This window comes from Acartia tonsa, chromosome 9, assembly GCF_053477335.1.
Source record: "Acartia tonsa isolate MP-2025a chromosome 9, ASM5347733v1, whole genome shotgun sequence".
Lineage (NCBI taxonomy): Eukaryota > Metazoa > Arthropoda > Copepoda > Calanoida > Acartiidae > Acartia > Acartia tonsa.
The window spans coordinates 34,326,872-34,398,960 of NC_137268.1; the positions used below are offsets into that span (position 1 = coordinate 34,326,872).

At 31.1% G+C, this 72,089-nt stretch overlaps 1 protein-coding gene across 1 annotated transcript; it reads left to right on the plus strand.

Annotated features, from left to right (window-relative positions):
• The first annotated feature begins 15,731 nt into the window (after window positions 1–15,731).
• Window positions 15,732–50,719, plus strand: LOC145328820 (uncharacterized). The gene is made up of 4 exons (XM_080172720.1): window positions 15,732–16,437; window positions 25,950–26,030; window positions 41,437–41,571; window positions 48,922–50,719. The coding sequence occupies exons 1-4, from the start codon at window positions 16,301–16,303 to the stop codon at window positions 49,082–49,084; spliced, it is 516 nt and encodes a 171-aa protein (XP_080028846.1). The 5' UTR covers window positions 15,732–16,300; the 3' UTR covers window positions 49,085–50,719.
• The last annotated feature ends 21,370 nt before the right edge of the window (window positions 50,720–72,089 follow it).

A 72,089-nucleotide genomic window follows, 5' to 3' on the forward strand; every position in this document is an offset into this window, starting at 1 on the left:
CGTAGCCGCTAGTAGGATTAAAAGTAACAGGATGTTTATAAGTCTAGCTGTGTCTCTATTTGTACTGGAGGATCTCTCTAATGGCTTGACCCATATGGTTTCCTTTAAAATTTAGCTTCTCATAAATCCTGAGACGGGTTTTTACTATTTTGGGAAGGTACCACAACCCTCCCAAGAGGAATCGCCCCTAGAAAAAAAACACCCCCCTCAAAAAAATTTCTTTTTTTACTTCTCTTTTTAAACCACCAGATGAATAAAGGGGCATAGGGAGGGAGGGGTCAATAAAGTTTAGACTAGTTCCTGAAGTTTATGGGGGGTAACGTTATTATAGCCTGCTGTGAATTTCACTTTATCAGAGAACATGAAAATCTGGTGTAATACCCATTTTGCTTGTCTGTATTACCAGAGCACATCAATTCGTCACTTACGCTTCCTCGCTAAAAAATAAAAAAAGGCTAGAACAATTAACAAAACTTTCAGCAGCAATATTTTGGTACCTTTTTTTTCTTGCAGACTTCACTATTTTTTTTTATAATCATGAGCTGGATTTTTAAATCATTTAGTGCTTCCCAAAACATGGAGCTTTAAATCAAAATGGCAGTGGTGAGTCGGGAAACATTTTGGAAACACTCATTGGCTCAGTGGAAGTAGTCATTTTGCGATGCCAGTGAGGTTTGCTGCCTGCTTACAATATCAGCTCACTAGAGGCATTAACAGTAGCATTGTTGAGATTCAAAGATCCAGCTCAGAACTGTACTCAGTTACTATATTTACAACCCCAGCTGCTTAAGAGACATTTCTGTTTTTTTGTTCAGTCACCCTAAAATACTTAAAATGTTAAAAATTCATTAAAAAGCCAAAGTATTTTATATGTAAAGTAGTTTTCAGTTTTAAAAGAAGATTTCAACAAAAGCAATTAGTTCTGCACCATATTCAAGTTTTTTTAAACCTAAAAAATGTTAAAATAAATTCTTTTAATTGTATTGTAATTAGCTCTTTTGTTGTCGCTCCCTTTTTAACAGGCAATTGTTTTAAACAGGGTTCGGAAGCCGCGCCTCAGCCGCGCATATGCCTCAGTTTTAAACCTGCTTGTGAGCAGAAAAAGAAATTTTTAAAAGAAGGATTGTCTACTAAAGAGACAGTTTTATACATCCAGCTAAATTTTATAGTGATAAAATGACGATTTCACTGAGGCTTACACGCGGCTTACGCGCGGCTTCCGATCCCTGGTTTTAAAAACCCTGGAAATAGTGCTGTAAAAATTCTACTGAATTTTTACTATTTTTGTGGTAAATCCTAAGCGTTAAAAAATCGTGAAATAATCATTAGTACATGATGAAGATAGACATTTGTTTAAAAGTTATACGTTTTATTTAAAATTTTATTTTTTGTATATAGTGTTATTGCAAAAAAATGAATGTATACGTTTCAGATTTTGTTAAATTGCAGGAATTTTAGCAACATTTCTTATATCCTATTATATAAAGTAGTAAAGTATTTTTTTTCTGTAGCTAAATATTTCGATTTCTACTGAACCGATTGAGTTCTCCATTTTATGGAAGCTTCTTATAAGTCCCTGAATGGTTTTAGGCTATTTAATTTGTATATCTAAGTTTGGTTCAATGATCTAAAGGGATAAGTACATTAAAGTACATCCCAATTGATGATACACAAAAATACCCCTTCTGTAGATAACAATTAGATGTTTCTGTAGATAACAATTAGAGGTTGAAAGTTGAAACCTTTGGACTTTCAACCATCCAATAAAATTGAATAAAGTCCTAAACGTTTAAACGCTAACGAATAAGAAAACATTATTATAAAACTTTGTGGACTAGTGTAATAAACAGCCCAATGTCCCCTCCCTCCCTGTATAAGAGCAGTAAATGATTTACACCGAAATTAAACTTCATGAAATGTTTAAGCTAATTTTGAAGAACATGACTAAATTAAGATATAAAACTTTTTAAAAAATTTAACTATTATAATGTTTTAAAAGATATAAAACAGGAAAATTATATTTGTTATCATATTCAGGGGCGTCCAAGCTTTTTATTTTGGGGGGGGGGGGTAAAATGGCGCGCAAAGCGCGCCGCTAATTTTTTTTACCCCCCCCAAAAAAATTTTACCCCGGGGGTAAAATTTGCTTGGGGGGGGGGGTAATTACCCCCCCTGAAATCTGTTGGCAGGGGTAAAATTTGTTTACCCCCCCCAAAATTTACCCCCGGGGTAAAATTTTTTTGGGGGGTAATTTAAATTTTATCAAAAATTTAGCATTAAAAATGCGGGCGAAGCGCGCAAAAAATTTTTTTGTTAGAGATTTTCTATTTTGGGGGGGGGGTAATTACCCCCCCAAAATTGTTTGGGGGGGGGGTAAATACCCCCTCCTAAATGGTTAGGGGTGCCTACGGCACCCCCAGGGTAGGGGTAAATTTTAAATTGGGGGGGGGGGGGGTAAAATGAAATTTGTTTGGGGGGGGGGGGGGTAATCGCCCCATTACCCTCCCCCTTGGACGCCTATGATCATATTTCTTCAATATTTCTTTAAATCCTTTATCTGTGACAGACACCATGTTACTTATATACGGATTAAAAATAAATCAGTAAATAGGATTCTATATCCTAAATTTTTCTTTGGGATTTTTGAAATCCACCAATAAATGAGGAATATAGCCTATTGTAAATATAATGTAGTAAGTTTTTTTGTTTGAAGAGTAGGATCTCAATAACCACTGAACTTATTGGGTTATATAATTTAGATAAGCTTTATTTAGGTTCTGTGATGGTTTTTTGGCTAATGTATTCTTAGATTTAGGTCTTACAATGGGTTTAAGCTATTTTCTTATATTCTCTATGCCCCTTCGAATATAGAGCTCCTAGTTGATAGGAGCATAGCCGCTAGTATATTTATATCAGAGGTTAACTCACAAACAAATTATGAATATTACATATATATAAACATTACAAATTCTTCTGATGTCCAAGTAAAACAGAAGACTAGCGTAAGCATCCAGTGGCTTTTTTATTTGAAGAGGATAGTTGGGGACAGTTGTATTGGCTTCGGCCCACTCGGGCTAACAAAACTGGTTTTAATCTTATAATTTTATTTTATATCCGCAAAACTCTATACGATGCGATAAATAACTAGGTATATTTTTCTTTTCCCAAAATTTCCTACAATCCTTTTCCGTTAATTTAGGCATGTTAGCATAGACGTCCAAGCTTTTTTTTTGGGGGGGGGGGTAAAAATGTTTTAAGGGGGGGTAATTCGTTTTTTTTTTGGGGGGGGGGGTAAAATGGCACGCAAAATTTTACCCCAGGGGTAAAATTTGCTTGGGGGGGGGGGGGGGGGGGTAATTACCCCCCCTGAAATCTGTTGGCAGGGGTAAATTCAAAATACCCCCCCCAAAATTTACCCCCATGGATAAAATTTTTTGGGGAGTAATTTAAATCTTATTAAATATTTATTATTAAAAATATTTTTTTATTAGAGATTTTTTATTTTGGGTGGGGTATTTACCCCCCCAAATTTGTTTGGGTGGGGTATATAACCCATCCTAAATGGATGGGGGTGCCTACGGCACCCCCAGGGTAGGGGTAAATTTTAAATGGGGGGGGGGGTAAAATGAAAAAATTTTAATCGCCCCATTACCCCCCCCCCTTTGACGTCTATGCATGTTAGAATTGTACTATTGATTCTAAACTTTGCATGGTGATTCTTGTATAGGTTAGGAACGATTTAGAAAGCAAAGCAACTCTTTACTCGTTACCAGAATGTCCATTTTAAAAATGTTGATTTTTAACTTGTTAACAACAAAAAATATGTGTTAAAATTAAATGATTAATATTTTTTGAAATACTGATTACTAGGACAACAAAGTACAATGTTGTACGCAAAATATCTCTATAATCAAGCCCTAAAATGTAAGTATATCCTTAAACATTATATTATTCTGAATTTAAGCATTTGTCAACAAATTTATTTAAAATTTTGTTTCGCCTCTTAATCATTTATATTTTGATTATTCCGTTTTGACAATCTGCAAATGTTAATGTTTGCTTGTCCTACCGTTTCAGAGCTTCGCTTTTATGGAGGGTCATCCTTGTCTAAAATATGTGTTCTGAATTCTATATATACGCTTTTATATACGCAACGCGTTAGCTCAATCAATCAATACCTCCTCCCACAAGGGATAAAGGGATGGGTAAAATTAAAATTTAAAATTCTATTATATAAAGTAGTAAGCTTTTTTTGTATGTAATTAAGGATCTCGCTAACCAATAAACCGATATGGTTCTCCTTTACAGTAAAGCGTCTTATAGTTCCAGGAAAGGTTTTTATCTATTTTTGGATAGGGTGTCTCCTCCCTTCAAATAAAATATGACCCTCTCCTTGGTGTTCCTAGAGGTTCTATAGGGTCGTGGCCCAGGGGCGTCCAAGCTTTTTATTTTGGGGGGGGTAAAATTTTTTTAAGGGGGGGGTAATTCGGTTTTGGGGGGGGTAAAATGGCGTGCGAAGCGCGCCGCAAATTTTTTCCCCCCCCCCCTTAAATTTTTACCCCGGGGGTAAAATTTGCTTGGGGGGGGGGGGGGGTAATTACCCCCCCTGAAATCTGTTGGCAGGGGTAAAATTTGTTTACCCCCCCAAAAATTTACCCCCGAGATAAAATTTTTGGGTGGGTAATTTAAATTTTATCAAAAATTTAGTATTAAAAATGCGCGCAAAGCGCGCAAATATTTTTTTGTTAGAGATTTTCTATTTTGGGGGGAGTATTTACCCCCCCAAAATTGTTTGGGGGGGGTAAATACCCCTTCCTAAATGGTTGGGGGTGCCTACGGCACCCCCAGGGTAGGGGTAAATTTTAAATGGGGGGGGGGTAATCGCCCCATTACCCCCCCCCTTGGACGCCTATGTCGTGGCCGCTAATATTTTTAAAGTTTATATTCTAAAAATATTTGAACTTGATTAACTGTATTTATAGAGTTGTCAGTAAATAGGTTTTTACTCCATTATAGAGAAAAAATATTGTAATTTGACCAAAAGATTATAGTGCCTAATAAAAAATGACGTCATACAATAGAAATGAACTATAATAGGCTAGTATTCATTTTAGCATTGGATAATATAATTGTTTACAAATTATCATTGGTAATTTGTACTGTATGACGTCATTTTTTATTTGGCGCTATAAGCTGCTTCGTAAAAATATGATAATATATTGTTGTATATTTTAATAAAATATCTAAAAATGTAAATATTTTCAATGTTGCATTATTCCAATTTTTTAAGTTACAAAATTTAAAAAAACAACCTACTAATGAATTTTCCTTAACCCTTACAGATCGGGCCCCTATTCCCACCTTAATAGATCGGGGGGGGGGTCATATTGACCCCCCCCTCTATCTCGGCTTCTGTTACAGATAAAGACGTAAAATTTTTTTCTGGTGGTTCATGTGTATTTTTAGAGAAAATTACTTTTTCTAATCATAGCAGTCAGGCCGCTCCTTAGCCGCTTTTTAGCGGCCAGCCGCTAAATTTTAAAACAGCTGTAGAGCGGCCAATTTTGCAGCTAGGATGAACAAATTTTAGGACGAACTTTTTTTTTCCATAACAAAAAAATTACTTTTTCTGATCATCGCCGAAAAACGGCAAATAACGGAAACCGCCATTTTCGGCGGTTACGGCGGTAAAACGGCGGTTGGCGGCGCCAATTAATATTTTTATCTGTTTATTGTTGTTCAAGAATTTACCAAAAAAAATTATAGGTCTCTAGCTGTAATAGAAGCCACGATATTCATGATATATGTCTGTGGTAAAAGCCGGACAAAAATCGGTCATAAAGTCGGTCAGGGTGTGGTCAAACGGTCATAACACCACTTTTCTCATAAGGTCATTGATATCTCAGTATTCACCAAAAAAATTTTATGTTTTTACCTTATACACAAAAGTCATAATGTAGAAATTAAATTTATTTAGAATTTTTTTTAAATTTTGGTGCTACCCAACCGACTTTGACCGGACACCACGACCGACACAGAACAGATATCCTAATAAAATCAACTCTTGCCGACGCATAATTACTAAACTTAAAAAGTCATGAAATAACAGCTCTCCATCTTATCTACGAAAAAAATGACATTGAAAAAACTAGAGGGGGGGGGGGGTCAATATGACCCCCCCCCCGATCTGTAAGGGTTAAACTGTCAACCAAGTATATTCTGCCATTAGTCTGATTTCTGTAATTTTTCTTCATATCTTACCTTGATTTCCAATCATACAAACGGACAATACCATGCCCTATTTGTAGAGAATCTTTGATTCCAAAAATGAATTTTTTTTCAAATTTTTACTTATCCTCTTACCCCTGACGCTTTCCCAAACACATTCATAAATAGAAGAAATTTCTTTTTTTCACTCCCTTTTGTGATAACGTGGTTATACGACAGCAAACTTAAATTTCAGCCATAATATTAAATGACAGCTCTTTAAAATTGTTCCAAAAATTGCATTGATACCTTCTAAAACTTTTCTGTTTTCAATAAATCTGTAATAATTGTTTATTTCCTTCTTTTTTCCATTTGAAACCTACTTTTCTTTGTCTCGAGTCTACATGTTTTATTGGAAAGGAATATATAATACATATATTATACATGTATTTTATATATATGTATGAAAGATTCCGGCATACTAGCGCCATAATTTTAATGGTGCGGTGAAATTTCGAACTTGATCTGAACAAAGAGACAAAGATATGTAAGAGGAGAAGGGGGGGGGGGTATTTGTAAGTGAAAGAAGAGAAATATATTGAAACAAGGATGATAATACACATAGAAGTAAAGCTTAATAAATTGGACAAAATACCTAATATTTAACCTAAATAGTTAGTGCTAGATTGCGTCTAAAAGTTCAAGAAATCACCACGTAATTCAATCAAATATATTAAATATATAAGGAAATTGTGATCATATCATTTATCTTGTAGCAGATTATTATAGGAATCTACACAAAAAAAAGTTTTAACCATTGTGAAATAACTCGAAAATTTATGGATTGAGCTATCCGTCACAGACGAACCAGTACAGATACGCCGTAAATTGAGAAAATCTGCACTTTTATATAGAAATAGGGAGGGATGGCCGGATAGTAAAAGGGAAAGGGAAAAATATAGAAAGATCCGAAGAAAAAAAAAAGATTTTCGAAAATGTGTGAACTTATTTTCATCCAAAATGTATTAATTAAAATCTAAGAAGTTAAAATTCAAGTATAAAATTTAAAATTGATAAAAATTGTTTTATTTCACTTTTTTAGAAGTGGAACCGGTCGCACGCTTTAGAGAGAAAGAGAGAGAGAGAGAGAGAGAGAGAGAGAGAAAGATAGAGAGTCAGAGAGAGAGAGAGAGAGAGAGAGAGAGAGAATGAGAGAGAAAGAGAGAGAGAGAGGGTGAGAGAGAGAGAGAGAGAGAGAGAAAGAGTGAGAGAGAATCAATGAGAACGAGAGAGATATTAGGAGGTGGCCGTAAATAGAAAGAGAAATAAGGTATCCCAAGTTTAAATTTTGTATCCGAATTGCCCCAAGCTAGTAAAGAAAATAGGATATTGATTATCAATTTCTGTCAATGGTAAGTGGGTTATGTAAAGCAATGTTTTTTTTTCATTAAAAACAATATAAATGAGAGGGGAAAGTTCTTATTTCTTTCAGTGTATTGATACGCCCTCCAATTTTTGGTGGCTAATCATTATATTCTACAAAGGGCACAATTTACTTACTATTAAAACTCTGCCTAATATTTATATCCACTTAAGGTTACCTGTATCAATGGTGTAACTCATAGTGCATCAGCTCGTCGTCAGGAAGGTGATCGGTTTGTTTCATAACTAAACCTGTTAAAAATGGTTCCAACTGCTGTTATGTCAGGTGTGCAACATATATATTTAGAGCAGAGGGAATGCCATAGCCCAAAACAAGCACAACTTAGTACCAGGCACATTTTAGACTTCTCAGATTAGGTTCATGCAATTAAAGAGTTGGTTGTCTGAATGGGTGTTACTTGCAGCATAGATGTCCAAGAGTGGTGTAAACAGGTGCCCTTCATTTGAACCTCTTAAAATGTTAAAAGAAACTTTAGATTATCACACACAAATCTTTCAACTCTCTCAAAATAAAAAGCTTGCACGTCACTGGATTACAATAATCAATAATTAGGAGGTATGGTTAGGCAACCTCTTTAAAGGGGTGAATTTTGATACTTTTGTATAAATTACCCTTATGTATCTGGTCAGTGATCTTATAGCTCATGCATAAGGCTCAATTGAAATAGAATATTAACCTATAAAACTAATCACTCACATGCAGTGCTGTAGGGGGATTTATACAAACTTGATTAAGGGCAGTGGACCCGCATAGGTGCACAACACCATTTACACTTTACAGCCCCATTAAAAAGGGTCTACAACCTCCTGATACAACTCCCCATAATAGCCAATGGGAGCACCAAGCTAAAAAAAAAGTCATCAAATCCTGCTTAAATTTCAGGGGAGTGTTAAAATTTTTTAGCATACCTCCATGGTAAAACCATGTGTACACCACTGACTGTGATGCAAAGATAAATCAACATGAAATATTTAATCAAATTTTTTATTCAACAATGTTGACATTACTCAATTTTATATAGTAACACACAAAGCTCTTAAACAGTAGGACATTAACAATTGAAGAGTGTCATAACTAAATGAGCAGAATTTAATGTTTAAGTCTAAACAAAATTTCAAGAAGATTTGTTTAGACTTAAACAAACTGCGAAATAAAAGAATCTGTTTAGACATAACTCCATTTTTATGACTTGTTTAAAGGACGCCTGCAAGAAATACCATGCTTTAACTGCTGAAAGACTGCCACAAGTAGACCCAATACCCCAAATTTAAAGCCTTCAGCTTCAATAACAAAAAAGTTCTAGGCATTTTAAAATGACATTTTATGTACAATGAAATTTTTGAAAGATTTCCAATGCTTATAAAAGAAAAAACAATATTAAATTACGTCGCCTAGACACAAAATTGTAACCTTATCTTTGTCAGAAACTTAGATTGCCTGTAACTGATTACATTTTTACAATAAAAACACCACATTTCATAGTCAAAATCTATGTAAAAAATTCAATTTAAATTGCATTTTTAAACAAAAATCATAGCGGAAACAAAGGGGGAAACTTATACAATCTCAGCTGTGATTGGTTGTTGAGCTGATTCAGCCTTCTGATTAGCTACAGTACACTCGGTACAACATAAGTTAAACTTAATTTTTTTTAATGATTTTGACTATAAAAATGGGTATTTTTATTGTAAAAATATAATTAGTTACTGGAAACCTAAATTTATGACAAAAATAAGCTTGTAATTTTGTTTCTGGGCTACATAGTTTAATTTCAAAGTTTTCAACATGAGCATTGCAATTCTTTCAAAAATTTCATTGTACATAAAATGTCATTTTAAAATGCCTAGAACTTTTTTGTTATAGAAGCTGAAGGCTTCAAATTTGGGGTATTTGGTCTACTTGTGGCAATCTTTCAGCAGTTAAAGCGTGGTATTTCTTGCAGGCTTCCTTTAAAGATGCTATGCTTTTAACATTGTACCTTGTTATGATAGGAATAAGTTTTAAATCAGATAGATTGAATAATTATATCATGCAAAAAAATTGTCTAAAAGGTTAGAATTCTACATATTATTGTATAGAATAGAAAGTTTATTTATTTAACTTTAGCAAAGGATCTTACTAACCAATGAACTTGTATTGTTCTCATTTATTGTTTCTTGTAGGTATGAGATTGTTTTAGGATATTTAATTTTTTATTTTGTATAGATAATTCTGGGTATGGTGTTAGGTTATTTTAATGCCCTTCAATGTCCCTTCGAATACAGAGCCCCAAGGGGCTAGGGATTCAACCGCTAGTGTTTTAATTGGACGTACAAACTTTTTGGTAACATTTGTAGAGTTGCTATGCTTTCTAAATTGTACCTAACTGTTATAGGAATCATCTTGCAAAGTTTGTAGATAATAAGAAAATTCTAACATGATTAAAATAATGAAAAAAGCTAAAAGTTACGGACGTACCGTCAGACCATAAACTTCACTTTAAAAATATAAATATAACTTGGTACACCCTTTGGATACCGGGGTGGGCATGAAATGGAAAATATACATTTAAACGGAATGGGAGGCCCTCTCAAAAGAGAGGGGGTTAGTGCAAGAAGGGTCCTATACATTTAAAACTCATCAGAAAGAAGAATTTACATTAAAATCTTAAATTTTTCGTACATAGTTAAGTATATTATCCATAAAAATTTGAAATGTACGTGTAAAGAAGAAAGCTATGTAAAAAATAATAAAGATTTCCCCTATTAAGATCTTTGTTGGGGAGGTGTTAAAAGGGTAAGGTTTAAAAACAGTGCTGTCAACAATTTTTTTTCTTTGAAACATTAAGAAACTTCAAACCTTTTAAACTTAATCACTGTAATAAGATTATTATATTCCAATTTAAACGCCTATACACTAAAACTCGAAAAATATGAATTAAGATCTAAAATGAAAATGTTGTATTGTATTTTCACAGAAATTGAATATTTTTGAAAGATTTAAGTTGATATCCATGTTTTTGCTGGCAGGGAGAGAGAGAGAGTTCTGAGAGCGATAAAAAGAGAGTGAAAGAAAAGATAGATAGATAAAATAAAAAGAGAGAAAGAGATAGTTAGGAAGAAAGAGAAAGAGAGAGAGTGAGAGAGAAAGAGCCACTCAGAGAGAGTGGTACGAGGTTCCGCCGAGCAAAGTCAATATTGTGAAGGGAGGGAAAAGGAAGAGGGAGGGGGGACAGAGAATATTGAACTTGGGAAAGGATGGATCACACCCCACCCAAATAAATTTTAGAGAAACAGTACACATACAATGTTTATATTCAACAAAATAAAAAAACAATTGCTATAGTCGGTCTGATAACATGTCAATTCTATGTGTATTAAAAATATGATGTAAGAGTGGTTTTATTTCGTTTCTATTTTTAATAAAATCATAATTTGGTGCTTTGTTAGAAAAATTAACAAGAAAAAAAGGATTAATTTCTCACATGTAGTGTTAAATATATACGCAACAGACTTGGAACAAATTGTTTTATCTTCAAACTTCGTAAAAATATTTCTTGTTTTTATTAGCTTAAAATAATTTTAGAGACCTGTGCCTAGCCAGGAAGGGAGGAACCTGCTGGGGGGCAAGAGCTAGGAATAGAGAATATAGAAAAAGAGGAGGTTCCTAATAGGACCGAGGGGAGAGAGTGAAGGAGAAATGAGAAGTGGGAGCTCCAAGAAAGGGATGGGAACAAGGGAAAGGGAAGGGGAAAAGGGAAGTGGGAGCAGGCAGGCAGTTTACTTTAAGTGTAGTTAGCCACACCGATCTCAACACAGGGCCTCACAAAACAATTTTTGCATTAGAATTAATTTTAAGTTTTCATGTGTTCTGCCCCAAATAGAACTATTTTAAACTAGATTTTCTTAAAATGGTTGTTAATTTTATAATAATAAAAGTTTTAAATATTAAAAATATTCTATTTTTGGGGAAAATCTGGGAATAAAAGTCAATTTTCGAAAATTAGCATTGAAACGCGGGAACAACTCGGGAGCACTGGTTAGAGTCGATCAGAGATTCTGAGTTCAGTTAGTCTAGCTCCTGCAGCCAGCTAGGAGCTGTAACAGGGACCTGTACACCCTCCAAAAGTGACCACTACAAAGTCTTGTTAAAAAATTGTTAAAATCTCAAAAATTAGTTATGCCACCTTTAAAATGTTAATTTTTCTGGATTGTTACGGCCCTGCGGGGGCTTGTCACACCGGTTTTAGACCCGGACAAGCTTTAGTTTGAGTTGTCAATTCATTTTTCTTTGTTTGAAGCCTACATTGGAGAAATAATGGATAGAAATTTCTGGGAGCTATTTTTCAATATTTCCTCTTCCTTATACAATAAAAAATATAAAAAAATCCCCTTACCGATTCATTTTTAAGCTGTCAAATGTTAAAATGTTTAAAAACATATTTTTTTAAAATTTCTATAAATCATATGCGATTTAAGTAAAAAAAAATAACTTATATACCTATGACATGAAGGTATAAGAATTTAGTTCTGGTTTTTTTTCAATCATTGATAAAAATAAATTTAAATTAAGAAGAAAGAAAAGCATGGGAGTTTGAAACAAACGTTTGCTTAAATTATTTAATTTTTTAATAACTTTTTTAAAATCTAAAATTGACGCATTAAAAGTCATTAGGTAATCAAATGTAAATTTTCTTGATTTTCTGGTTTTAAAAAATCTATCTAAAAGTTTTTAAAAGAACTTAAATTAGATTAATTACATTATAAATCAAACAGCAGAATTTTAATTTAAATTAAATTTCATTTTTATAAAATTTTATATTAATAGGTCTAGCATAAAAAATCATTTTATAAAAATAATCTAAATTACATTTACTAAAATTTAAGAATTTATACCTACAATATAATAACAACAAAAATTTAGTAAAATTTGAGAATTGATAGGTTAGTTAAATTAAAGTGAAACAATAATTTATATCTATAATACAAAGTAGAACGATGTCTGTCTGTTCGTTTGTTTGTCTGTTTGTTTGTAGCGAAGGATCTCGCTAACCGCTGAACCGATCGGGTTCTCCTTTTCAGGGTAGCTTCTCATAGGTCCCGGGAAGGTTTATAACTATTTTTTTGGGGGGTGGGACACTCCCAACCCCCCCAAAATATAAAAATACCCCCCCCAAAAAAAAAAAATTTTCTTTTTAAAACTAAAATTAAAATAGTGGGGTCGACTATCCACCCCCCCCCCAAAAAAAAAAAAATCCCCCCCCTAATTTTTTTAAATTTTTCTTTTAAATCTAAAATACGAAAAATTGGTTTGGTCAAACCTCTTGGGGCAAAGCCCCTAGAGGCTAGGGGCGAAGCCGCTAGTATGATATAAGTAGATATATTGACAGGGAAAAATTTAGGTTGCTAATATGTACTTCATTTATTGGTCAGTTTGTTCATCTTGTAGGATGGAATTTTGTTGGGACAAAATCTTTATTCTAGCCAGCTGCAAGCATTTTTTACCAGAGTTCATGAAAATAAGGTGCAAATTCCAAGTACTAATAAATCGATTGAAATGGCATATTTCTTAAATTATAATTAATTAACTTTTGAAAAGTGTACAGTTGAAAGTTGTATCTTACCACCTTTCCCGGCAAACCCCCCCCCCCCCCCTCCCCCCTCCAGCCTGGGTCTCAGAGATCATAAATCAATCATAGTAGGAGGTTAGGTAACTTAGTTATATGTGATTATATATAAAGCTTCATCTTAGAACCCAGGACAATCAGCTGTTTTCTCAGGGGGGGAAGGGGACATTGGACTTAAGGTTTTACTAGTACCCAAATTTTTTAGATAACAGTTATGTTTGTTTAAACACTTTTTGTCCAAAGTTTTCAACCAATGATTTTAATATATAGTTAGATGGGGGTAATTTAGTTCTATATATATAATTTGGGATAATTGTTGATTTATCTCCACTGCCTCATCCCTGGTATTCATATAATTTGTGTTCTGAACATATTATCAATGAAGCATAACTATCTGTCTATCTCCTCATGTATATCTATCTTGTATCATATGTGAACTCTATCTATCTATCTGTATATAGGTGATCAGACCTGAGTTCGATCATTAAAAAAAGAATCCAAGAATTGGCCGCACTAACAAATTTAAACTTTGTACAAATATTTCTTTAAAATAAAACAAGGATCATAGGATGACAACATCCATAAGTAGCGAAGGCAAAGGTATGTAGATGATGTTTAGTGTTCATAAAAGAGAGATAAAAAAGATATGATGTATAATAATCACAAAACCTTTATTTACAAATCTACCTAAATTATTTCTTTTGTAACATAACCGATAAACTATATTACTAAGTAAATAAATACTGGATTGGTACAGTGAATTTTCATCAAAAATTTCTGCTGAGCCTATCCCTCATACTTTATTGTTTAGTAGCCTCGCTATTAAAATATTTTTTTTATTTAAACACTTCATAGCTGATTATCCGCATTTATGTTTTTAAGAATCCAACTTTGCTATTTTGTACCTTTTACTCCTTGCTTGCGCACACGTATGTATTGAACAGGGTAGAAATTTCAATTGTTTTAGGATGTTGACAGGGAAATAAGAACAAGTAATAATACCCTGTCAAAATTGCAAGACTTTGATAATGTTGTCATTAGTATATTTCCTCTTACTGTGTTACAATTTACTGTTTCAATTTTATCTAACAAAAGGTTGTATTTTTGACCTTCCTGCGATTCTAAATGGACAGTGTTGTCCTTTTAAAAACCAAATATTAACTTTCAGGGCCAATATACTTATAGCTTTATTCCATGTGTAATATATATGAAATCAGGGAGATAAGGAACAATGGGCTGTTTATTTCACTAGTCCCCAAAGTTTTATAATGAGGACTCTAATTGAAATATGATAGGTTGGTTCATCAAGTTAAGTGTCCACATTTTTCAACCACTAAGTGTAATCTACAGAAGGGGTAATATTTGTAGCATATTTAGTTATATACATAAATTTATATGCAATTGTCTTATCCCTTTAGATCCCTGATATGAAGTATCCGAGAAAATATCACGTTTTTATGTTTTTCTGTGAGCAAATATTAATGTGTCTTTTATTATAGTTAATGTGAGCATTGTTAAATAATTCGCAGGGAGGGATGGGACAATGGGCTGTTTATTACACTAGTCCATAAAGTTTTTTTTGTAACATTTTCTTATTCTTTGGCTTAACAACTTTTAGGACTTTTATTGTTTTTTGGTTAGTTTGTTCATAAAGTCGAGTGTCCAAACGTTACAACTACTACATACAGAGGAATTTAGTGTATCATCATTGGGGTTGTATTTAAATTTATTAGTCATTGTCTTATCTCGTTAGATCCCTGAATAATTCGGCATTGTTTAGTAAATGTTTACCATATACATTATAGATAAAACTAAGTTAATAGTGCTATTTAGATTTTTTAAATTCAACATTTTTAGAGATAGTTATGGCACAATTGTTGACGTATTGTAGACTTTAAAGAAATGGCTTATATCAGTGATTTAAATGGATAAGACAATGGCCGAAAAATTAATGTACATCGCCAATGATGATATAGAAAATTACCCCCTCTGTAGATTAAAATTAATGGTTGTATTGTTTTAACACACAACTTAATGAATCAACCAATAAAATTTACTTAAGTTCCCAAAGTTGTCAAGCCAACTAATTAGAAAACGTTATCATAAAATAAAACTTTGAGGACTAGTGTAATAAACAGCACATTTTGTATTTTTTTTTCAAGAAATATTTTGTCTTTAGATCTCTATACAGTTGGACTTAAGTTATAGAGTAGATTTGCAAGGAGAGAGGGGACAATTTGCTCTTTACTACACTAGTCCTCAATGTTTTATTATAACGTTTTGTTATTCGTTGGCTAAACAACTTTAGGGACTTCAATGATTTTTGATTGGTTGGTTTATTGAGTTGAGTCTGGTCAGTTGTCGTTACAAATTGACATCAAATGTTATCCGTTTTTTTTTATGAAATCTTATTTACTTACTTCATAAAATGCAATTTATTAATTTTTTTTGAAGGTTTAAATAATGTTTTTTTTCAGGTACATAAAAATGTGGTACCTATCATCTAAAACGCTGTTTGTGATAATGTAAAGAGACTCTTCTAAAAGTCCTTGTATAAGCGGGTATATATTAACAAAAACAAAATATTAACTAATAATATATAAAAACAAATTAATTACATAAAATTGATAAAAAAATCGTGAAGAACACTATCGACCTCTATTTGTAAAATTCTAAACTAAATTTTTAAGTCTGGTGATTTTTTTATGTATATCTGAACTTTAGAAAAGGAAAATCTTGTGATATTTAATTTTCCTCTTTTTCTAATTAAAAAAAAAGATATTTTTTCATCAAAAATCTTAATAGATTTTTGACTTGAAGAAAACTTTGAGAGAACCAGTTTTTGGGCTAGTTGATAACATTGAGTGCTGTGCTGTGTCCGCTAGAGACTGCTGCTCAAACAAAATCTTTTCGCGCCAAAAAAAACAAGAACAAAAGAAACTTTGAACCGGGCGCGCAGATTAAATTAAAATTAAAAAAAAAACCTTGAGACTGAACCATCATTTTTCGTACACAAAAACAAAACACTACAAGAAATTGCCAGAATGTGCCAGTCCGCCGATTGTCAGCTGTTTACCGCCAATGGCGGCGACAAGGAGAACTTTGACGTGAACAATAATGGCGGTGGACCCGCTCTCCTTCCCTCTACAAACTGTCACTGTATGCTCAACCGACGAACGAGGTAAATTTTTTTGCCATCTTTTATACCTAATAGCAGGATATTTTCAGAAGCAGCGTATTTTAAGCAGACCTTTTTCGCCTTCCACCTCTAGTGTTTTACTCTAATCATTTGCTATCCCTGTATCTCGTGTGTGGATATTATCTGGCAGTCTCCAGGGAAATCATTGCAGTCTGCTGGCATCCACAAACCTGGGACAGGTTTAGGCAACAAAAATTCTAGCTGTCAATAGTTCCCGAGCAAAATGGGGATAGATGTCACTACTTTTGGCCTAACTATTATATTGACGTCAGGAAGTACCCTATACCTAATCTCTTTTCAAGTCTTTCCCTCTACTATGACGTCTATAGAATAGGAAGGCCAAAAGCAGTGACATCCCCATTTTCCTAGGGCACTAAACACAGCTACAAAAAAATTCTTTGCTTAAAAATCATTATAAATACAGTGGATATTATGACAGGGAAAGTTTTGTTATCAATTTAGGTTGCTATTATAGTCCTTAGATATTAGTTAATACGTTTTTCCATGATCAGGGGAGGGGATGGGGGGTATTAAGACAAACACAATAAAAACAATCTTGGAAAATTACTTTAAGTCTGATTTTTTATATTGACATTTAATGACTTAAAAAACGTATACACCCTTGTAGTTTTAGTTATAGAGTTATACTTTTTGACGGTCGGACCTACCTTAGTTTTTTTCCACCATTTGATTGTCATAGTATTTTTCCCTTGGTCTGTGTGTGTGTGTTTGTGCGTGTGTGTGTGTGTGTGTGTGTGCCTCTCTAGATAGAAACTTATCCCTAGTTATAAACTATATTTATACTTACTTACTTGCCTGGGAGGGAGGGGACATTGGCTTGTAAATTTTACTGGTATCCAAAGTTTTATAAACACGGTCTATCATTTGTAGGCTTGATACTGGTTATTAAATCTTATTTTTTAACCAATAATTCAACAAAGAAAGGGCAATTTTTAATAGCATCAGTTATGTAAATGAATTTATTGTTCATTGTCTTATCCCTTTAGATCCCTGCCTCTAAAAAAATATAAGCAAAGCTTATACTTGACTGAGTCAGATATTTTGCTTTATACCTACAATTTACATTTTAATCTAGGCCTCATTAACCAGGGATCTAAAGGGATAAGACAAAGGAAGATAAATTGATGTATACCCCCATTTATGATAAACAAATGATAAACTTTAGATAGATATTATTGGCGGAAAGCAAAACTTAAAACTTATTTAAATCTTTAAAATACATTTCGCCTTTTTTCTCAGGGATCTAAAGGGATAAGACAATGTTCGATAAATAGATTTACATCCCAAAGATGATACACAAAATTACCCCTTCTGTAGATTAAAATTAGTGGCTGAAACGTTAGAACATTCAGCTTAATAAACCAACCAATCAAAATTCACTAAAGTCTCCAAAGATGTTCAGTTAACGAATATGTAAATGCTAAGATAAAACTTTGGGGACTAGTGTAATAAACAAAGCTTTAATGAATGATATTGATCCAAAACTTTAATTGCTGCGCTTCTTATTTACATAATTATAATTGTCCTTGTTTGTTAAAAGCAATGGCGCCACTTTTTAACAGACAAGCAAAAAAATGTCAAGCAAATGTCAGGGAGGAAGGGAACATTGGGCTGTTTATTACACTAGTCCCCAAAGTCTTATAAAAACGCTTTCTTATTAGTTGGATTTTGATTTGTTGGTTCATATAGTTAAGTGTCTTAACGTTTCAACCTCTAATTATAATCTACAGAAGGTTAATTTGGTGTATAATCATTAGGGATGTAGATAAACTTATTGGCCATTGTGTTGTCACTGTATTTTAACGACAAACATGAAAACTGAATGTCAATGAAATGTTTCCAATTTTAACAGGAAATAATCAAATATGATTACTTGGTTAAATTTGATTTTGTCCAAGTATGTATTTTTTTGTAACAATAACAATTTACCTAGTCATTTTATACTTTTAATTAATAACAAAAAACACGTTGTTTTTATATAATTAAACTTATGAAATTACGTTTATTTTTAGCTTAATATATATGTAGATTTTTATGTTTAGATTTAGGATTCATAATAGTTATTTAACGTATCATATTATAGACAGCTTTCCGCGGATTATAAATGAAAAATTATAAGATTAAACCAGTTTCCGTGGCCCCTAGGGCAGAAGGCCCGGGCAATCAAACTGGCAGTAATCTTATGATTATTATTTTATTATTCGTGGAAAATTTTCTATAATACGATGCTGTACATGATTTTTTAGTATAGCTGAGAACTGGTTCTAATCCAGCGCATATTAAATTATTAATCGGTTTCGAAGCAAAGTGACATCTTAACAATTTGGAGTGTTTTTATCCAATGCTATGTGCCAATAAACGATGTCATCCTTGTTTTTAAATCTGAAAATTTAGACGATTTTTTTTGGAAGAAATTGCATAATCCACTTCTAATTCTATGACCTAATCTTATATAACATGAGTTCTTAAAAATATTTTAAAGGAAAACTGGGATTAATATGTCCAAAGTCTAGAATTAGTAAGTTTAGTAATTAATAAATATGAAATTTTTTGATAGATGACCCATTTAGTCTTAACCAATTTGTGTTTCAAAATTTTAACAACAAAAAATCTGTTAAAAGAACCAACAAAGATACTTGATAAAAGACGTATATACATACACTAATTGTAGAGTAGCTGCGCTTAAAAAATGTAATTTGGATGATAAAACAAGCTTAGGCCTAGGCCTTCGAAGAAAAAAAGGAAAATTTTCTTTTTTGTTGTTCATTTGAAAGATTAGAAAAATCATTAACATTTTTATCTTTATATAACGATTAATTTTAGCAATATATCTTCTTGAATATTTAGAAAATGACCCAAAGTCTTAATATAACGTTTTCTTATTCGTTGGCTTAACTAACAACCTTGGGGACTTTTATTGAATTTTGAATGGTTGGTTCATTTAGTTGAGTTTGCACACGTTTCAACTACTAATTGTAATCTACAGAAGGGGTAATTTTGTGGATGTACATAAATTTATCGTCCATTGTCGTATCCCTTTAGATCCTTGACTAAAAACAGTAATACACCATCGCAACCTGATACTTGAATTATCTAATATCTATTGTATAAATAACAAGGATGCTCTTATATGTAAGTCCATGAGAAGCGCAGCAATTGCAAGCTAACAATTTTAGAAATAACAAGAGTCAAGTGTAATGCAGTAGAAATTTAACAGTGTTAATTTTTTTTTTTTGGGGGGGGGGGAAGCGTCTTGTTATTTTAGGAATTTTGTAGTAGTTGTGCTAATAAAAACACAACTGTAAAACTGTAAAAAAACGAATTGATTTTATGTGTTTTGTAATTTGATATTTTGTTTCTTCTATAGCCATTAAAAATTGACAGGGTGTCAAAAAAATTATTTCAGATTTCCAAAAATTCATTAAATAGGGAAATTATTAGTGATTTGACTCTTTCAAAGTGTTTGAGAAAAAATTTTAATTATGTTTTAGTAATTGCTCAGCTTCTATGTGAGATAGAGGCGTTATAATTAAGATATCATGTTCAAAATGTTAATGTAATCTCATTTTTGAGACATACTGTAAATGCAGACATGTATATGCTTTGTATAATAGCATAGAAATTGTAATAAAACAAGATTATTTCAACATTACTCATCACATTGCAGTTATATCAGTAAGAAAATCATAGATTCATCATATTAAAGGATATTAAAGTTTTTGAACCATTGAAATTGTTAACTTTTGGGTTCTACTTAGACGAAGCTCAAACTGTACCACTTTTGATTTCTGCTACGTCATATATTCTCCGTCTCTTTTTTAGGGGCTTTCTTTCCTACTTCTCCTCTCATCTCCCTCATTTTATGACGTCACAGGAATTAAAAGTGGTACAGGTTGGGCTTCGTCTCCTGCTCAATTTACAATCCATGTCCCCCCCCCCCTGCCTTCTTATCAATAGATAGAGATAGAAAAATGGTTCATAATTTAAGCTACAACATTTTCTCCCCCATTAAAATGCTTTACACTTAAGTATTGGGAAGAGAATTAATTTATCATCTATTTACCTATCCCTTGACGATATTCATGAATGTTGTGTGAGGCCTGTTTTTATAAGAAAATAATGAGAATCTATAGAAAATATTTATACTTATAAATAGAACTCTGAGGGTCCGATTCTTAAAAAAATAGAACAATAATTGTAATTGATATTTTGGGAATGAACTCTCCACTGAAAAAAAATAGAATTAGAATTTTTCTATTTTTTCAAATTTTTTCACCTTACTATGTTTGTTCTAAATTTGCATAAAAAAGATAGATTGCAAAAATTAGTTGTTTAGACAAAGGATCGGCATATGTAGCATTTTTAGCGGCTACTGCGGTCAAAATAAGCTGTTATGGCAGTTTTTTTTTATATAAATTACAACCAGGGATCTAAAGGGATAAGACAATGGACGATAAATTGATAAAATAGTCCATTTCCCCTGTCTCTCTGAATTACAAAGATTTGAAGCCGCCATTTATTTAGAGGTTTTTTTTGCGGCTGCTGGAATTGTTTAACTTTTGCAGAAAGAGATTGAGTTATTGAAAATGTCAGATGCACACCTCAGTTTTTTTCTGTAGCGCAGCTACAAGTTAATTACATTTGTCTGTACGTCTTTTTTTCTGAAGTACCATGGACGTACCCAAAAGTTACCAATTAGGGCCTGACATGTTTTTTTTCGTTTAGCATTTTCTCTTGTTACATCAATGTATTAGCGGCTACGCCCCTAGAGGCCTCCACCAAAATGACTATAACCCTTCCCAGTACCTATGAGAGCTATTCTATAAAGGAGACCCCTATCTGTTCAGCGGTTAGCGAGATCCTTTGGTACAAACAGACAGACATAAATCCTGTTACTTGCATTTAAATATTTGGACGTAAGCTTTGCATTAACAAGTGTTTTCATCCTTGTTACTTTGCCTTTTCAACTATTTTTTTCCTATGGGCTTGAAAGAGTGTTGAAAAACACGCTACAAATGTCGACACATTCCTTTTAAGTCGCCAGTGTGTCATCATTAAGCCTCCCCTGTTTATTTCTGATTTTTTTGGTGCTTTTAGGTTAGTTTGGGTGAGGTTTAAACTTACATTTTTGGGACAAGAAATATCTTTAAAATTAAAAGTGGATTTTTTTGAGGAGGGGGGTCGAAATATACATTTTGATTTAAGAGATTTTTACCCAAATGTCAATAATAATGTATAAGGAAAATTTTCATCTTAAAAATAGTTTACATATCATTTTAAGTACCTACAATAATAGTAGATTATAAAATGAATAATTATTGGAACGGTTAAAGGCTTATAATACATATATCTATTATATTGTATAAAGAATATTAAATATAGAAAGATATATACTTGTAGCCAATACGAAAAGAAATTGCTATAAAGTAATAGGTAAATTGAAGAAAAAAAAATAATTTTTACACTAGAATTTGAGAAAATATATTTATTCCAAAAAATATTTTTTTGCTGAGCTACTTATATAAAAACATTCATTCTTGTCAAGCAACTTTATTTTAACATAACTTAACCTAACTTAACTTAACTTTCTATTTATGCCTGTATAGAATAGATTTATAATGCCTTTATGCCTCTTGCTATACTTAATGGCCAATTTCCCCTCCCCACTTTTATTCACTCTATATATGCCATTGGAATAAGTTGGATTAGACTGATTAATAAATGTAATTGCTAATTTCCCACTTTTCCCTCTATTAGGTATTCACTCTATATTTGCCACTAGACTAAAATTAGAGTAGATTGAACTAGACCCCTTTTTATGTTAATGGTAAATTCCCACCTTCCTCCATTCTTAACTCTTTATATGCTCTTAGAGTAAGTTGGAATAGACTTTTTTCTAGGGTAATAACCAATTTACCCTCTCTTATTCATTATATATGCCATTGGAGAAAGTTGAAATAGACTCAAACTAACAAACAGTAGGTATAGTAAAGCAGTGCTGCGGAAATTTCGTGAAGTTTTTAAAAATTCTAGCCTTACTCTAATATCATATAGAATAGGCCTATAACTAACTTGGGTATTCAATCACTTCCACATATGTAACATATTATCAAAATATGAAGAAATACTAAGATTATTGCAACAGCTCAAACTACCCGAAAAATTGATATACATCCCCAATGATGATACAAAAAGTTACCCCTTCTTTAGATTACAATTAATGGTTGAAACACTCAACTAGATGAACTAACCAATCAAAGTTCATTAAAAGTCCCCAAAGTTGCTAAGCCAACGAATAAGAAACGTATTTACAAGATTTGGGGACTAGTGTAATAAACAGCCAAACATCCCCTCCCCCCCCCCTGTAGAAATGTAATAATATGCGGCGGAAGTTATTTCACACCATGATTTGTACATTACATTTAGGTATATTTATTGCTTATATTGATTTTTTAATAAGTTTTGTTCATATAATCATTTTTAATTTATTTACCATTAAATGGTTATAATAGGAAGTGCCGTTTTAGTCCAGAGAGGAAGGGGACATTGGACTGTCCCCAAAGTTTTATGATAACGTTTTTTCATTTGTTGGCTTGACAACTTTGGGGACTTTTATTGAATTTTGATTGGTTAGTTTTTTTAGTTGAGTGTCCATAAGTTTCAACAACTAATTGTAAATTAAAGAAGGGATAATTTTGTGTATCATCATTTGGGATGTACACAAATTTATCGGCCATTGTCTTATCCCTTTAGATCCCTGGTTTTAATCAATAAAATGTAAACTAAATTGTTTTTGTAACGAAACTTGGACAATAATGTTTTTTAAAAGCGCAGCGATAACAAGCTATCTGCTATTAGAATAGCATTTTATTGTACAAATTCATAATTGGTCATACTGTCGACTTAAATAAAAAGCATTTTTTTAAATTCTAGTAAAATTTTTAAGAATCAAACGCATTAGACTACTTATACGGGAACAAATACCCATTAGTCCAAAAATGTTCGCAAGTTTAAAATGTACAAGAGACTTAACCACTTAAAAACGGCTTCTAAAAGTGGCTGTTTTTCATTAATCCAACAAATATACCTCTAAGAGAAAAAGCTATATGTACAAAATATGTACTGTACCAAATTGGACTCTTAATTTTGACTATCTTCTCTTACAAAAATTTCAGACATTTTAAAGTGTTGTTAATTCTCCACAACATAAAGAACCTGATTTTAGAAGCATTAAACTGCGTAAAATATATATTTTTAAAGCCAAGATTTAAATATTGCCGAGAAGTTTTAGTCATGTAATGTAATTATAATTATATGATTATGACCATGTTTTAATTACCATTTTCAAAATTTTTCTTTTTTCAAAAATAATTAGAGGGTGTGAAAACCCCCTAAAATAGATATCTACTAGGTACCTAACTTAAGCAATAGGTTTTGTGTCTCTATGTGTGTGTTCTATGTTTTAATGAAAACGTTGGAGGATGTTGGGAGGGATGGGGGATTTGCCCCCCCCCCCTTATACAAACATTCTAATTATTGTAAAACAAAATCACCCCTTTGGCACAACTTTAAATTATTCAAAGTTTCTCTTCTGTATTCTATAGTCGCTGGTTGTCATAGTATGTCAAAAGTTTTTCAGCTTTTGTTACCTTAAGATTGCTGTCATGCAAATATTGGACTGAAATATATACTGGTACCCAAAGTTTTATAAACACCTTCTCTCATTATTTTACTTAAAAACTTTGGGCACTCTTGTTAAATCTTCATTAATAGGTTTAAATTTACAGTGTGTAAACTTTCAAATATTAATTGAGAAGGGTAATTTTGTTTATCATCAAAGTGGTGTATACAAATTTATCGTCGACTATCTTTTCCCTGACAAAGGCAACACCACGGAAAAATTGGTGGATCTTCAATTTCGCATATACCTAATACATTTGAAATAGCAATTTTTTTAAAGACACTGTGTCATAAGTATATTATGGAGTATGTTCATAAAAGACAATAAAGCAAAAGAGACGAGCAAGTTCGTATTAATCAGGGTTCTAAAGGGATAAGACAATGGCCTTAAAATTGATGTACTTTGATGATGATGATACACAAAATTACCCCTTCTGAAGCGTAAAATTAGTGGTTGAAACGTCTGGACACTCAACTTAATGAATCAACCAATTAAAGTCCCCAAAGATGTTGAGCTAACTATTAAGAAAACGTTATTATAAAACTTTTGGGGACTAGTATAATAAACAGCCCATTCCCCCTCTCTCTCTCTCTGGGGTTAATGCTATATTTTGCAGTTCTGATGTTTTCATAATTATGCAATGTATGGGCGGAAATGAAGTGACACCGGTAAAATTAATGATGAAAATTACAAGTTTAGCTTGCATAGTCAATGGTTTATATATATTCTAATTAAGACTCAGAATCGCACCGCTACTCTTCCTGCCTTTAAAAAGGGTCTTAAGGGGATGAGGCAACAAATAACTAATTTTTGTACATCCCAAATGATAATAAACAAAATTTCCCCAACAGTAAATTAAATTATTTTTTTTTATTAGCTAAAATTTAGGTAGAATTCTGAGCTGGATCTTTAAATCATTTTAGTGGTGAGCCAGATAGGGGTGCGCCGAATTTCAGCCAATCACAGCGCGGCATTTTATAAAATGCTGTGCTCTTATTGGTGGAAAGTTGGCTCACCCCGATCTGGCTCACCACTAAAATGATTTAAAGATCCAGCTCTGCTTTTGTAGAACTTTACTCATTGGTATATGGGGTTTTGCGAGGCGTCGGTTTTTTTAACTTTTTCGGTGAACACGATCATAAAAATTAAAATTATGTTTGTATGGACGATTTTGTATAAAATTATTACCACCAGGTTTTGTTATAACAATTAATTATTAGAATAGCAGATTCAGCAAATAGATTTGCCAGGGATCAAAAGGGATAAGACAATGAACAATAGATTGATGTACATCTACAATGACGACACAAAAATTACCCCTTCTTGTTATTCAAATTAGTGGTTGAAACGTTTGAAAACCCAACTTGAGGAACCAACTAATCGATATTCACTGAAATCACTTAATTTGTTAAGCCAACAAATAAGAAAACGTTATTATAAAACTTTGGGGACTGACTAATGTAATAAAAAGTCTATTGTCCCCTCTTTCTCTCTCTGGCTAGTTTGAGCCAACCAATCAAGAATTTATAAAAATTTTGACATTAGAGTAAAACACTAGAGGGAGAAAGGGTTAAATAACAGTATTTCCCTATTACAATGACCTTGTGCCGTCTCTAAATTGGGTCTTTGAAAATCAACCAATTTAAACGGGAATATTAACACAGCCAAGAAGAAAACAATTTTCTAACAGACGAAAAAGGTCCTTGAAAAAGGGGGGAGGTAGTATATACATCTATACTAAAGATTTGTTTTTTGACACAATGGAATTTTCATGGAGATTTTTCTATTTTAGAAGACGACATCCTGCCACAGTGCAAACTCCGGGGAGGTTAGAAGTTGGAGAGGTCATACTGGAACCACTTGTATCTAATAGGTAAGGAAATAATATAAATAGATAGATAATTCAGGAATCTAAAGGGATAAGGCAATGGCTGATAGATTAATGTACATCTCCAATGATGATACACTAAATTACCCCTTCTGTAGATTACAAATAGTGCTTGATGCGTTTGGACATTCAACTTTATCAAAAATCAATAAAAGTCCCCATAGTGGGTAATCCAACGAATAAGAAAACTTTATTATAAAACTTTGGGGACTAGTGTAATAAACACTAAACAGCATAATGTCCCCTCCCTCCCTCTAAATTTGACTTAATAATGACTTACAACTCATGGAAAAGTTTTTTGAATTGAATTGAATTTAACCTAATTTTTTATAAATGTATGTTATACAATATATTTTATTTAATAAGTACTTAGTTTAAATAATATAGGTAATCTTTAAATAAAATGCATTTATTAGTACTTTAAAAATACACTTTTTTTGTCCAAAATTTTAAGAACATATTATTAAAAAAACTAGCTCATATGAAGAAAAAAATAGACTAAGACTTTTGTTTCTTTGAATTTTTTGGAAAAAAAACTTACAAGTTTTTTAAATTTTTTAGGTAGTATATTTCCTTTTAAAAATCTATTTTTATGATATTAAACAATATACAAATACAATTGTTATAATTCATATGTTTTTTATATCAATATTTCAGGGTGTTTTAAAAATTAAAATAGATACAATTTTTATTGTAAAATTTTTATAGAAATAAGCTAAAAAAAATTATAATATTGATATTTATATTTTTAAAAAATTGTGTAAAAACACCCTGTAATAGATAGATATATATCAGCGTAAATATTGCGTATTTAATTGTTATTATAAAAAAATTAAATTCGACACTTGTTTTTATTCCTTATCATATCTACTATTAAAAAAAGGAAAAAAAATGTTTTAAATAATTAAAATTATTATTATTTTATTTGAATAACATTACTTTAAATTCTTAAATAAATAAACAAAGATTTTAATATATACTATTATTAAATAAATAAATACAACTTATATTAGAGATAAGAAAATCGTAAAATTCCATATTTTTTTAAAATTTAAACGTGTTTTTTTCGTATTTTCATACTTTTTTTTGATAAAATGTACCAGTCTAAGTTTATGAAAAGCTTGTCTTTATATAAGTATATTGTTGAGGGGTTTAAGCTACTACAAAAGTTAATTTTTCAGTAAACATATTTTTTTGTAATAGTTCACAAATGCCAAAATTAGCAGTAAATTATAATATTATGTATTAGTCTAAACAAAAAAAGTCCCCCCCCCCTTCACCCCTTCAAGAAAAAATGGGGTTTATATCCCTCATAAAACCTTAAAAATTGCCAAAATTAAATGTATTTTAAAAAGTTGCCGTCCCAACTTTGAAAAAGCAAAATCCTTGTTTTTTTCGCAAAAATATAATTATCCCGAATTATGTTTTAACTGGCATAAAAATGCTTTAAATAGCGCGTTAAAACCCACTGTTCAGCCATTTCATTGTAATCTTTACGACGCTTTTTATGATTTCTGAGGTTTTTAAATAGATATCTTGTGAGAGCGAGGGTTCGAACCTTAAAATTTTGTAATTTTTATGAAAATTTAAAACTTTTTAATATATCAACCCATTGTTTAAGCTATGATAAAATGAACAAGTAGCCAATAAACTAAAGAATATTAATAATGGTAGATAGCGGTATCTATTAGTATATATCAAGTAGATATGCAATATAGGATTTTATAAAATTTCATATTTTTAAGGCTCCGACTTTTGCTTGGTGTAGCGTATTGTATTTATCCGCTGTATGCCTTTTTTGGTCAACATGCGCAGAAAAGTTTTTTGTTGCCGTCTGGAATACTATTTTTAATTGTTTATTGGTGGAATTGTTCTATTAATATCAAACTTTAAAGTTTATTTTCATTGTAATTTTATGTAACTTTCTAATCCGAATAATATAAATTAAAGTTAGAATAAAATAGCCTAAAACCCATATGGACTTGCGTAAAGCTTCCCTTAAATAAAATGCACAAATCAATTGCTTTAGTGCTTTTAAAAGATTGTATTAAAAATATTATTTTAGGTTTGTGACTTTGATTTTGAATCAATTTTAACAAATACACAATGGTCCCCCTGTAGGGGGTTCTAAGATGCATTAAATAAGGAAAATAACAGTAGACTGTAATCAATAGGATAGCATACAGGTCTTCTGACACGTCTTTGTCACAAAAATAACCATGGAACCAGTCTTTTTTTTTCAGGGATCTCTAGGGATAAGACTAAAAGTTAAAGAACAATCACAGTGATTAAAATTAGGGGTCAAAATTTTTGGAAACTGTTAGCTTCAACCAAGTTTAATAATTAAAAAAGCATTATTATAAAACTTTGGGTAAAATGATAATCTACAGCCCCAATATCCCCTCCCTCCCTGGCATTTTGTGTAACATTATAGCGTTAAATTATACACTTTCAACACCATACCTTGCTATGCCCCAGGGGGTGGGGATACGCTAATGGAAAAACAATTAGTACACCAAGCTAAAGTATGGCAGACGAACGTATAAATGGACTGGAATTGGCATCAAAGACCTTGTTTTTTCATACATTTTATATTACACGTATTATCTTATTATTTAAAGTAGTAAGGTCTTTTGGTTAGATAAGTTAATGTCTTTCCAAAACCACTAAAAAATTGGACACAATATGGGGCAAATAAGATCTTATTATAACTTAATGTCAAAGGTAAAAATTCTTTGAAGACTTTTCCTTCATGCCCTGAAAAAGGCCTTGCCTCTGATAAAAAATCGGAGACATAGGGAAAGGACAATATAGAACCCAATCAGTTGAGTGGTTATTGAGATCTTAACTTCAGACAAAACAAAATCGCTTACTACTTTATATAAAAGGATTTTAGCATTTACTTTTAAATATAATTTAAGGCTAACTAAATGATAACAAAACAATTTTATAATTTTTACTTATCCATTTATCTAAGAATACAATACAAATTGTTTCTTTTATTAAAATTTTTCCTCATATAATATTTTATATATAAACCAATTTCCTCGTTAACATATAACAAAATATAAATAAAAAAGGACAGATTTGTCCAAAGGTAGCGAAGCAATAACAAGCTACAATAACAGGAATAAGCCTATGCAATGGTTTCATAAAGTATGGACGAACGAACATACTGTTTATATAATAGGTATATGCATTTAAGTGTAAATTGGCCAGAATTATAATTGTTAATTTAAAATAATATCATTCAAAAATTACGTTTATTAATGTATTTAATAATAAGTAATATAAATTTCAAGTCTTAAATGAAAAAAAAGAACTCGAAATTGAATTAATTAAAATTTCAAAAAGTATAAAATATAATGTTGTACACTGTACCATTATTATTTCATAGATCCATTTAATAATGGCCTGAAAACCAAATAATTCAAGCTAAAAATGCTACCATATCACCTTTACTAAAATGAAATGGTAGCATTTTTTTCTGAATTCTAATTCTAAGATTATATGTCGTCGGTTGATTATATGGCATTAAATAAAAGTTGTCATTTTCATTATACAAATAAAATTTTGATAAATTAATGTACATCCTCAATGATAATACACAAAATTACTACTTATGTAGCTTAGGAATAGTTGTTGAAACGTTTGAACATTAATCTAAATAAACCAACCAATCAAAAGTCTTCAAAGTTGTTAATCCATCGAATGGGCGTTATAATAAAACTTTAGGGACTAGTGTAATAAACAGCCCACTGTCTCCTCTCTCTCTTATTTGTATTAGAAGAATACAATAAAATGTCATACAGTAAAGCATAATACCTACAGTGTGTCAACCAATAATTGTTGTAAAATAAGTTGCAAATCAATTATTAATAAAATAATGATATAGTAAGAGGCTATTATATGTGAAAAAGTACACAAAATAATTGTTTTAGTTGTAACAAAGTGTACATGGTTGAATTGAACGAATTTTGAGGAATGTTTGGGAAACCTAATTCACTTTAAGTTCTAGAGTTTTAATGTTTTGCCTTTAAAAATTAAAATAGAAAGGAAATGTGTGTTCATTATCAAATTTTAAATAAGGTATATAAAACAAATAGTACAAAAACTGTAAATAAATTTAAAATACAACTGTACAAATTGTTTAAAATTAACAAAAAATATAATTTTATAAATGTTTGGCCGTCCTGATTTACTTATCATTTTAAAGAGAAAACTTTTTTTCTTTTTCCTTATAATATTTCATGTTATTATAAGATAATAAATATAAAATATATAAATGTTGTATCCAGAACAAGAAAGGGGGGGGGGGAGGAGTTAGGACTGTTAAATTAAATTAGTCCCCAAAACTTGCTTAAAAGCTTTGAGTAGTTGATTAATATGAAAACTAGCAGTTCCAATAATACCTACAGTGTGTCAACCAATAATTGTTGTAAAATAAGTTGCAAATCAATTATTAATAAAATAATGATATAGTAAGAGGCTATTATATGTGAAAAAGTACACAAAATAATTGTTTTAGTTGTAACAAAGTGTACATGGTTGAATTGAACGAATTTTGAGGAATGTTTGGGAAACCTAATTCACTTTAAGTTCTAGAGTTTTAATGTTTTGCCTTTAAAAATTAAAATAGAAAGGAAATGTGTGTTCATTATCAAATTTTAAATAAGGTATATAAAACAAATAGTACAAAAACTGTAAATAAATTTAAAATACAACTGTACAAATTGTTTAAAATTAACAAAAAATATAATTTTATAAATGTTTGGCCGTCCTGATTTACTTATCATTTTAAAGAGAAAACTTTTTTTCTTTTTCCTTATAATATTTCATGTTATTATAAGATAATAAATATAAAATATATAAATGTTGTATCCAGAACAAGAAAGGGGGGGGGGGAGGAGTTAGGACTGTTAAATTAAATTAGTCCCCAAAACTTGCTTAAAAGCTTTGAGTAGTTGATTAATATGAAAACTAGCAGTTCCAAACTGATTTTAATCTATAAGAAGGTTAATTTTGTTCATATTTTGGGTTGAACTTATATTTATTGTCCATTGTCTTATCCCTTCTAATATTATCCATTTTCCATTAACACCCTTGTAACATTCATATCTAGGTACAGGGTTTGGAATAAAAATCCTCAAAAAAAAAACTAAAAAAATATCAATGACTATTACAAGATACATATGTTTTTAGTACCATTTTGGAAAGCTTTAATGGTATTTACATCGAATTGCAGAGAAATTAGCCAAATAAATATGAAACCAAAACTTTAAAAAATGTAATTTCTTAAGGAATTTGGAAACACTACCATGTGTTTTTCAGGAAAGCATTCCCTGTCTTACAAAGCCAATGTATAATCTATGTTCGATGGTTAAATTGTTTTCTTCTGTCATTAACTTTACTCCCCATAGGCAAGGGCGCGCACAAACATTAGGAAAAACAAAGGAAAAATATAGAATAAATTAAAACATATGATTGTAATTTTGCAATACCTTTTTAAGAAGTAAGACAAAATTTGTCTTTTGATTTACATCCCTTATGATGATACACAAAATTACCCCTTCTGTATATTAAAATTAATGGTTGAAACGTTTGAACACTTAACTTAATAAACCAACCAAATTTCACTAAAGTTCCCAAAGTTGTTAAGCCAACCAATAAGAAAACATTATTGTAAAACTTTGGGGACTAATGTAATAAACAGCGCAATGTCATCTCTCTCTTTTTTCTCATAAAATATATTCCATTCTAGACTTTTGGCACCTATAGACCCCAACAAATAGGTGTGTTGGCTGAGATGGGGAGGGGGGGGAGGGGTAAATTTGGCACCTCGCCGTAAAGAGCAATTACATATCTAATGTATTCTTCAAATCATCTGATTTTCTCTCTTCTGATTATTACATTTAATAACTACTAGCAGCTGTGGCCCTAGAATCCAGGGTTTTTTTTTATTCAGAGGGCTTGGATAATAGCTTAAAACCATCAGACTTAAATTTAGAAATTAAATAGCCTAAGCAATCACGGGACCTATGTAAAACTTGACTTAAATAGAGAACCCAATCAGTTCAGTTGTTATTTTGATCTTAAGCTTCAGAGAAAAACCTTATTGCTTTGTAAAATAAGATTTTCCGCTTACAAGTCGTTACGAGCATTAAAAGAAGCAATTTTATCAATCTACAACAATATTTTTAGATCTAAAAGACAAAAACTTTATGTAACGAATAAAATTTCCATTTTTTAATATTTTTTCCACAGTAGGGGGGCTCCGTTGAGCTAAAGCTCCAGTTAAACTTGAGAGTTGTTATTGAAAACTTGTTAAAATCCATTTAGTCAGAGAGAGAGGGAACAATGGTCTGTTTATTACACTAGTCCACCAAGTTTTGTAATAACGATTTCTTATTAGTTGGCTTTGGAGACTTTTGAATTTTGATTGGTTTAATCATTAAGTTGAAAGTCCAAACGTTTGAACCACTAATTGTAATCTATAAAAGGGGGTAATTTTTGTGTATCAATATTGAGGATGTGCATCAATTTATCGGCCATTGTCTTATCCATTTAGATCCCTGCATAAACCACTGAAATAACGTCATCACAAGCTTTTAGGTTTTACAGGGTGCGGGCTGTTAAGTTATTTTCTAAAATGATGAATTATGATTTAGATGCTTCAGGGAAGCGGGGATAAGAAAACAGAAAATAATCTAATCATAAAAATTCTAAAATTAGTTTTTCTCCCATTTAAAAGATTTTGAAAAAAAATTTCTGATATTTACAACGCTATTATAAATTAGGTTAAATTAATTTTGCTATTGTCTTATCCCCCTGTATCCATGTGAACTTGTCCACACCTTGTTTAGTTGAAATCCTACAATCTAGAAGTAGTTGGGAATTTCAATTCACTTTGGTCAACTAAATCTTTTTTAATTTCGCTATTAAAGCAAAAAAATGGTCTTTTAAATGGTTTCTACTGCTGTTACATTTTCCAGAGATCTCAAGGGGTAAGACAATCAATGACGAAATATTGCACATCTCCAATTATATCAAACAAAATTACCCCTTCTTTACATTGAAATAAGATGTTGAAAAATTTATACACTGATTTACTTTACTAATTAACCAAGACTCAATATAAGTCCCCAAACTTTTTAAGCCAATAAATTTAAGAATGTGCCATAAAACTTTGGGTACCAGTATTAAAACCATATAAAAACTGGATTTACAAACGCTTTAGTTGACTCAAGTCCCCCGAAGTTTGTCCAGATTTAAACAATACATTTTCCTGCTTAGCTAGGAACCTTCTCATAATTTATTATCATTACAAGTTAAAAATATTCTTTTTGTGCTACTTAGATTTAAATCAACTTTTTATTAAATAAAATTTTTGGATCACAGACTTGGTTCGGTTATCTATCTATTAATTTGACAATGTTAGACATACATGCTAAAGTGATAAGACAATGTCCAATAAATTAATGTACATACCCAATAATGATACACAAAATTACACCTTCTGTAAAATGCTATTAGTGGTTGAAACATTTGGAGACTCAACTTCATGAACCAAGCAATCAAAAAACATTAAAAGTCGCCAAAGTTGGTAAGCAAACTATCATAAAACCTTGGGAACTAGGGTATAAACAGCCAAATGTCCCCTTCCTCAATGTTTGCTAGTCTTCAGCTAGAGATTTGCCGTAATTACTCAAATTAAGTAAAATATTGAATTATTTACAATACCTGCCCTGAAAAAGGCCTTACTAACTATGCCGGAATGAATTATTTGTATTAAACTATTTTTATTTTGTTAGTAAATGAATTCTCCGGACTGGCGCCTGCGCCAGAAATGCAGGAATAGGTAAATGGAAATTTTTTTATTTCCATACAATTATTACTCATTTCTTGGTAAATAATAAGTTTTAATAATGCAAATAATGAACATAATGTCAATTTAAAAGTCTGAAAATTAGTAATTTTAATTTAAAATAAAAAGAATAATTTAAAGAAAAATGGTGGTCATTTTCCACGAAAGATTTCTCTTTGGGATGATGGAGGTACCCGCTCCAAAAATAGATATAAACCTTCCCTGGACCTTTTTAAAAAGCCTCACTCTATAGGAAAACCATATCAGTCTTGCGGTTAGCGAGATCCTTCGCTACACATAGACAGACAAACATCCTGTTACTTTTAAATAAGGATAACTTGAGCAGAATTGGCTTTTGACCAATTTACATTTCCCTTAGTTACATGTTAGTATAGAGAGTAGAACTTACTTAAACAAACATATTTTAACCTTTACACAACGTGGAAAGGCAACATCGCACTCTCAAAAATTTTAAAATTAAAAAAAGCTTATTTGTAGTACGTTAACTAGACTTATTTTTACTGAATCATGGCAAATGTCTAAAAAATATTGATTATTGGGCTAGTAGCCTGGTTTTAAATTTGCTTAGCAGTAGAAATTTGTCTTAAATTATGTATTTTTTTTATTTTTTACAGTGTCAGACTTTAAATAAAGGGCGAAGAAGTAAATCAAAGGAAATGAGATTGAGAGAGAATTGAAAGGGGCCGCTGCCCCCAGCCCAAACATTTTCAAAGCATTATGAGGAAATGGGATTTTAAGGCAATTTTAGAACAAATTTCAAACATTTTACATTATGAAAATTGGCCTTTAAGTACTTTTATGTAAGCATATTTTAATCTAATGCTTTAGCGAGGTCAGTAAGTAATGTTCGGTGAAAAAACTTAATAAAAATTTTACAGAAAAAACTAAGAACTATTATTATTTATAAAATATTGTAATCAAATGCTTTGTTTTCAAAAAATTGTTTAGCTTGGTATCGAATCTTTATTTTATACCTTATGTTTTAAATGCTCTGTAAAGGTCAAAAAGTATTTACTTTTAACAGTATTTTTTTATCAGCCAAAATTAATGTTATTTTGCTTAAAAAGTTAATTTTGTTGAAAACATGAAAAAATGTAATAGCTAAAAAGTTTATCAACAAACAAATGGGGGGGGGGGGAATCTGAGGACATAAATGTCTCCTTGGAGAGTAAACTTTGGGGGGTGGGGGGGAGGGCAAGTCAAGGGGGGGGGGGAGTTGAATGGCTAATCCATGGCCTATTTATTATGATTAAGCTTCTAGAATTTTGGACATTTTTAATAGCGTCTGCTGGATATTAATGGCATACTTTGTGCGCAAATTATTTCAGGATTAAATTACTTAAAGTTTGCAAAATAAACTTGCTCAAAAACTTTTTGATTTATTCGCTGTTCTTTAAAAATTATGAACAAATTAGGTGGATTAGGATGATTTGATTAAATAGGCAGTTACCGAGATCTTTTACAGGTGTGAATCTACATATTAGGAATTATTTTTGAAATCTTATTGTCTAACCTTCGGTATTTATCTCTTGACTTTTGCAAGGTTTTGTGCAAATTCTTTTGAAACAGGGCGTGTGAGTGTATGTGTGTGTGTGAGCCTTAGTAGGAATGTAAGCGCGGATTTGCGAACTTTTTCGCACTTTGGCAAACTATGAAAATGTCACTGTTTGTTATAAAATATAATGGGGTATCTTGAAATATTTCTCCAAGGATAATTTAACAGATTTACTGCTTGTTCTGAAGTCAAAAGGCTTCATGAAAAGTTTAAATTCCAGACTACAAATTATTTTTAATGAAATAAATGATTTTGAAGCAGCTTATAGTGCCTAATAAAAATAACATCATACAATACAAATGACCAATGATAGGCCAGTATAATTTTACCATTGTATAATGGCCTATCATTGGTCATTTGTATTGTATGACGTCATTTTTCTAGGCAATATAAGCTGCTTCGTGGTTTTTCATAATCATAATTTATATTTTATAAATTTATAAATTGATGATTTAAAAGTCTTAAGATTGCTTCACCGTAATCAATACAAGAAATTTAAATTTTTGCTGTTTCATTCTACCTTCAAAATGTACTTTTAAAAATGATTAGATGGATTTTTGAGGTTTAGAGGGGGAGGGGTTGATAAAAAGAGGCTTTAGGTTGAAAAAGAGGTGTGTATGGTATTTTTACAGGCAGAAAAGAAAGGGTACCTAATATTGGAGAATTTTTTTATGTGACTGAATTTAGTATTTTTTTAATGCAAGGGTTCAAATCCCTGCCTCCCTGGATTTTTGTGCAAATACTTTGCAATCTTAGACATTGGCCAGACCAACATATACAATAATCTTAGACCCCCCCCCCCCCCGCCCCCAATAGCCCCCGCCGTTCCCTTCTATACCTTTTTTAGGCACACATTAAGAATAATCCCCCCCCCCCCCCACTCTTTATTTCTAAACACAGTAGAATTCAAAAGGAATTCTTGACAAAAAGTTAATGTGAGGTTTTGGAAATTAGGTTCTAATTTCAGCAATTTCAAACATTTTTACCCCGCGAAAGCGAATAAATCGCTTTGATAGGTGAAAAAGTATTTTTTTTATATAATTTAACAAATTTTTTTTTTAAATATTTTATAATTTATAACTGAAATTAATTAGATATATTTGCTTTAAAAATACACTTATAATGCAACACAATGTGTTAATTTTAAATATAATATTATGTTTTTGATAATTTTGTGTTAATATATCTACTTAATATATGAAAAGTCAAATTTTTTTTCTAAATATAAAAATCTTGTTTTGGCTAAAAGTAGGCTATTTTAATATTTTTCCTAGAATCATAAATTAAAAATTGTTTTTTTTATAATATTAAATATAGACAAATTTATATCTAAATAGATTTTAGATAAATTTTGAATTATATAGAATTAATATACTAATATAATAGAATTAGCTTTACTTAGAATGATTAAATAGGTTATAAAAACATCTAAATATCTATGAATACTTTATATTAGCGGATTTTTTGGTCAGATTTTAGCAGATTTTTTTGCGCTCTAAAATATTATAATCCATTTTTAATTTATATACTTAAAACTTATATTATACATGAATTTTATATTATTATATTCAAGATATATTTAAGTAAGGCTTTGTAAGAGGGATAATTATACTGAAGATTGTTTGAAAAACTACAGATTTTTTTTAAGGGATTGATTATTTGCAACAATTTTTGTGCTAGATTTTCTGTTTTTTTTTCAGTGATCTGAAGGGATATGACAATAACCGATAAATTGATGTACATCCCCTATTATGATACACAAAATTCATTCTTCTGTAGATTACAATTAAAGGTTGAAACGTTTGGACACTCATTTGAATGAACCAACCAATCAATATTCAATAAAAGTCCTCAAGGTTGTTCAGCTAACAAATAAGAAAGTGTTTTTATAAGACTTTGGGGACTAGTGTAACCCTCCCTGGTTTTTACCTATGTTCTAAAATCTTTGTAAGCTCTGTATTTGAATTAAATAATATATATCTAAATCCGCGGCAAGGCGCGCCATTCGCGTTTTCAAAACTCGTTTCTAAAGTTTTTGCAGTATCATAAATTTAAAGAAAAAAAGGCGTTTTTAGCTTCAGACAGAAACGGCAAAGAAAATGTGCTAAAAATTTGATGTCTTTTTTTCAATTTTTTTTATAAAAACCGCTTTAAATCCTCTTAGAACATGTTCTTAGCCATACTGTAAAATCAAGTATAGCATCGTACTACAGACAATTTTCAACGAATATTAAAATAATCATTAAATTAATACCAGTTTTCTTAGTCCACTCCTTCGGCGCCTCGGTTTTAACAAAACTGGTTGAATCCTATAACTTTACATTTTAATATCCGCGGAAAGCTGTCTATAAAACGATGCGATAAATTTCCACTAATCAAACTTTCACAGTATTTACCGATTCTTTACTCCAGCTAATATATATAAGAATCAGTTTTTGCGCAGCTTGTATTATTTTTACATTTATAAACGTGCACAAAATTAATATGCTAGTATAATTTGGGAGGGGGGGGGGGAGGACATTGGGCTGTTTATTACACTAGTCCCCAAAAAGTTTTATTATAACGGGTTTTTTTTATTAATAGGGACTTTCATTGAATTTTGATTGGTTGTATCATTAACTTGAGTTAAACACTTATTAAATTATATAAAAGTTAAAAAATCAACTATTTCTCTAAATCTAAAATGACCACCGACTTTCGATTAAATGATATATGTAACCAAAAAAGGATCAGATTTAAAAGTTTGATATGAAGGTATTGTTCTAACTCATAGATTTTTTTTACTACCAGATGAAAAAAGTGGCTTTTGCTCTAAAATTATTTAAACCAAACATTAAATTTTCTTATGTCTTTATTATGACAATGTGATAGATTTAATGCTCTTCTAATAATGTTATGAATATGTTAAGCTGATAATATTTATTTTTCGCATCGTATTATAGACAGGTTTCCGCGGATAAAAATATAAATAATGATTTTTCTTTTAATAATTGGAAAATTGTCCGTAATACAATGCTATATACAAGTTTTTTTCAGCATGGCTGAGAGTTGATTCTAATCCAGCGGATATTAATCGGTTTCGAAGCCATACTGGAAAATAATTTATTTTCTAACCCTTAAGAAAAAAAGTTTTTGCTTTGTGTTGGCCTAATAAGACATTCCTTTAGCTTGTAGTGGGCCCATATTTTCAGGGATATTGCATCAGAATAATATAATTTATCCATCCTTATAATAAGATAAAGGAATCTCTGTCTGTCTGTCTGTCTGTCTGTCTGTCTGTCTGTCTGTACCGAAGCATCTCGCTAACTGCTGAACGGATATGGTTCTCCTTTACAATGTAAACAGATGATCATAACATAGCTGGAAAGGAAAACTTTGTAAGTGCCCCCTAGAGGCCTCAAGGGGCGTAGCTATTAGTAACAAAAAGTTGAAACATTTATTTAAAACATCTGTTTTAAATTTTTTAACATGTACTAGGTATCAATAAATCACTGAGCGTGACAATTAGGCTGGCAAAATAGTTTTTTTTTCTTTAATGCAATATCCCCCTAGCTGCGTGAATAAAAACCTGCTTACAATATTTAACTTTTGGCCTGAGATGTAATGGACAGACAATCTACAGGACAAAAATTGTTTGTCTTGCCCTCGGAAACGGATATTCAATCTTTAAAAAAAGGTTCCAGCTTCCATTTTTAGAAAGAAAGCTCTTTCATTAATATTTTGCCATTTGTTCATTAACAGATTTTTAAAAGTTTAAAAATCAATATAAATCATATGAGCTTTCAAAGAAATTATTGAAATTTAAATGACGTCATACAATACAAATGACAAATGATAGGCCAATATACAGACTAAATTACCAATGGCAGGCCAGTATACATTTGAATTTACCAATAGTATGTCAGTATGACGTCATTTTTCATAGGCACTATAAAAAACTTCAAAATTATTTTATTTATGATTTATTTTGCAAACTACTTATGCTACGCACCTTATGGACATAACGGTCAAGTTTTTCATTTTTTTTATAGAAACTATGTCTTTTTCTTTAGTTAGTCTAAATATGCTAATAAACTAAGCAAATACCTTTTAAATCAAGACATATAAGACTAAATAACAACCTCACGTTGTTAATAAATTTTCTTAATAAGATAAAATTATCTTTTAGTAAAACGTTAATTAGGTCTATGTATTGTAATTAGGAAGGGTTTTATGATAAATTAACTGAGAGAAAAATTTACTTTGCTTTTAATTTTAAAACTGAATTAAAGAATCAAAGCAGTTTGTAACATAGTATGAAGTGTACAAAACTAACTGAATTTAATATGAATTTTCTACAAATATTGCAAAAGAATTGAATTTCGAAAAGTATAAACTAAACGCAAGTGATAGGTTTGCCAAAAGGTGAATAAATAAGTCTCTTCTTTTGTAAAACTTTCCGAATATCTTATTTTTAAAGGGTTATTTTGCAGGCATTGTTAATAAACAGTGATTATTTTTCATGACTTTTTGGTTAAAATTTTGATATAAGTTTTCAAGTTTTAATTCTTAGAATTTTGGGAGATTTTTAGAAAAGGGACAAACTATCATAGAAAAAAATGCTCCAAATATCTAAAATAAAATAAATAGGTATGTATAGGAAGTTGGGGGGATTTTTTATTTAGGGGGGTCGGGGGTGTCTTACCCCCCAAGAAAATAGCCTAAAACCCTGAAGAGTAGAATCCGATCGGTTTAGTGGTTACCGAGATATTAGGGGACAGACGGACAACATACATCGTTCTTTGTGTTACTGATATTGTATAGTATAGGATTTTTTTTTAAAAAGGCATTATGCTGTTTTTTTGTATGCTTGATTTTTGTTTTGAAAAATAATCTTTTCTCCATCCCTCGTTAAAGTGTGTAAACTTAAATTTTTGCACAAATTTTTGCTCACGTGTATCAGGGGTGAAGGAATATTTAGGGAGGGGGGGGACAATGGGCTGTTAATATACTGGTTCTCAAAGTTATATTCCTAAATTTGTTGGCTCAAAAAAAGTGGGGAGTAATATTAATTTACAGAAGGAGTAATTTTGTTTATCGTAAAAGGGACGTAAATGAATTTATCACCTATTGTCTGTTCCATAAGATCCATGTGATTGTGCAAACCCCTTTTTTTATATTTGTCTCTATCTTAATGCGTGGTAAGATTATAGGGCTTTAAATTTGTCTGCTTGTCTGTATTCATGCCTTTTGTATGTTTATCGTCTAATTCACAGAGTATTATATCTATCTATCTATTTTACATAAGGTTCTATTGTAACAGAGAACATTTTTCTAATAAATAATTTGTTAGAACTCGTTAATTAATGGCATTTCATTACCCTAGTTCCCAAGGTTTTATAATAACGTTTTCTTATTCATTGGCTTAACAACTTTGGGAACTTCAGTGAATTTTGATTGGTTGTTTCATCAAGTTGAGTGTTCAAACGTTTCAACCTCTAATTTTTATTTACAGAAGAGGTGATTTTGTGTATAATCATGGGGGATATACATCAATTTATCAGCCATTTTCTTATCCATTTAGCTCCCTGATTATCTGCCTAAATTTGACTATAAATGTTAAAATTTTGAATTACCATGCATAATTTATAATAAATTTTTGTAAATACATTTTCATGTCTTTTAGTTTAGATAAGTCTTCCTAAGTGTAATAAGGATTTGGATTTGTGTATTCTTTTTGTACACAATGTGATTCTTTATTACATACTAGTTGCGGCCCCCTTAGTCTCTAGGGAATGTTAGGAAAATAGCCTAAAACCAACCCAAGTTATTTATAAAGCTTTACTGAAAAATACAATAAATTTTCGAGATCATTAGCTTCAGACAAAAACCTTACTACTTATCTATCTATCTTTTTATGTTCAATATATACCTATTTTTATCAATATCTAATTATATATTTCTATTTGTAGACTAGAAGGAAGCCTGGATGAGATGTGTGGAGTGGACTGGACTCCCTCACTCTCGTGTTCACAAAACTGGACTCCCTCTAACACCAACAACTCATACTTCTCAAACAACAGTTATCAGCCGTTGAAACCTTACAGGTAAAAAAACTTTGTTTACCCTACTGTCTAGCGAAGCTGCTCTATAATTAACCTTGTCTGTCAGTCCGTAATACAATGGGGTAAAGTTGAATTTCTCGGCTATTGTTCAAGATAGACAGCTTAAAATTTCAACAAAGATTCCTATGATATATGCGCATCTAGTCTATAACTTGTTTTGTCCGTCTGTCTGTCGGTCACGCTTCAAAAGACGTTCACAACACACTTTGTCCGTTTGTCCATTCCATGATTTTCTTGTGCTACCCTACTTAAGGGTGTTGCCATCCTTGTTTAAACAGTAAAAAGTATTTAAAATCTCAAAATTAGCTGATTTATACAACTAATATATTAAATAATACCTGTAAGAAGATTATTAAGAAAAAAAATATTAATAAAACTTTTTTGTCACTTAGCATAATAAATAACTTCTTAGGAAAAAAGGATTTTAAGATTATTTCAAGTTTTATAAAGTGTTCTTAAAGAAAATAATAAGTATCAGAAAAAATAAGTGTTATTAAATTAATTATATTTTGAGGATTTTTAAAAAGAATTTTAATTCTTTTTACGGTTTTTTTTTGTTTTAGTTGAGGATTTTTTCTTAATAAGTGTATATACCAATTTTTTACTACAATGCAAGCTGTTTTTATTTTATTTCAATGAAAACTGTACAGAAGCAAAATATTGTGGTAGCTAGGACCATAGTATTTTAAAGAGCTCTGCTTTAAACATCTCAATTGTTTCCATTTGGGATATTTTATTTACAAATGTACTGTCAGACAGACTATGAAAGTAGATTATAGAGCAGCCTCTCGCCTCCCGAAAAAAGGTATTATTTTTCTACAGAGGATAAAACTTAAGTAGAGAACTAATTTCACAAATATGGGGATAGGGCTTCTACAGAAATAAATTTTCTTCAAACTAAGGCCGCATTTCAATTTTATCTAAAAATATTAATGCCATAGTAGCCATTATATTCAAATATATTTCAACATAGTATGTAACCACGTCAAACATACTTTCAATAAGAATATATATCTTCAGTATAAATATCCCTCTACGCCCTGAAAACTCTTAGCCATTTGCAAAACCACAAACTTTATTAATTTCTTTTCATTACAACAACATTAAGAGCTCAGCAACGGGGGGGGATGGGGAGGGGGACTTAGTCTCCCCCCAACTTAAAAAAAACAATAGAGTAAGAGGAGGGTGGTATGGGGGGGGAGATAGTGAAAAGTTTTTTCATTGATTTTCTCAAAACATAATCAACCCCACAGAATTTGAAAGAAAAGTTTTTATTTTGCACTTTCGATAGATCTAGTGGGTTGGGGGGGGGGGGGGGGTTTCTGGAGGCTGATTGTAACTGGGGGTAGCACTTCTGAGCAGGCTAGCCAGCACACAAGTTTAACTGTGAAAAGCATCTCTTTAATCTAAGTTGGATATAAAGTTTAGACCATTCTTTATAGCGGTTTTAAATTTCTTAGGCGATGAAAGGTATATTTGGTTGAAATTTAATGAATAAAAATTTGGGAAATAATCAATTATTAAGTTAAAATGTTGGAGGCACAATAATTTTTCTTTATAAGAAAAGTTCATTTCATTTCTTTATTCCATTTCCCCCCTTATATTTTTCTGGAGGGAGGGGTTTGACAGTTAGTAAAAGTAGTTTTATCATGTTTAATATTCTTCAAGATAAATGCAAAATTTTACAAATTACTCCCACTAATTACCCTTTATAAATAATTGAAAATGAATTTTCAGAGAGAGAGAGAGGTGACAATAGGCTGTTTATTACACTAGTCCCCAAAGTTTTATATTAAGTTTTTCTTATTCGTTGGCTTAATAACTTTAGGGACTTCTACTGTATGTTGATTAGTTGGTTTATTAAGTTGAGTGTTCAAAAGTTTCAACCAGTAATTGTAATCTACAAAAGGGTTATTTTTGTGTATAATCATTGGGGACGTACATCAATATATATTGGTCATTGTCTTATCCCTTTAGATCCCTGCTATTTGGGAATATTGACGTCGACATTGTTAATTGTGAAGGTTTGAAGGGTAATTTAGCTCCAGGTGATGTATGAAAATGGATTAATTAAAACTTGTGCTCAACAAATTATTTATTCAAAAAGTCCACCATTAGTGTTAATTTTTCATTAGCCAAACTGGGCTTAATTATTCTTTTTCAACAAGGACTCTGTACTTTTTTAATTTACAAGAAAAAGTTATCTCATATTATAAGAAAAGTCACCAAAAAAGTTCTATTTTTCAATTAATACCTACCTAACTTTATTTTAAAATATAAAAATGATGGGAAAGCTTTTTATTTTGCTTATAAAAATTACATGATACTAACCTACCAATGGTTAATTAGAATGTATACTGGCCTGTCATTGGTAATTTAGTCTTTGTATTGGCTTATCTTTTGTCATTTGTAATGTATGACGTCATTTTTTATAGGGACTTTATAGAGCTTCAATGATAGGATATTGTTTATCTGGTTTTTTTTCAGATATCCACTCCCTGCCTTAAATTTAAAACTTTTAACTTATTGCTCTTTTTCTAACCCCCACTTAAACAACTTTTTTTCTCTGTATTTGAACCCCTACCTCCTCATATAATTTCTTGATTTTAACCCACCTCCCCTTTACACATCCCTCTTTTCATGTTTAAAAACTTTTTTACCTTTTTTAAGAGCTCTTTTTTACATGAATTTAATCTCTTACTGGAATTCATTTTACTGCCTCAGTTTTTGCCTGAAAAATTGGATTTTTTTGTAGTTAAACACACAGAGAACCCAATAAGCAAAAGATTATTTTTCAAGGGTTGAAAAATTAACAACAAAAACTTTACAAATCTTAATATGGTTTAAAATTGTAAAGAAAAAAAAACTTCTTTTCTTTCTTAATTATTAGCTTAAAAAGGATTAATTTTATAAGAAAAAAAGTATTTACTATTTTTTAACTGTTAAGTAAAAATTTCCTTGCAATTAGTTTTCAGTATAAAAAAGGGACAAATCCACTTACATATATTTTTCTTAAACACGGAAATTACTGTTTTTTGGTCAAAATTTTTTGTTCGAAAAAAATTAGTTTTAACCCTCAGCCACCGACACGCTTTTCTAGTTTTAAAATTTAGGATTACACAAACTGCCTTTGGGGACATAACATGTCATATAAACCTTCCCCCCCCCCCCCTTCAAACCTTAAATATTGATAGAAAATTAATAATTTGTATTGTAAGTAAATAGATTATTGATAATAACTATTTGATTCTATAATGATTGATTAACTTCTAATAACAATTAACTTTACCCAAATGGAAAGCTGAAAAAGGGTTAAACCACACATTTAACCCACCCTCTTTCTAATTACCCCCTTTTCTATAAATTCTCTTTCCTTATATCAGCCTTTTCAGAGATAGGAAGGGGCAATCCACAACAAAAATTTAAAATACATAGGTATATAGGTTTAACCTAATTATGTTAGCCCGGAACTACGGCCCTTTGGGGCTAACAAAACTGGATTTTATGTTATAACTATTAATTTTAACAGCTGCGGAAAATTGTCTATAATACGATGCACGATGATGGTAACTAATATCGTTTATAGATAAAACATACATATTTTTCTTTTTTTATTGGCGGAAAAGTTGAAGGCAATACCTGTCCCTGCGAGGTGACGACGCCTACTAAATTAATCCGCACAAATTCAAATAATTCCTCCAGCTCCACTGTATTTTCCTTTTTTTGGTCATAAAACTTCTAGCGGATATAAAATGCTTGTAAAAGTTGGAAAATAATGAATCTCTCGCCAAGGGGTCTGGGAAAGGACATTGGGAGGGATAAATTCTTAAAGTTTAAATCTGTCTTTTATAATTGCAAAAATGAGGAATAAAGGGTTGTAGAATAGTTCAAACCATCCTAAATCATCCCAATGGACCCAAAACTAAGATTGAAAGCATTACACACATATATACAGAAAATCTTTTTTTTTGGCAAAATAAGACAGAGGGGTCTAAAAACTGCTTTAAACTTAATTTTGAGAGCTTACTTTTGGCAATTAATTGCCAAGAAAAACTTTAGCACTTAATTGTCCTTGTTTCAATTAACAACTAGCCTCCAGTGAAGTGTGGGAGGTTCAATAAAATAGCCGAAAACCATCTCAAGACAATAAAATTGTTTTTTAATACCTTTTACTTATTTATTGATAGTGTTAAAAAAGGCACCTTTAGCTGGGGACTGCAGTGAATTTTCTTGAAAGAGGCTGTGTCTATAGGCTAGTTCTAAAGTCAACAATTCTCTTAAATATTACACCAGAATAATATGCTTCCTTGGGTTCGAGACCAACTGTAATTTTGTTAAATAAAGTGGTTTAGGAAGTCCAGTATTGCCTATAAAGATCCAAGATTGAGCCAAATTTTTACATTGGATTAAGAATTTAAACTAACATAGAGCAAATTTATTAGAATTTGGAATTTTTTAGATGAGTTAAGCTCCTCTATAAACATGCTGTTGTTGGACAATTTTTGGCTATTATGCTGATGCAATGTAACACAGGGAGGGAACAATGGGCTGTTTATTACACTAGTCCCCAAAGTTTTATAATAAAGATAATAAAGATTTCTTATTCGTTGGGGACCAAATCAAATTTTGGTTTATTAAGTTAAGTATCAAAATGTTTCAACAACTAATTGTTATCTACAGAAAGGTTAATTTTGTGTATCATTATTGAGGATGTACATCAATTTATCGGCTATTGTCCTATCCCTTTAGATCCCTGGAATACCAATGCAATATGTCCATACAATGATATATTGATAAATTTGATTTACTGGAAAATTACAAAACAAGACTATATTTGTTCATAGATGAAAAAATGTTTAGTAAAAACATATTAACCAATATAAACAAGCAAAATCTATAAGAAAAACTTATATTTTATTATCTATATTTAATTTTTTTAATATATAAACCTAAAATTAATAATATAGTTAGGAGGTCGTCAGTTATAGAGCTGCTACGCGTCTATAAAATTTTGTATGCTTTAATTTATTTCATTACAATTTCAAACATATTTTTAATTAAACCAAGAAAAATAAATCCTGCTAAACTTTGAATCATTGTGTTGACCTATAATTTTAACAGATAATGTAGACATTTAGTCATTTTTATGTTTAAGTTTTCTTAACTAAACAAAAATATCACCATTATATTTCTAAAATATGTTTTCGAAATGATCATTGAATTAAAACCAGTTTTGTTAGGCCTGCCTTTGGCCTCTTGGGGCTAAAAAACTTTCTTAAATCTTTTAATTGTCTATTTTAATATCTGCGGAATGTTGTTTATAGTATATTTTAATGTTGACATAATACTAGCACTAATGTCTAACAAGTAGGGAAAACTTGTCGACATTCCCCCCCCCCCCTGCCTAACTACGCCTACTAATCGAAAACTATCCATTATATTTTGAAAGGCATATTTCATGCGTGTTCGTTTTTAGTTTCCCCAGGGATCAAGGGAAAGGACAATGGGAAGGAAATTAGTCATAACCCCAATAAATAAACAAAATTGTGCATTACTGCTTTTAGTATCTTGTAATTATTGAAGTGTAATTAAAAAACTATTGCCCCCTCCCTTCCTAAGTATTTCAGCAGCTATCTAGTAGAATTACAATAAAATTAGATGGCCTAATTATAGAAAGAGGTGTCTTAGTAACTTCAATCTTTAAAAAAATACACAGTGTTTCATAAAATGTTACACTTTACAAACTGTAATTTTTAGTATAGAATAGAAGTCTATCATTTTTTTTGTATAATTTTTAAGTATTCTTAAATATCAGGAATATTTAAGCAGTATATTCATATTTTGAACATTCATATTTTCTATATTATTCTCAATGACAGGCATACATGTCAAGGAAAATATGCTTTTTCAAAAATACCTTATAAAAAATATAGTTTTACTATAAACCATAAGGCATAAATCTTTGAAATGCTTAAGTGTTTAGTGTTTTATCAAAGGTTATTTTATTGCATTAATAACTTAAAACCCTTTTTCTCTAAAAACTCAAAAATTAAACTTATTCCACTCCCTGTGTATAATATTTGTGTATATGTTAACAAAATATTGTATGATTGTTAAGCTTTCTTTCCAATGTACTGAATTTTAGTTTCCGAAAGTGTACCTAGCATCCGCGTCTTATCTCAATATTTACTACTAACTAAAAAAGCATCAAATTTCTAAAACAAAAAAAAATGTAAAAATTTAAATTTTGAATGTATAATGTATACCTAAATCGTTTATACATTATATCGCTTTTCCCTTTGACCGGAGTAGCTGAAAATAGTGTTTGCAATAATTGGGTTATCTGCTGTACACATTTGGAAATTATTGAAGAAATAGGCAATCCATTTTCAGCACATCTTCTTTCCATATTCTTCAGAGAGGATGGGAGGGGACAGTGGACTGCAAATTTTACTCTTTTATATGCAAGAACTTTCATTTGCTTGATAAATTTGGGATACTTTTATTTTAAACCTTAAATGGTTGTACAAAACTTTCTATTAATACTTTTCAGTTTTCATCTACAAAAGGGTTAATTTTGTTAACATTAATTGGGGGTGATCCTTTGATATCCCTGATAATTTTACATTCCCCCCATTTTGTTAACTTTTCCTAGCCTACCCTACAACAATTTTTATTTATGATATAGGTAAACCTGACTAAAAATATGACTTTCTCATCTTATTTATGCCTATTTGTTCCTTGCTAACATAATCAATTAAAAAATTACTAAATTTTACCTTTTTTATATATGATACTAGCTGTGGCGCTCCTAGCATCTAAGGGCCCTTTATTCAAGGTCTTGGGAAGGGCAAAAATAGCATAAAACCACACCGGGACCTAAATGAAGCTTTCATACAAATGAAAACAGACAAAAAAATCTCAAATTTCTACCAAAAATCTTAATCTCCATTATTTTGCTTCAAAATGATTTTCAATTTAAGTCAATTCAAAATTAATGTGATGGAATTAAAATATATTTGAGATTTTTTACAGAATTAAAACTTGAAAAAAAACTTGAATTTTGACATAAATTAAAATGATTATATCTTGATTATTGCGTAATACAATTAATAAATTCAAATTTGAATTTTTTTTTATATTATTAGCTATTCTGTAATTCATTTTTAATTATATTATATAAAGTTTTACATAAATCAGTTAATTTTGAGATATTTTCTACCTAGTGATTTTCAGCCTTTTTAGTCGGTTTTTAATGTTTTATTTAACAAACTATTTATTTTTTTGTCAATAACTCAGCCAGTATTTGCGATAACAATCCAATATTTTTAGGTTCGACGTGGTGGAAGAAAATTTGGGCCGAAGCAGTGGTGGGGGTGGGAAAGAGAACACCAACCTGGGGGGCTACAATAGTAATGGCTCCTCCACTACTAACGGCGGCCAGAATAACGGCTCCGGCTCCAATGGGTGGAAGTATACATACATGTCTTCCTGAATAGTAATCAGATTATAGCTTGCACACACATACACCTCCTACTACTACTACTACTTCCCTCCCTGGACTCCAAAAATACAGAAGAACAACTCCCCCTCACCATCTATGGAAATTGTCATCCTTGGTTTTTTGAAAAAAGTAAAGTATATGATAGCAGAAATCTACATTTAGAATATAATAATTATTGGGAGAATCAATTTTGTAAATTAAACTATTTTTCTTAATTTTGTAATTAATTTATCATTTTTTGATGTAAGACTTATAAAAATAGGAAAATCCAATTTATTTCCTTAATTCCTTTTTATTATAAAAAGAAATATTTTTTTTCTTCCCTCATTAAATAAAATAGAATATATATATAAGCAAGAGATAGGGACCTACACATACATTTATAGTGCCTACTTCTCTCTCTCTCTCTCTCTAGTTTCCTCCCCTTCCTCCTCTCTCTCTTTTCTCTGTGTATGCCTCAGAGCTCGCAATACGCCACCTTACACAGCTGATATTGCCTTTACAATAGATATATTATCCTAGATGCTTAATCGGACACAAATGATTGCTTAAATCGAATCTTCATGTCGCAGAACAGTGTATCTAATTAGAAATTGGGTTGAAACTTTAAAGTTCGGATTGTTCATACAGTGTTCCTATTGTACTAATCAATTGATTGGGGATCTAGACATTTTATATTTATTGCCTTCATACACACACACAAACAGGCATGCACACACTCACACGCACACACACAGACATACAGTCATAGCGGGGACCTACTCACCATACTTGGGCTAGTTCCACAGCATTTTTACAAAAAATCAGCCACAATTTGTTGAAATTCTGGATTTAAACTAAACTTAGACATAACCTTTTTTAGCATATATTGTTAATAATTCTTAAAAACTAAGTTAATAACAATTTTTTGTTCAAAAATTCCGAAAAGACTTATTCTACAAATGATTTATGCATATTTAGGCCTTTAAATTAGGCATAATTGTGTATTTAAAAGCCTTGTTTAAAGACAGTACAGTATATATAGAATACATGGATATGGAAGGGCTATATAGCCATATAGCTAATCATTTTTAAACTTAGTCTGTCTGTGTGTGTGTGTGTGTGTGTGTGTGTGTGTCTGTGTGTGTGTGTGTGGCTTGCGGCAGAACCAGAAGACTGTGTGTGTGTGTGTGTGTGTGTGTGTGTTTGTGTGTGTGTGTGTAAGGGGGGACCCACTCAGCCACGCACATTTCTATACCATTAAAAAAATGCACAGACACACACACAAACATCCCAACACATAAACAGTTTCATTTTTTTTCACAAACACCCCGAGAAAGTGAACGCTAGGAACAATTGAACCTTTTTTTTAAAGAGAGAAAAGGGCTAAAATAAGAAAGAAAAAAAGAGAGAGTAGGGGATCTGGGGTCTTATAGAGGGTTAGGGGAGCTGAGGTAATGAAAATTTTTAAAATTCCGCTAATCAATTTTGAACATAAATTATTATGAAAAGATTCTTTGATTTATTTTGGGCAGAAAATTAATATTTCAATTCCTTTTCCTTTAATAAATCCATTAAATTTAAAAAAAAATTTACAGGAAATTTAAATTATATAGATCCTTATTTTATAAATTTTTTGAAAACAAATATTAAGCAAGCAAGTATCTAAGAACAATATTATTGTTTTATTATGTAAATCTTTATATATTTGTTAAACTATTATAAAAATACAGTAATTTTTTGTTATTAAAATGCCTGGGCTGATTGTTAAATATTTTATAGGAAAAAAAACACACAATTAAATTATTTCAAAAGTAAATTTTTTTTGTTGGAAACTACATATTTTATATAAATCCATATTCAGTAATATTTCTCTAATCTCAACACTTAATAATCCTTAAAATTTGTTTAATGTGTTATTTTTTTATTTTTCTTCATTAATGTACAATTTTCAAAAAAAAATATTTTATTTAATTTCTTTCTACATATTTACTATAATTTGCTAAAATCATTCCAAAAATTGGTCAAAAGAAGTTAAAATAATAAAATGGGTATAAAATTTAAGATTTCTTTCTCACTAAGACCGATATTTTCCTCCCCCCGAATCCTAAAAATCCATTAAAAACTTTTGACTATTGTTAAAATATCGGTCAAAAAGCCACTTCAGTCCACATACAACAAAAATCTAGCAACGAAAAAAAAATCTTTTTTTTATAAAAAGAATTTTTATAGGTGGACTTTTTTTTAGGAATTTCATAAATTTTTATATCCAATTAGCTAGCTGCCTTTCATTTTCAAGTAAAAAATCACCCAAAATTAATTTCTGTGTGAGTTAAAAAAAAACTTTACCTATGGAATGATTTATTAAAAAATTGTAATCTATTGATGAAATCAAAAAAGAAAGTTAACCGTATGTATTACTATATTAATATTATATTATTAGATGCCCTCCTCTCCCAGCAAAGTTTTATTACTTTTTACAATATCATTTTACTATTAAAAAGCCGTGTTTTAATTAATAAATAAACATATCGTTGAAATGAAAAAGAAGCCTATTTTTGCTATAGTGCCTAATATTTTCATTAGATATTAAATTATGAGTTTAGGTTAAAATGGTATTGTAATTTTTTTTATTTTTCAAAGGGAATTAAAATATTTTTTTTATGTAAATAATTCATAGCAACTTTTAAAAAGGAAAAAGTACCTAGTGATATTGAAAAAATATAGATACTTTTCTTATATATTTTAATATCAAGGTTGCGTGATTATTGACATAGTAAAAATATATAAATAATAATCCCATTTTCTCCTTATTTCCTTTATATAAGTTTGTTAGATGTTCTTGATTCTTAAAAAAAACACCCAATAAGAGACATCGCCAACAAACCTTATTTTGCTTTTATTCTAGAGAGAAAATTTTTTCCATGCAAACCGACAAAAAAACACTTTATTAAAATACGGAAAAATTTTCTTTTTATCGTTGTCTTTCATAAACTGTGTAGTGATTCCCGCCGAGCGGCGTGTGGCGGTGGCCTTTCGTGCAAGGTCTCGCCGCGCCCTCGCGTGAAACACAATATTATTGTATAACGGTGTGCCGTTGCTTTTCGTCATAATCGCCGAGTGTAGCGTTAAAATGGCGGCTGAAAGGCTAATTTTTTCAACCGCCAATTTTTGGCCTAACTCAAAAATTGTGACAAAACAACGGCGCACTTTAAATTATGCTCTGATTAAAAATGGATATTTGTGTAAATTTTTAAAGTAAAAAAAAAGGAGTTTTTAATCTTTCACATGGCGTGCGGTGTCTAAAAAAATTACTGAATGCATATTCCCTCCTAATAAAAAATTGTCAGGTTCTACTCAAAAAAAAAATTGCTAGTGTTACTTTTTTAAAGTTTCACTTTATGTGATAAATAATACAAAAAATCCACCCAAATAATCAAATAAAAAAAACAATGACACCACGCAGGCAAATTTTTAAAAAATGAGCAAAAAATATGAATATTATTATTAAATTATTAATTACAAAACATTTCTCGTGATATGTCGTCCTTGTTTGTATTTCTGTAGACACCCAGTGTTAGTTATTGAGAAGCTGCGCCTCTCAATCAGGCATTGGGTTTTCATAGACACCCTATTCACAAATATATATAGATATTCTTTATTCAAAATTAAAAGCAAAATATTTTACATTATACCAGTAATAATTAGTCAAATTTTAAACTTTTTAACTTTAATTTGTAGATAAAATTTAATAGATTTTTATATTGTTTAATTTTAAAATGTCTAAAATATTTTGTTTTTATTTTTTAAAATAGGAAATTTAATGTTTATATATCCTTACAATTGTCTACCATTAAAATACAATTAAATTTTTAAATAGTTTTTTATATACAGTATGTTTTATAAGTATCATCAATTTACTTAAGAAACATATTGTAGCTAGTAGAGGAGAGATAATAATTTTCAATTTAATACAATACTTCATATTATAATTATTAAAAAAAGAGTAGATAATTATTTTATTACACAAAAAAATTAAACCTTTTAATTATTGGTTGTTAGTGGTTTAAGGTCGAGATTTGTATTTTCTGTACTCTGTATTTGGTGTACAGCTTGTACAATTCCTGACATTTTTCCCCTCCAACCGCCGATCTTCTTGTTAGAATTCTATATTTATGTTTTGCTAGGGTATAGTATATAGACTGATATAAACAAATATTCATTCATTTTGCGTATTATTATACCCCCGCCAAGATGACCGCTGTCACGCCGCCTTACTCCACCTAACCTTCCCCCCAACAAACCCTCGCTATCAAAAGGGGCGGGACGGACAAAATGGCGTCGACGGCGGCGTGCGGCGGTCATTTTGGCGGGAATATTTCTGGTTTGCTCCTTGTTGAATTTATTTCTACAATGCTTCTTACATGAATATATTATTATATAATTATATGGTGAGCGATAGTGATATATCCATATTATTAATATTAAAAAATAAACAGTTCTATTAAAAAAAAAACATTTTTGTTTCTTATTTTGGTAATTTTATTAGTTAGCGAAGCTACTCTACTACAGGAATGTGATCGTCCTTGGTTCGACTTTGGTTGGGCAAAATTTAAATGCTTTGTAGTGTTAGGGAGAGCGGGGATATTGGGCTCTTTATTACACAAGTCCCCAAAGTTTTAAAATAACGCTTTTATTCGTTGGCTTAACAACTTTGAGAACTTTCATTGAATTTTAATTGGTTCGTTCATTCAGTTGAGCTTGTAATCTACCGAGGGGTGTTTTTTTGTATTATTATTAGGGATGAATACCAATTTATCGGCCATTGTCTTATCCCTATAGATGCAATGTAGAGGGCGGCTGAAAAAAAAACCTGATAATTGTTATTGCTGCGCTTCTAGACAAATATTGTTTCTTGTTTTGGTTGATAGATATAAAGAATACAATTACAGAGTACTAGAAGAGTAACAAATTTGCAGCCAACTTAAATTTTGAATTGGATAGGCTAGGTTAGACTAATAAAGTTTGAATGACGGCTACAGAAGTTGCCTGTCAATCTTAGGTCGCACTGACAGTTACTATTCCTTACAATTTTAAGCAGCTTTCGCCAGCCAAAACATGTTGACTGAAAACAAGTCGAAAACCTATTCATTGCCTTTCACAGCTATGGACAGTGGCGTATCCAACCCCCTGGTATAATTAAGAAGGGAGTTAAAAAAGGGGTTTACAACAATTAATCTATAATACAAAGTAGAACAATGTCTGCTTGTTTGTCTGTTTTTTTGTAGCGAAGGATCTCGCTAACCGCTGAACCGATCGGGTTCTCCTTTACATCGTAGCTTCTTGTAGGTCCCGGGAAGGTTTATAACTATTTTCTTAGGGGGGAGGGACACCCCCACCCCCCCCCTCCTAAAAAAATTTTTTTTTATAAAATTAAAATAGTAGGGCGACTAACCCCCCCCAAAAAAAAAAAAAAAAATCTTCAAAATCTAAGATACGAAAAATTGGTTTGATTAAACCTCTTGGGGCAAAGCCCCTAGAGGCTAGGGGCAAACCGCTAGTATAGAATAAGTGGATATACTGTGACAGGGTAATTTTTGTCAACAATTTAGGTTGCCAATAAAGTTCTAAAATATTGTTCAATACGTCCCTCCATGGTCAGAGTAAAGTCATACGTGGAGGGGAATTGAGGCTTTCGTTATTTTAGCCATAAGGGCGAAACATTTTTCAGGGTTTGAGAGGATCTCTTGCAACATCCATGTATTCTATATCCATTAAGATATATAAGTTGGAAAGAATTTAAATGTTACAGGGAGATTTGAAATCTGCATCAAATTTTAAAGATTTTTTTTTATAAAATTCGTTTTTTGTATAATTCTTTATCTAAAAGCGGAAATACAATTTAAGATGATTAATTTTGACATCTGTGATTGGTGGATGGAAAATTATCTGCGCTCTGATTGGAGAAGCTTAAGAGTCGTACATCATTCAACCAATTAGAGCGTAGGTAGTTTCCAATCCACCTATCCTATTGGTTAACTTAAATTGTATTTACGCTTTTAGATAAAGAATTATACAAAAAACGAATTTTATAAAAAGTCCTTAAAATTTGATGCAGATTTCAAATCTCCCTCTAACATTAAAATTCCTTCCAACTTATATATCCATTGCTGCAACCCCCTAAAACAACAATTAGGGGGATGTATGGCAATAAAAATTTTGGCCTCGTGCTAATTTTTCAATGGATATAAAATAGAATGCTTTCCGTAAGTTACAGTTTCTGACCATCTTTCTAAATCCATATCTATCATAGTTATTTCTCTCATCGTATTATAAACGTCTTTCCGCGGTTATATAATGTACAATTATAGGATTAAAACTAGTTTTTTTAGCCCCAAGGTGCCGAAGGAACCGGCTAAAAACTGGTATTAATCTTATGATTGAACATTTTTATATTCGTAGAAAGCTGGATATTATACGATGCTAGACATAGTTTTTTTTTGTATGGATGAGAACCGGTTCATATCCACCGGATTCGAATGAATACGAGAAATAAAGTTTATCAATTTACCAGTCAAAGGACGCTTTTTGACTTTTGAGTATGTTGATTATTTTAAATAAAGGTACTAATTCTATTATTATTTAGAGGGTGAACACTGAACATCTAGGAAAGTGATTCTAAAATAATACCCCTCTTCTTTATTACACCCCGATTTTAGTTTAAGATGTTGCCAAGGGGGTATCAAATTAATGAGCAGAGCTAGCCTTTACAAACGGACAGATAGACCCAAATTTTATAGAAGCCCCGCTTTGATAATTCATATCTTTTTAATTAATATACGCAGCATACACGGCACACGTGAAATAACAAAATCATTTATGAAATTTCTGTAATGCAAACGTGTTCTAAAATGCTTGGGGTACCTCAATTTGGAAGACCATTAGAATTAACCTTTACAAGTCGGGAGTCTTTCCTCACCTTAATTCCGAAATTGACATGGACGTCTATATTTCATGTTCTACTGTAGGATATTTTTGTAACACTAGTTGCTTTGTTTAAGTCAAAAAAAACTTTTTACCTGGCTGACCCAGCCAGGTTTGCTGGCATCTTGTGCCCGCCAGGATGGAGATATTCGAAAAATTTCAACTTTCAGTTATGTGTCATACCCATATTTAAAAAGTCACGCAGTTATAGCCCTCTATCTTTTACACAAAGAAAATGAGATCGAAAAAACCGGAAGGGGGAAGTCGTTCAACACTCCCCCACTGTAAAGTGTTAAGTTGAGTAGGGGGTGATGCACACTGACAAAGAACTCCAAAAAGAGGTCTTTTAGTGTTTTTGGCTTTCAGAGTTGTCTTATATTTTTTCCACAATGCTTTAATTAAATTTTAATTTCAATTTAATCTCTCTTAGGTGTTAAGGGGGAATGGAGAATAAAAATGGATGTATTGACAGGGGAAAATTTGTCGTCAATTTAGCTTGCTAATATGGACCTCATTAATTGGTTAGTTCGTTCATCCAGTAGGAGGGAAGTGTACTTGTTTAAGGAGGTGGGTGGGGTATCATTATTTTAGCCAGCTGCGAGCATCACCTATCAGAGTAATTAAAAATCTTGTGCAACAACGAAGTAATGATATAGTTTTGGATAACTTTTAAAATTTATTTAAATAAATAATTATTATGTTCATACTTGTTAATAATTTTTAAGCAGCTCATAAAATATGTTGCGAGCTTATTTATTCAAGAAAACGTTCCAATCTTAGAACATTAGGATATAGAATAACATCAAGCAAATTATAAAGAAAACAAGGATAACAACATCCTTAAAAACCAAGCTCTGAAACGGTAGGACAAACGAACATTAACACTTTGTAGAGTGTCAAAACGGTAGAAGCAGGATGTAAATGTATGAGTCGAAACAAAAATCTGAGTAAATTTGTTGCAGTAGTGCAAAAATATAAGACACTGTTTAAGGATATACTTACATTTTTGGGACTTGATTATAGAGATGCTTCGCTTACAATATTGTACCTTATCGTCATAGAAATCAGTGCTCCAAAATTTACATGTAAAAATGAATTTTCATACTGAATTTCTGGTAACGATTTTAGAGTTGATAAGCTTTCAAATCGTACCTAACTGTTATAGGAATCAACAGGCAAAGTTTGAAATTGACGGTACAATTCTATCATATCTTCTATTATGTAATGTATTTCTGTATTGTACCTAACTCTTTCAGAAATCATCATTCTAAGTTTTTAATTTATAGGAAAATTCTAAACAAAACAATGATTTAACCCTTGAAAATTGAGATATCCCCGCCCCCGTCCCCTCAATAAATATAAATCTTCCCAGGACCTATGAGAAGATTCACTATAAAGGAGAACCATATCAGTTAAGAGGTAAGCAAGATTCTTCGGGTACCCACAGACAAACATCCTGTTACTTTTAGACAAAGAAAATACGTTGACAGTACACAATAAACCTATTCTATTTTTTTATATGAAATTTTCAGCGTTGAAGGATTAAATAAAATAAGTTAACATTAAAAATGTTGAAGAAATTTATGAGATTCAAAAGTATTGAAAACTGACTTTTTTTTTCTCTCAAAGGTACAAAACTTCCGATACAGTATATCTTCAAAACCGATCGAATTACTCTTGATAAGAACTGGTTCTTAGTCATATTGAAAAATCATGTATCGCACTGAATAATAGTAGTCTATCTTTAATACGATGCAATAAATAACTATTCCAGCCGTTATAAAGATTCTATGAAGCAAACCGTACGACAAAATCAGACATGTGGATACTTTTCTTTTACCCTGCTCCTTTTCAAAAATGATTTTTTTATTATTTTTAAAAACATTTTTAAGACACAGTATTGTTATGTAACTTGATAGATAGATAGATATATATATAGATAGATAGATAGATAGATAGATAGATAGATAGATAGATAGATAGATAGATAGATAGATAGATAGATAGATAGATAGATAGATAGATAGATAGATAGATAGATAGATAGATAGATAGATAGATAGATAGATAGATAGATAGATAGATAGATAGATAGATAGATAGATAGATATATATATAGATAGATAGATAGATAGATAGATAGATAGATAGATAGATAGATAGATAGATAGATAGATAGATAGATAGATAGATAGATAGATAGATAGATAGATAGATAGATAGATAGATAGATAGATAGATAGATAGATAGATAGATAGATAGATAGATAGATAGATAGATAGATAGATAGATAGATAGATAGATAGATAGATAGATAGATAGATAGATAGATAGATAGATAGATAGATAGATAGATATATATATAGATAGATAGATAGATAGATAGATAGATAGATAGATATATAGATAGATAGATAGATAGATAGATAGATAGATAGATAGATAGATAGATAGATAGATAGATAGATAGATAGATAGATAGATAGATAGATAGATAGATAGATAGATAGATAGATAGATAGATAGATAGATAGATAGATAGATAGATAGATAGATAGATAGATAGATAGATAGATAGATAGATAGATAGATAGATAGATAGATAGATAGATAGATAGATAGATAGATAGATATATAGCTAGATAGATAGATAGATAGATAGATAGATAGATAGATAGATAGATAGAAAGATAGATATATAGATAGATAGATAGATAGATAGATAGATAGATAGATAGATAGATAGATAGATAGATAGATAGATAGATAGATAGATATATAGCTAGATAGATAGATAGATAGATAGATAGCTAGATAGATAGATAGATAGATAGATAGATAGATAGATAGATAGATAGATAGATAGATAGATAGATAGATAGATAGATAGATTATTCGTTTATAAAATTATGAAAAACGAAAAATATTGCAGACAGACTGACAGACCCAAAAAAATATACAAAAGCTTTCCTCATAAAAATGTAAATAATCTATAAAATATCATAAAACGTGGATTGATAAAACAAAATAAAAAATGAGTATTATTTTAAGTAAAACATGTTTAATTTTATTCTATATGCACGTTTTTTGTCATGTATTTAATGTATTTTGATTTAAAGGAAGCCTGCAGGAATTTAGGAAATACACCGCTCTAACTGCTGAATTTCTGCCACAAGTTGACAAAATAACCCAAATTTGAAGCCTACAGCTTAAATAACAAAAAGTGATAGGCATCTTAAAATTACATTTTGGCGAGTTAAAAATCTTTATAAATTTTCTAAATGTCATATCAGAAATTTCAGTATTAAAAAATTTCACCAACTAGCTATCAGCTTATGTTGGGAACAGATCTATAGCATATACAGACAACTACCTGCCCCCCCTTTTTTCAAGGACCTTTTCGTCTGCTATCAAATTGTTTGCTGCTACTTGGCTTTGTTAATATTCCAGACACTATAGGTTGATTTTCAAAGACCCAATTGAGAGTCGGCACAAGATCCTTGTGATGGTGATATACAGTTATCTAACCCCTTCCCAGTATATTTTAACTTTTAAAAAATTAGTTTCCTGTTTTTTTAAGCCAGAAGTTCAACCATATTTTTTTCAGATATTTTGACTAGGAAAAGTTCTTTTTCTTGTAAAAATGTAATTAGTAACCTATTCTTTAAGCTATTCTCTATTTGTTGCTGTGCTATTTAGGAAAATAATGTTCCTTGTTTAGAGAAAAAAAATATTAAAATATTTTTATAGAATTAAATTTGGTCATTTAAAAGTCGTCCAAATGATTTTGGAAATAAAACGAGGAAAATTAAAATGCGCTTTTCATAGTTGAAAAAAAAATCTAATAGAAATTCCATATACTTAGAATTGCCATTTATTATTTAGAGGGGTTAAAATACTGATGTACTACATAAAACTTATAGTTTGAGGGGATAAGAAAATTGACGATAAATTTATGTACTGCCCCAATGATAATAAATAAAATTGTCATTTCTGCACTGTAGATGAAATTACTGGTTAAAAAGTTTCGGATCTACTGCAGTTCACGGTAAAATATTGCTGGTAACGAATATTGTCAAAAATCTATGAATTTTAAAGGCTGCAAACTGCCAAACGGCTGAACGTACAGATCATACCCGCACGCCATTTTAAGCAGTATAAGAAGGCCTACAAGTAATCTGGAATAGCCAAGATCTATTAATGCACAGGGAAAGCTTCACTGAAGAAAAAACGCGTAAAATAGGCCTTTTTTGAGCATTTCTCTGCACTGCGAGATAATTATGCATTATTGATTTATTAAATTTAAACCAATCAATTAAGATTTGATAAAGTACCCAAAGTTTAAAGCAAACAAAAACATTGGGTACCAGTGTAATACCTACATTTAGGATATGCTTTTAGATTTTTTATTTAAGTGATTTTCTATTTATTTTGATTTTATTTTTATATTTGAAAATTTACTCTACCATGAATAATGATTTCTCATTGTAAAATATCATAAATTGATACAAAATAATAGATATACAATAATTAGAATTATTTTCTAGTTCTTAAATGACCCTAGAGGCTGCATTTGACATAGCCGTTCGGAAGGTAGGGGACAATGTGTTATTTATTACACTAGTCCTCAAGGTTTTATAATAACGTTTTCTTATTCGTTGGCTTAACAACTTTGGAGACTTCGTGAATTTTGATTGGTTTGTTCCGTAATTTGAGTATCCAAACGTTTCAACCACTAATTGTAATCGACAGAAGGGTTAATTTGTTTATCATCATTGGGGTTGCATCAATTCATTGTCCATTGTCTTATCCCGCTAGATGCCACAACATTGGGGTCATTAAGACCAGAACATATTTTAATATTTACATTATAGATCTATTTTTAATATAATCAAATATATCAATCATATAAAGTAAATTTATATTCTATTCATAAATAAAAAGCTATGTCCATTAATTTCCAGAAAAATCACATGATCAAATTATCAGAACCGCATATTATTAAAACAGCACAAATTGCCCTTCTAATCGATATATTATTACATGGATGTTGCATCAGAATTTCATGTAAAGTAATACTAGCAGCTGGCTAAACTAACGATATCTTCAATTCACCCCATTTACCACATCCCCTTCCCCCGACTGGATGAACGTACTGAAAAATGTATGAGGTCCATATTAGCAAGCTAAATTGACGACAAATTTTACCCTGTCAATATATCTACGTATATCTTATATCCATTGCCCTTATTCATATGCTTATTCCCAGGGATCTAAAGGGATAAGACAATGGCCGATAAATTGATGTACATCTCCAACCCCTTTTTGGATTACAATTAATTGTTGAAACGGTTGGACACTCAACTTGATGAACCGACTTATCAAAATCCAATTAAAGTACCCAAAGTTATTATGCCAGAGAATAAGAAAACCCCATTATAAAACTTTGGGGACTAGTGTAATAAACGACTCAATGACCACTCCCTCCCTGGCTTATATGATAGAGTCGCTTTGCGAATATGAAACACAATGTGGATGTAATAATATGCAGAAGTGAAGGCACACCCTAAAAAGACAGCTGAGCCTAATTATAATTATAAAGTTGTCATTATATCCAATACGTATATCAATTGGATACATAAACAGTACATGTGATCAACTGAAAATTATTTACCCATTTTTTTCAAATAATTTCCTAAGTTGTACGACAGATAACCCAACTATTGCAAAAGCTATTATCAGCTTGCATTAATTAAGTAAGTTAGTTTGTGAAAACAAAGCGATTTATACATTATACATTAAAAACTTAAATACGTAAACAATCGGAAACTAACAGAAGCTGACCGTACATGTATTTAAAAAATTAAAAAATGCATAAGGCTTAGATTCCCTCATTTTGTTTGTAAATATGTGTTATTTCCTGAAATCAAGTTTTAAAATCAATATGTATATTATATGCAGTATGTTAAACTAGCGGCTTAAGTACCACTAGAGGCCTCTAGGGGTACTTAGGGAAGGGAGAGTTGAATTCAATAACCAATTTTTTTTATTTTAGATTTATAAAGAAAAAGTAACAAAAAAACTTGGGAGAGGATTTTTTTTTTTTTGGGGGGGGGCTCTGTTCCTAATAGTTCACCTTCCCTTAATCTGTCATGTAACATGACAGATTAAAAGGGTCATGTATGAATGTATTCATGTATGTATCTTCACTTTTTGTCTCTATGTATTGAAGCTCTTTATAGTGCCTATAAAAAAAAGTGACGTCATACAATACAAATGACAAATAATAAACCAATACACAGATAAATTACTAATGGCAGGCCAGTACACATTTTAATTGACGAATGGTAGGCCAGTATGGCGTTATTTTGTAAACATTAATAATAGTAAGTTGAACACAGTAATAGTGTCTGACTGATTATGACGTAACAAAAAACAATTAGCCAATGAGAGGCCGTGGCGTTATTGACCAATGGTAAAATTTATAGTGGCCTCTCACAGAGGCGTCCAAGCTTTTTATTTTGGGGGGGGTAAAAATTTTTTAGGGGGGGGGGGTAATTCGTGTTTGGGGGGGTAAAATGGCGCGCGAATTGCGCCGCAATTTTTTTTACCCCCCCCCCAAAATTTTTACCCCGGGGGTAAAATTTGCTTGGGGGGGTAATTACCCCCCCTGAAATCTGTTGGCAGGGGTAAATTTAGTTTACCCCCCCCCCAAAATTTACCCCCGGGGTAAAATTTTTGGGGGGGGGTAATTTAAATTTTATTAAATATATAGAATTAAAAATGCGCGCGAAGCGCGCAAAAATTTTCTTTATTAGAGATTTTTTATTTTGGGGGGGGGTATTTTCCCCCCCAAAATTGTTTGGGGGGGGGTAAATACCCCCTCCTAAATTGTTGGGGGTGCCTACGGCACCCCCAGGGTAGGGGTAAATTTTGAATGGGGGGGGGGGGGTAATCGCCCCATTACCCCCCCCCCTTGGACGCCTATGGCCTCTCATTGGCTAATTTTTTTTTGTTACGTCATAATCAGTCAGACACTATTACTGTGATCTAAACAGCATAAAAATGTACCAGTTTTGTTACACCCGAGATGCCGAATGTCAGGACTAACAAAACTGGTTTTATTATTATGATTGTAAATTTTTATATTCGTAGAAAACTGGATATAATACGAAAAGATACATGATTTTTCAAAGTGGCTGATTTTTCAAACTGGTTTCGAATAATTTTCTCCATTTTGGCTTCGAAACCGATTAATATCCGGTGGATAAGAACCGATTCTCAGCCATACTGGAAAACTTATTGTTGAAAGTGGCTACGCCTCTTGGGAAAGGGAAAGGTTAAAGTCGGCCCTCCTATTTAGATTTTAGTTTTAAAATTAACTATTTTTTACTTTTTCCTCAATTTACTTATTAATTAACTTAAATTCTATTTATAAAAAAAACATTTAGTATTATTTAATGTTTTTCATGCCTTTTATCAAATGTCACCTAAACTGATATAATTGATTTTGAAAAGCGAAGCTTTTCTATAAAAAAGGTCGGTCTGTCCGTCCGTAACGGCTTGGTCACGGTTAGGTATGAAATTGTGACCTAACCGTTGAAATCGTAGCAACTCAATACCGGAATGTCAGTAAATCAATTTAAGTAATGTTGATTTTTTAACTTTTTTGACATAACTTTTTATGTGATATAATAATGTTATATATCTAATTTTTGAAATACTAATTCCTATGACAACAAAAAACAATATTCTAAGCGAAGCATCTCTATAACCAACTCCTAACAATGAAAGTATGTCCTTCAAACAGAATCTTGTATTTAACAGATAGCAACAAATTTACTTGCAATTTTGTCAAAATTTATACATTATGTTTATTCAGTTATGATTCTCTACAAAAGTTAATGTTCGTTTGTCCTAACGTTTAAGAGCTTTTATGGATATTGTCATCCTAGTTAAACGCGAAGCTTTTCTATAATTAGGGTCGGTCTGTCCGTCCATCCGAGATAGTTAGCTTTTTTTCAAACTTTGCATTGTGATTCCTGTAGTCGTTACCAGTATTACTGATTACTATTACAATAAAGTACAATATTATGAACGAAACATCTCTATAATCAAGTATTAAAATGTCAGTATGTCCTTAAACAGAATTCTGTAATTAGAAAGTTTTGCAACTTTACGTATAATTTTGTCAAACCTTATATTTTGTATATTCAGTTCTGTCACTCATCAAAAGTTAATGTTCGTTTATCATATCGTTTCAGAGCTTTTATGGATATTGCCATCCTTGTTCTTTTTCAATTATTTGTAATTTAGCTTTTGTAACATATAAAGAAATGTTTTACTGGGAAAGGACAACAGTAGATAAATCATATTTTTCTTCATTAAAGTCTACATCTACTATTATCATGTACTATTATCATGAATTTAAAGTGATAAGACAATGGACGATAAATTTAAATGTTCGAAAACTGAGATGTAGATTAAAAATATTGGTGGAAATGTTTTGAACAAACAAATAAAAATTTAAGTAAGGTCCCCAAAGTTTAAAGCCAACGAATGAGATAACGTGTTTATAAAACTTTCGGGAACAGTATAATTTTCAGTCCAATGTCCCCTCCCTACCTTAATTTATCCACGGAGGGAGAGGACATTTGGCTAGTCCCCAAAGTTTTATAATAACGTTTTCTTATTTGTTTTAAAGCTTTGGAGACTTTAATTGAATTTGATTTACTAAGCTGTGTGTCCAAATGTTTGAACCACTAATTATAATCTATAGAAAGGGTCATTTGTGTATCAATATTGGGGATGTACATCAATTTATCGGCCATTGTCTTATCTGTTTGGATCCCCGGAATTTATCAGAGGTAAGGATCTCTTGAATGAATATCTCAAATATCTTGTAGCTTTCCTGGTAAAGAGTTAACTCCGGGGACCAATTTTGTACAGTATTTATTATGTACATATGGGTTCAGCAAATGGATGTAGAATATATGTAGATATTATGACAAGGGTGAATTGTCATCAATTATGGTTGCTATGTACCCTGTCATTTATTGGTTAGTATGTTTATCCAATATGAAGGGGATTGGGTAAAGGGAGAGAGATTGGGAATCGTTATTTTAGTCCGCTGCAAGTTTCACTTTATTAGAGTACATTATAATCTGGAAATAAAAAGTTTTATTTACTAAAACAGAAAATGTACATGACAAAAGATTAAAAAACAAGGATGACAACATCCATAAGTAGCGAAGCACAAAAATAAAATCATAGATGGTAATATGTACAATAAGGCGGGTTGATTTCCAACTTTTTTGAAATTTCACATTTTCCCACATTGGCAAGGGTTACTGGGCCTATATAAAACCCTGTAAAACTTGAAACAGGTTTTTTAATCCAAAAACAACGGGTTCGCGGGGGGGGAATAAAATGTGCCCATCCCCTTATAAAACCAAAAATTGAAATTCTTCAAACACAGGCATGTTGCATATCAAAATGACCGCATTGAAATGCTTATTATGAATCTGAAAACCGTATTGAAAAATATTGCTCCTAGTTCGAATAAAAGCTCATTAAGTACCTAAAAAGGCTGATTTAGTCAAAATTGTTCATTTTGGTAGGTTATTTGAAAATCATTTCAGACTGAATCAATATTTTTCAAAATGGGTTTCAGATCTGTAATCAGCATTTCAATGCGGTCATTTTGATATGCAACATGCCTGTGTTTGAATGAATTTCAATTTTTGGTTTTACAAGGGGGCGGGCACATTTTATAACCCCCGCGCGCCCGTTGTTTTTGGATTAAAAAACCTGTATTAAGTTTCACAGGGTTTTATATAGGCCCAGTAACCCTTGCCAATGTGGGAAAATGTGAAATTCCAAAAAAGTTGGAAATCAACCCGCCTTAACGTACAAGTAGATTTAAAGTGTATTTATTAATTGATTTATTGGAGAAAATAAACACGAAACTCTGTTTTATTTTGTATAATGATGACAATCAAAGTAAATAACATAAAAGATGCTCATAACAATGGGAAAAATAATTTTGATACTGATATCCCAAAAAAGTTTTAAAATTGGACCAAAAACACCAAAGATATGAGGAAATATGTAAAACATATAAAAAAAGCCAAAACCTGCTAAAAAGCAGTCTGACCGCCATGCTTGTTTTCTTAAAAAACGACGGGAAATTTGATTTTTAATTCCTTAACTTGAAAAAATTTGGAAAATTGGACTATATACATCAGAGATATGGAAAAATTTAAAAATAGCCAAAAACCTGCAAAAAGGCAGTCTGACTGTCATGGTTGTTTTCTTTAAACAACAGGAAATTTAATTTTGATATGTATAACTGAAATTATTTTGGAAATCATACCATAAACACCAAAGATATGGAGAAAAATGTGAAAAATAAAAAAAAATAGCCTAAAACTTGCTGAAAGACAGTCTGACCGTCATAGTTGTTTTCATAAAAGGACAGGAAATCTAATTTTGATATCTATAACTAAAAAAATTTTGGAAATCAGACCATAAACACCAAAGATATGGAGAAAAATGTGAAAAATACAAAAATAGCCTAAAACCTGCTTAAAGGCAGTCTGACCATCAAAGTTGGTTTCTTTAAAGGACTAAAAATTTAATTTAGATATTTATAACTGAAAAAATTTTGAAAATCGCACCATAAACACAGAAGATATTGAGAAAAATGTAAAAAAATAAAAATAGCCTAAAACCTGCTAAAAAGCGGTCCTACCGCCATCAATGTTTTATACTTAATTGTGCTCCTTATTGATGGGAATGTTGTCAAAAAATTTCAGCATTCTATCTTTTATAGGAGCTGAGTAAATCCCATTTCCCCCATAGCGTTACAGACTGACGGACGGACGGACGGACGGACGGACGGACTGACGGACGGACGGACAAAGTGAATTATAGAGTAGCTTCGCTACTAATAATATACGTAAGATAAGGTTTAAAAAAGTCTTTTTTTCTCGTTCATTTAGTTTCAATTTCATAAAAAAAAACATTTAAATAAATTCAATTTATTTGCTAAGTATATTTGCGATTACTTTTATTTAATGAAATCTTCTAATTTTTAACATGTACAAAACGGGCTGCTGTATTACATCAAGATCCATGACAGATTTATATAGGAAATAAACGTCTATAATCAAGCTCGAATTCTCCAAGTAAGGATTGTTAAAAACTCATAGTGCTCCAATAATCCCTATTAAATTCTCATTGACCAGAACGATAAGACCCATTATTCTACTTTTAGCATCATTAATTTAGTTTTTTAAATTCATGTTGCTATTTAAATAACATTGAAGTATTTGATTTCTATTCATAATACAGAAAATTTAAATTTATAATAAAGCAAATCTAAGAAAACTTAGTTTTAATATAAATTGATTCGTGCGACACTCCCGTAATGTGGTCTGATATTAAACTAAACATTTTAACACTTTCAGGACGAAAATTTGAAATGAAAAATATTAGGTGTATATTCTTTAAAAGCTGTTAAAAAATGAAGCAAAACGTTATATCGTGTATTGTTACATTAAATATAGATAAAAACAAAAAAATACTGAATAAATCAGTTAAACAGATATTATAAAATAAGACGTTAAAGTCGTAATCTTTATGTGCAACTTAATATTTTTAAAAGAAAGAGAGAGAACGGGTCGATAGAGAGAGAGGGAGAGAGAGAGAGAACGAGGGGATAGAGAAAAAAGAGAGAGAGAGAACGGGGGGATATATATAGAGAGAGAAGAGGGGGACAGAGAGAGAGAGAGAGAGAGAGAACGTGGGGATAGAGAGAGAGAAAGAAAGAGAGAGAACGAGAGAGAATTAGGGGATAGAGAGTGAGAGAGAGAAAGAGAGTGAGAGAGAACAGGGGGATAGAGAGAGAGAAGGGGGGGGGGGGAAGTACATATTGAATTTTTGTGTAAAATAAGATATGAGTAAATATATCATTAAATAGCTTAAATACAAGATATTTTATTTGGACATACTAACGTGATAGAGCAGCTATGCAAAGCAATAGAAAAAAATAAGAATTTTGACTTTGACTTCATTGAAGGACATAACAGTTCCAAAAATTTTATTGTCGAGTTTGAATTCAATTCTAATATGCCTAAATTAACAATCAGAACTTTCTGTTAGGGATATTCGGATGGACAGACCAACCCCCAATGTAGAAAAGTTGTGCTTTTAACAAGAAATAGATCATTAATATTATACAATCCCTTTTCAAACTGACCAATAAATGAGTTCCATACTGGCAAGCTATGTTGGGAATATTTACACAATTTTTCATTGATTAGTAAATGAGAAAATCAATTTTCCCCTAATCTAGCCAACAGACTAATGGACAGACATTTTGAATTATAAATGAGATTTGCTCCTAAATAACAGCGGAAAATGAATTTTGCAAATGTTCCATTATAATCGTGATAAAAAATGTAATTTAAAACAAATATTTTAGCTATAGGCGTAGAGAAGTGCATCGCTTTCCAAAAAATTAAACCTGCTATATTAAATAGCAGAAGGGAAAATAAACATTTCTCCTACAGTAATTTTATTTATTTCAGAGCACTTAAAACAGAAAGTAAAACTTTTTAAATTTAAATTTTTTGACTTCGCTACTAACATTTAACAGATAAATAAGGATGACAAAATCCATAACTATAGAAGCTCTTGAATTAAGAAAATAAAAGGCAAAGCAAATGGTATTTGAATATTTACACAAAAAATATCTTTGATAAAAGCTGGGAAAAATATTTAAGAGCATTACCGATAGACCGACAGACAATATTATTCTTAGAGTATACATGCATTGGTCAGCAAACATAAAATAAGCCTTCTGTCCTAACCCTGAAAGATCGGGCCCTCTACAAATTCTTAATACATCGGATTTTATACCTTAATATTTGCATCCGCCTTCTACCTTTCCAGTACGGATATTTAATATTCTCAAGAACATTACAGACCAGTGAACAACGTGAGCTGAAGGCTAGTAAATTTATAGAAGCCAGTGCCTTTGAATATCTAACTATTGCATATATCTTAGGACTAAGGGTTATCTGTCACCCCAATTTTTAAATGCCCCTTATGTACTGTACATAACAGGGATAATACTGTCTAAAAGCAGGGCAGCAATTTCAAGGATTAATTTTCTCTAAAAATGACTGTTTACATACAAGCACAGTGACACAAACCAAGCAGTCATAGAATGCACGCACTTTTTCCCTAGATCTATTCATATTTATATAAAAAATATACTAACATGTCAGAAATCTAAAGGGATAAGAAAATGGCTGATATATTGATGTTCATCCCCAGTGTTGAAATACAAAATTAACTCTTATGTAGATTATAACTAGTGGTTGAAACGTTTGGACACTCAACTTAATAAACCAACAAATCAAATCCATTAAATGTTGTTGAGCTAACAAATAAGAAAACGTTATAATAAAACTTTGGGGACTAGTATTCATATCCATGTTCATGTTTTCAGAAAGATTTTAACATGTTTCACCTGTTTATTAATTGACTTCCTTTCTTGTCAATACTGGTTCTAAAAACAAAATTTCTACTAGCATAACAAAACAATCTCCATCTACTTAAAACATTGAATTTACTGATATACTACAGATTTTAATTGTACCAGAAATCTTCAAAAGTCCCCCTATTCTCAAAAATACCAGGAATGAAGGGTATTTTGCAATTTTCTACCCTTCTTAATTATGAACAATTTTGTTTCAGCTAGCAATTAAATGACTTTTGATACCTAACACTTGCATGATATTTGTCTCGATATCTTATTGAGTTTTATGGAGGCACAAACTCTTCTGTTTTTATAATTCATGATCCATTTTTATTGTCTTTGGCTATGACAAAGCCCACTTTCTATTGTCCCTTTATTCTTGACTCACCTTATCTATGATATTTATGTTATTTGTATGTATTGCTCTTCTTCTTATTATTTTCCTATCAAAGAGACATGTAAGCTAGAAAGGTCACTTCTTAAAATTTTACCTCTTAGGTGTTTCAACAAATAATTGTATTGGAGATGGTTATTTTAGTAGTATGTAGTAAGAGGTAATGCACTCATTACCTACCATTTCAGTAAATCAGGCTATGTCTATGATAGATTTAATTTATAATAAATTTTAGAATAATTGTATACTCAATATAAGAAATTGGGATGGGAGACCAGGTACGTGCACACCGTCCGTCCTGCACCGTGCATCAATGACCCTGGGAGCTACACCAGAAGAGTCCTACTATGCTGGAAAGGTCCCAGGGTAGATGCCAGACTGAATTCTGGTCACTTCCCCCAGTCCAGGGGGTTTGGGTGGGGCTAACAATCCTTCCCTAGAAAAACCTACTTATGTTCAACCCGCACAATATAAGAAAATGTTAAAAATTGTTATTCCATTTCTTTTTATTTCATTAACATTTTTACATAAGAAGCAATTAATTGCAAAAATCTGTGAGGAAATAAAAAATAACTGATGTTTAACTCTCATTCATGGACAAACTACTTATAAATTTGTCATTCTTATTTATATTTAAGTATATTCAAGGTTAAATAGAACAAATATTAGGATAAATTCAGTATTGCACAGTTATTAAGATTATCAATAAACCTTAGATGTGCAAAACTAAAAAAAAATTATGTAGATAGCAAATAATTCTAGAATTATTTCATTTTGTATCTTTTAGCTTGGGAGACAAATTAGCAGGGATCTAAAGGGATAAGACAATGGCTGATAAATTGATATACATCTCCATTAATAATACACAAAATTGCCCCTTCTGTAGATTACATTTAGTGGTTAAAAAGTTTGGACATTCAACTTAATGAATCAACCAATCAGAAGTCCCCAAAGTTGTTCAGCAAACAAATAATAAAACATCATTATAAATACTTTGGGTTACCAGTGTAATAAAGAGCCCATTGTCCCTTCCCTTCTGCAAATTAGTCACCAGAGAATGGTGTAAATAAACTAGGTATAATCACTATTTGTTTACATATATCCCATGGGACCACTTGTGCTCCAACAAAAAAGTTATGCAACTGTTTATCATCTCGCTTATTGGATGCATCAACAAAAGAATGAAACTTTAAAGATAATTTCTTTTGAACTTTAAGTTAATTATAATATTCATTTTAAAGAAAGCATCAGGTATTCCAAGAAAAAAGATTTCTTCATCTTTAGTTTACAAACTATAAAAGTCATCTCATTTATCTCATATGATAAGATTAAAACTATATGAATATTTATGGAACTGTATCCATGTAATTTATAAAAATAAATTATCTCTGAAAATATGTTTATACATCCTATTTTCTGTTTGATTAAAGCTGCTAAGCATGACACTAATGATATTAAATTTTATGTCATCATGTCATTTGCAATTTTGTAAAGATAAGGCTTAATTGTTTTCAACTTGCAGAAAATATTGCGATAAACTTAACTGAGAATGGTTTCATTTTTTAAAATTAAACAATGTGTGCAAAATGTTGATGAAATTATAAAATTGTTTAACTCTGTGTATTATTTTTCGCAATTCCATATTCTTAAAAAATATTGGTTAAGATTTAATAGAAATATGGTTTCTGTGCAGATCAAAATTTTAAGTTTATTACAAAATTCGGGTATAGTCCTTTCCACGACATCCCTCCATAAGTCGTATTTTGAAAATGGCTTTTTATAGGTTATTTTAGGTTAGGTTAGGTTATATTGGGTTAGGTGATTGCCCCACAGGGTTAGGTAATTGGCCCTGCAAGGTTATAGCCCCCCACAGGGGCTAGAAATAGGAGAAAACTTACTGTGAAAAATACGAAGAATCGCCCCTTATGGAAGGATGTCGTGGAAAGGACTATACCCCAAAATTCTATATTCTTACATTCATCATAAGGAAAAAAAGAGAATATTAAGATTATATTTAAGGAAAGAGTCAACTTTAATTCATCAAAAATGGGCAATCAGTGAATCTATACATGTAAATTTTGTTGACTTT

What these genes read in the sequence shown, in the direction of transcription:
- LOC145328820 (XM_080172720.1), top strand. Translation starts at nt 16,301, where the DNA reads ATGTGCCAGTCCGCCGATTGTCAGCTGTTTACCGCCAATGGCGGCGAC. An exon ending in ATGCTCAACCGACGAACGAG is followed by an intron (nt 16,438 to 25,949) that starts GTAAATTTTTTT and finishes TTTCTATTTTAG; the next exon opens with AAGACGACATCCTGCCACAG. An exon ending in CAGCCGTTGAAACCTTACAG is followed by an intron (nt 41,572 to 48,921) that starts GTAAAAAAACTT and finishes CAATATTTTTAG; the next exon opens with GTTCGACGTGGTGGAAGAAA.